Source organism: Anabrus simplex, chromosome 9 (genome assembly GCF_040414725.1).
Source record: "Anabrus simplex isolate iqAnaSimp1 chromosome 9, ASM4041472v1, whole genome shotgun sequence".
Taxonomy (NCBI): domain Eukaryota; kingdom Metazoa; phylum Arthropoda; class Insecta; order Orthoptera; family Tettigoniidae; genus Anabrus; species Anabrus simplex.
The window spans coordinates 104,068,807-104,140,895 of record NC_090273.1 but is presented as its reverse complement, the minus strand read 5'-3'; positions in this window follow the sequence as shown (position 1 = coordinate 104,140,895).

Sequence of the window (72,089 nt, the reverse complement as noted above, 5' to 3'; positions counted from 1 at the left end):
CGAGCGAGACAGGCGTGAGGAAAGAGAGAGTAAGCGCTATTGCTCCAAATCGAGGAGTGGGGGGTCTGCACTCTGGTCAACCAAGCCAAGTCGTCTCTTGCACCGTGCACAGTGCATGCACCACGCGCATGCACCCTGAGAGGCCCTGACCTAGATAGAGAAATGTGTCTACTACCATTCCAACTGTATTTTCTAATTATACAACACCCACTGCTCAGATATTCCACGCGGGGTTTTCTAGTAGTAATAATAATAATAATAATAATAATAATAATAATAATAATAATAATAATAATAATAATAATAATGGTTTTACGTCCCACGGACGGTTTTAGAAAACGTTGAAGTGCCATAAGTGTGTCCCAAAAGGGCTGTTCTAGTAAATCTGCCGACACGAAGCTATCATTTATGAATACCTTCAAATACCACCGGACTGAGTCGGCATCAAACACATAAACTTGGGCTCGGAAAGTCAGTGCTCTACCATCTGAGCCATCCCGCCGGCTATACAAAATGAGCTATTAGCCGGATCATATGGCGAGTATATTAATTAAAATTAAGAAGGATATAAATATAAATTCTTGGTTGTTCTGTATTATCAAAGGCCTTCTATTACTTTCATTACCAACTGGCTGGAGAGTTGTGCTTCACTTCAGGAGAAGAAGATGAAGGAAAGAACGGGGAAAAAGTTTCGAAGTGAAGATGATAAAAATAGGGAGTGAAGTAGAAGAAGAAGGAGGAGGAGGACTAAAGGGGGAGCAGGAATAAACAAAATTATTGAAGCTTTTGCTCCTTTATTTTCATCTTCTTTCTCTTTTTGCATCACTTCCGATGATTTTCTTCCTTTCTTACCTTCCTTCCTTCCTTCCTTTCCCCCTTCCTTCCTTTCTTTCTTTTCTTGCTCCTCTTAGGTCATCTTCTTCCTCTATTAAAAACACGCCTGCGTTTCTAAAATGTGTATAAGTGTACTCTTCTGCGGGCCCCAGAACCTAAGCGCGCTCCAATAACCATATTCCTCTACGGGAGACGAAATGTTATCGGATAGGTAGGGCCTTACATTATTGTTCAACAATATAGTGTGAAATATGTTAATCAAAATAGAATACTTTTGTCAGAATGTAAAATCCTTGTGTTAAAAAAATCCTCTCAAAATTCAATTTTGATCTATTTTTCGTTCCGAGGCTAAAAAGTATAAGTCAAAAGTACCTGCATTCAAGACATAAGTTTTAAAAAGAGAAACAATATTAATTGTACATGGTTTGAAACGAATAGGCCTGCATTTACTTCAAAAAATTGTATTGTCATTTTTAATAATAGTTTTATTCTCCTCCTCCTTCCACAGTGTAACAACCCCGAAGGCCCATGGCCTACCAAGTGACTGCTGCTCAGCCCGAAGGCCTGCAGATAATGAGGTGTCGTGTGGCCGTTATTCTTGCTTCCGTAGATCGGGGCCGCCATCTCAACGTCAGATAGCTCCTCAATTGTAATCACTTAGGCTGAGAGGACCTCGAACCAGTCGTCAGACCTAGGTAAAAATCCCTGACCTAGCCGGGAATCGAACCCGGGGCCTCCCGGTAAGAGGCAGGCATGCTACCCCTACACCGTGGGGCGGACAGCTTTCTTCTGCTAACTGTTGAAAATTAAATCAGTGTCTTCCACTATGAGGACCCGATATAAAATTACTTATACTCATACTTCCTCACACGATAGCTATTATATTACCATCCTGAAAAAGTTTTGGCATAACACAGTTCAAATTAGATTCGTACAGTGATTACTGGAGTTTGCTCCTACTGTACTTTCCTCCACCTATCAGCGAATCTCGTTTCTGATAAGCCGTGGAAGTCTAAGAAATATGTCGTGCATATAGCAAGTGGAAATAGCTTGAAAATAAATGGTGAGATGGAACTCTCCTTGCAAGGAAAGACGTTTTCATGAAAGTAAATGGAATATAGATCTGACGGAGTGAACTTTTAAAGAGAGAGGTAAAGGTTGTAAACAAGGCGAGAAATCTTAATGCACTGAAAGTAAAGAAGCGAGAGAATTTGAATTCACAATTAATCTTATAGCTTTTCCATTTTATATCGGAACTTTCTACTTTTAAACTTTCGCCATGAATCCCATCACGTTAATAACAGTGTTTGCAGACAATGTCTTTTCGGAGGATAAAAACTCATTTTGATGGCAAAAGGGCAGTGATCATTGTTCATTCTCGGTCAGAATCGATATTGCCAATGGCGTTACTTCAAAACTTTCTAGATCACTTTTATCCATAAAAAGGAAATAAAGCCTTCTTTACTTCATAGCAAGTATTTTTTAAGAGTTTGTCTCCTCTAATTGACCCTACTAAGATCAAGAGAGAGTTCTTACGACGTGTCCTTAAAAGCTTCTGTAACGTCGCATTCGAAAAATATAATGTACTAGGTTAGAGGATTTTAAGCTTTAGCGTCTTTAGTGCATTAAGTGTCCTTCGGCGGCGTTCATAAACCGGGAATTACCACAGACAAAATATTTTCATTATTGAGTTATTGGTATGTCGAATTGGTTGGGAGAGACTACTTACATATCAGTTATAATTATGTTTATTTGGTTACCTTACTGAGGATTGAAACTTGTAAGTATTAAAGAAATATCCGCTGTCCGTCACTGCGAAGGTCCTTCAATTTCAAACAACATTCATATCTATGACTGACTGGTCATCGTCTTGGAAATTGAACGATTTTAATTGAAATTCGTGATTACTTCGAATTTTTCTTCATGTTCCTTGACATTAAAATACAATACAATGACACATTGCGGACCGGTGCCCTTCACCCCATGCACAGCCCTGTTCCCGGCCAGTTTCTAAATACCTCTAAGCTGGAGTGCATGCATTCAAATAAACTGTCAGAACTTCACTAGCTTTTGAAGGACTACTGTGTATTTTTCTAGTGGCCTTCCTGAATAGTTGTTGAAATGCAGAGTATTTCTTGAAATCTATTTCAGCTCATAGTTTTCGGATATATGGGTTTTTTTATTAGGGAATCGGTTGGCCAGTAATCTTTCAGACATGATTTCTTCACCTGCCCTACCAATAAACACAGAGCAATCAATATTTTTGTTTAATTTCCCTGCTAGTGACATTAGTCCACTTTAGTGTTTTAGGGGATACGTTACGAGAATGTGAATTCTGCTCATAGTACAAGTTTATCTGTTTAGCTACATACTGAAAAAATTCCTCACCAAACAGAAGTCCTGCTACTTGTCCTATGTTTCCATATTCATTAGGCCATACCTTTATACCAGGAGCACCTTCAAAATCCTCCAGCCTAGGTTCACTGTTGTCCAAAACCCAGTTGTCAGAAAACACTTCATTATTTACAATATTTAAAATATTTACACCCGTAACACAATTATCAGACTCGTTCTGCGCTACGTGAATTCCACACCTTGAAGATAAGACTCTGTGCTCGTCAATTGAAACATTTCCTCTAGAAAATATTTCATCATCGAACTCTAAATATTCAGCTTCACTTAGATATTCGGAGCCTGTATCAGCACATAATTCGCAAATAATTTCATCTTTGTCTAAACACGTGCGATCTCTGGGCGCTGCCATCTTGCATGGCTCTTCGAACTTTGTAAACATGTTGTCAAGAAATGCAAAGAAAATCTATGATACGAAGAATACTCGAAAATAAATGCGACTATCGATGTGTAGAACCATACATAACAGAGTTCTATAACCATTGACCTCCAAATAGTTTCCGTATATCTCAAAAGATAGCACTTAAGTTCAATCTGCTGGATCTGCTGCTAACACGAGTTTTCTCAGGACCGGACCGCATTGTGTTAAAAATTCGTGTTTGATTAGAATATTGTGCTGCTTGATTCCAAGTAAAAATTCCATATTGCAACTCTCATGATTTCAGAAATTATGTGAAAAGTTGATGGACATGTGCATTCAAAATGTCATCTGCTTGTTCCCCCTACAAACTCTCATGGTGTGTAATAGGAATGTTGATAAAACTTGTTTACATTATGTGAGTAACATTTACATCTTTTAAATAAATGAATAAAAATGTTCCCGTTTATCCTCAGCAAAAAAGCAGTTTAATGGTAACTGTTTTTACGACCCATCAAACAAAGTGAATGGGCCAAAAGCGGTAAATATCTTCAAAAAAATCTTATGAAAATGAATGCAACAATAGCCGAAAGGCTTTCATAAAGATCCATAACATACACTGAGCGGCCAAAAGTCATGGGAAGACACTGAATGTGATGTTAACAAAGAGCTGCTCTTCCGCGAGCCTTCAAAACGGCAGCAATGCGGCAGCACAAGGTGTTGGAATCATTCTTGACGGTTCTGGATCCACGCATCTTGTACTGATACCCACAATTGGTCTTGTGTAGCTGGTATAGATGCGAGCTGAAGAGATGACTAGCGGGACGTGAGGTGGGACACGGGGGAGCAGCTTTCTCTCTCTGTCGTCTCGGCTATGGCTCTTCCTAAAACTATCGTCAGCCAGCCTGCAGCCAGTATGCCTTTGATGATGCAAGTGGCCAGTCGAACAGTTCGGTAGCGTTCATCTTGTCTGTGTGTCGTAACTGTTGAACAGCGATTTATATACTGAGGATTACATAACTGTGTTATCAAACATTTATGATATTATAGTGCTACTTTATATTACTATTATGGACCCCTGCCGGAAGAAAGGAAGGACTATCCAAAGCGAAGCTAGGGAGGTTATCAGACATGTTATCGAAGAATGTGATGAAGAGGCACGAGAAGGGCAACTGAAACACTTACTGAGGCAAACTAATTTGCGTGTATCTAATTACACAGGCATTTCAGTCAGCACAGTGAGTAGAATTCGCAAAGAAAGTACAGCAGCTGGCGATACGTCACTATCAACACCAGGGAAGCATCGCCCACAGCCCGAAGACAGAAAAGTGCAATGTGATGGGTTTAATAGAGATGTAATAAGAGAAGTAATTCAAGACTTTTATGTAGTCCAGAAGAAAGTGCCTACATGCCCCAAGCTTTTGAGTGCCATCAAGGAGAAAATCGAATTTCCGTGGGGCGTTCATACCTTGAGGCGAATTTTAAGAGCCATGGGATTTAAGTGGAAGAAGTGTCAGAATTTCAGAAAAATTTTGGTGGAGCGCCCAAACATTGTCAGTTGGCGCTGTAGGTATTTAAGAGCTATGCGGCGTTATAGAAGTGATAATCATTCTATTGTTTATATAGATGAAACATGGGTAGATAATAATTTAACATTTAATAAGTGTTGGCAAAGTGACAGTCAACCTGGTGTTATGACCAACAGAAGCTCATCGAATCGCTTAATAATTGTACACGCGGGATGTGAAGATGGGTTCCTGGAAGGAGCGTTGGTTATTTTTAAGGCCGGGAAATCGTCAGGAGATTATCATGGTCAGATGAACGCAGAGAATTTTGAGAAGTGGATTCGTGAGAAGCTGTTGCCTAATCTCCCTAAGAACAGTGTTATAGTGTTAGATAATGCTTCGTATCATTGTGTGCAACAGAACAAACCCCCCACGAAGTATGCTGTTAAGAAGGAAATTAAAAGCTGGCTAGAAAGCAACTATGTGCCATACGGTGAGGATATGAGAAAATCGGAGCTCTTTCATTTGATTGAAATTAATAAAGGTCCCGAGAAAATCTTCCGGATTGATGAGCTGTTAAGGTCGCATGGGCATGACGTAATTCGTTTGCCGCCTTACATGTGCGAGTTTAATGCCATTGAACTGGCTTGGTCAAAGGCAAAGAGGATTGTACGGGAAAGCAATGTTACCGGGGACATTTCCATGACAAAGCTTGAAGCCGTAACAAGGATTGCAATTTCTTCTATTACCAAAGCAGACTGGGAAGGATATTGTTCCCACGTTCGTAACAGTGAGGAAGAGTACTGGAAGAACGATGGACTGATGGAAGACGCGCTCGAAGAATTCATCATATCTCTGGATAGTGACTCTAATGAATCAAGCGATGACCAGTTTTCCTCGTCCGAATCCGAACTTGCTCATCCCCTAACAGACAGTGAGTAACCCATCGAAGATGCTCTTCAAATACTTCTTCGTAGGGTTTCTGTTAATTCGTTCGTCTAACTTTAAGTAAGTGTTCACCTTAGAAAATATTGTTTTTAATGATATTTTACTTCGTTATTTTGTATGTCATCAAGAAAAGTGACATAGGGACACAAGGCTTGCTGAAGCTAATTTAGGCCTACAGTCTATTGTTTTAAATGTTAATTTATTACATAGTATTGTGTATAAAAAGGTGACATAGGGACACAAGACTTGCTGAAGCTAATTCAGGCCAACAGTCTATTGTTTTAAATGTTAATTTATTTCATAGTTGTGTGTGTCAAAAAACTGACATAGGGACACAAGGCTTGCTGAAGCTAAATTAGGCCTACAGTCTATTGTTTTAAATGTTAATTTATTTCATAGTATTGTGTATAAAAATGTGACATAGGGACACAAGGCTTGCTGCAGCTAATTTAGGCCTACAGTCTATTGTTTTAAATGTTATTTTATTTCATAGTTGTGTGTGTCAAAAAAGTGACATAGGGACACATGGCTTGCTGAAGCCAATTTAGGCCTACAGTCTATTGTTTTTGTTATTTTATTTCATAGTTGTGTGTGTCAAAAAAGTGACATAGGGACACAAGGCTTGCTGAAGCTAATTTAGGCCTACAGTCTATTGTTTTAAATGTTAATTTATGTGATAGTTATGTGTGTCAAAAAAGTGACATAGGGACACATGGCTTGCTGAAGCTAATTTAGGCCTACAGTCTATTGTTTTAAATGTTAATTTATTTGATAGTTGTGTGTGTCAAAAAAGTGACATAGGGACACAACGCTTGCTGAAGCTAATTTAGGCCTACAGTCTATTGTTTTAAATGTTATTTTATTTCATAGTTTTGTGTATCAAGGAATGTGACATAGGGACACAAGGATTGATGAAGCTAATTTCGGCATACAGTCTATTGTTTTAAATATTTTGTGATTAATAAAATTCTATAAAATTATGTTCTTCAGTAAACTAACTGGTCGAATAATGAATAAGTTACTTCCTCACTCACCCATTTCAGACGCTACAGCACTGGGTTTCTGAGCTTACAATAAGTCTGTGGGATCAATCTCGGCTAAGTGCAATGGTATTTGAAGGTGCTGAACTACGTCAGCGTCGTGTCGATAGCTTTAACGACACATAAAGTAACCCTTGCGGCACAGAATTAGTGACGCACAAGCGGGAACATTGTTATACAGAATAGTATAATAGAATACCCCTTCCCCGAGTTCCGGATCGCCTGGAACTGGGGAAAGAGTAATCATTTATTGCTATTTTTTATATGAATGCTCTTCTTGTATCTATTACTACATTAAACATTATAATTACTCCTAATCATTATTTACACCCAATCTTAAATTGCAGTTTTAATTTATTTTATTTTTTTGCTAGGGGCTTTACGTCGCACCGACACAGATAGGTCTTATGGCGACGATGGGATAGGAAAGGCTTGGGAGTTGGAAGAAAGCGGCCGTGGCCTTAATTAAGGTACGGCCCCAGCATTTGCCTGGTGTGAAAATGGGAAACCACGGAAAACCATTTTCAGGGCTGCCGATAGTGGGATTCGAAACTACTCTCTCCCGGATGCAAAGTTTTTAATTTTGTTTCCTTATAATTCTTTTTGTCCTAGACATTAACAGTGTTATATTGTCTAAGACAACATGTATCTTACCGGTACTCCTATTATTAATTAGTGTAAAATGTTTATAAGTCCGAACAGATTTCTCCTTAGCTTAGAATATACATTATATATTAACTGAATGAGGGAATGGCTGCATGTCTGGATGAGTTGCATGAGTGGATCGTAATCATAAAAATTGTTATACGCGCACATATTCAATCTGGTTCATTATTAGACTATAATTATTTTCTTCACGTAACGAACACGCCGGGACATGTGTGTGTGTGAGAGAGAATGCATTCGTAACTCGGCACACTGACGAACGAAATTGACCTGCCTGTAGCTCACTTCTTGAAACTTACTACATTTGAAATATAGGAAATAAATATCGTCCTCTTTTAGTGATGTAATCGTCATCGGACGTTGGCGATCATTTTGTAAAAATGTGTAAAAAGTATTATAATAATTAATACAGTATATATATTAAAATAAAAAATAATAACAGAAGCTCTTTCGATTTGCACCTTGAGGATGGACTCTGCTCGTGATAAAATCTAATGTTGAAGATGGCATAAATTCCCAGTGTCAGTGGAAATTAACCTAGATTACTATTAGTTGGAAACTGCCTTGTCTTAATATTTCGCTGGTCAGATGTAGTCTGTTAATAGATTAATAATGTTACCCACCTGCGATATATAAAAATACATCGAGTGCCTTGCAGGAAGAGACCAGCTAAGGACACTGCGACTGCGAGGACGAACGTTTTCAGAAACGCAAGTACATACACCAGCTTGGTGACGTGAAGCCAGGGACGAGGGGAGAAGCGAGGCCTAATGCATTCCCGGCCACATTCCTAGCGGAACTCTTCTCTTGAGCTCCCATCAATACGGGGCTCGTAGAGCATATACCAGCATCGACAACATCCCATAAATGCTCTATTAGATTAAGACTGGGGCATCTGGAGGGCCAATCCATGGTCGTAACTTTACTGGAGTGCTCCTTCATCCACCTGTGTATCACCACAGAGCGTTAAAAGGGCGCATTGTCCTGTTGAAACATGCCATCTCCATCAGGGTACTCTAGGACCAGAAAAGGATGCCGTTGGTCTGAAAGAATGTCCACACAACGTTCACCTGTCAGCGCTCCCTGCAGCCGCACAATTGGACCTGATTGCGACCGTGAGAACGCCGCCCAAATCAGAACTGATCCAACTTCCGCCTGGACAACCTTGTTGACACGCTGGATCCATAGCGTCACGGGGCATTCGCCGCACTCTCACGCCCCCATCAGCTCGATACAATTGGAACTGGGATTCATCGGACCATACCACACGCCGCCCCTGTTCCACGGTCCATTGCCGACGCTCGCAGGCCCAAGCACGTCGCTGAGCTCTGTGTCGAAGTGTCAGCAAAGGTAGACGAGTTGGTCGTCGGCTGGTGAAGCCTATGCGGTGCAGTTGCCTCCTTATAGTCCTGGTAGAAATGGGTTCCCGACTCCAGAACAGTAAGCTAGACGGTGATCTGGCTCACAGTAGCTCATCGAGCGCCCAGTATGGTCCTGCGGAGTTGACGTGATATCCGTTCGTTAAAGAACTATGGTCTTCCCGTGCGGCGATCAGGTTTCAGTTATTTGTATCATAAAAAGTAGAATTTCGTGACCACTAAATGACTCTGTATTATTTTGAGGATATTTGGTCGGGTTATATTACCGATGGAACCACTTATGTACTTCTAACATTCGGGTCATGAAATATTAATTTCTTTAGAAACGAAGCAGCCCTCTATGGGTGGGGAAAGTAAACGAAGAATACACCCATTGTATCGTGTGCCTGTCGTAAGAGGCGACTAAAAGGGGCGACCAAGGGATGATTGAATTAGAACTATGAAACTACTTGTGGATAATACGATCATACAGGGAACACCATGGGTCTTCTTTGCTTGCGAGCAGTACCGTTATGTTAGGTACACAATAAGTTTGTGATTAGTAGCAGCAGAGAGTGGTCCACTGCGGGTTTACAGTACCTGTGATTAGTACCACTATATGAGGAACACCACGGGCTTACGTTTCCTGTGATTAGTACCATTATGTGAGAAACACCACGGGTCTGGGCGTCGCCTGTGATTAGTAGCATTATACGAGCGACACCGTGGGCCTGCGTTGGCTGCGGTTAGTACCCACTATGTGAGGAACACCACGGGAATACCGGCGCCCGTGATTGGTACCCACTATGTGAGGAATACCATGGGTTTGCGTTGCCTATGAGTGGCCACATTATGTAAGAAACACCGTAGGTCTGCGTTACCTGTGCGACGTGCAATAATTGTGAGTAGTACCATAGGGTGTGGAACACCGTGAGTCTACGCTACTTTTGATTAGTACCGCAACATGACAAATACCATGGTTCTACTTTGCTAACGGTTAATACCATTATGAGAGGCAGTTGGACTTGATTTTGGACCCCTTTAGACAACAAGCATCATCGAGTCAGGATTGTGCTTTGGAAGCAGTCCCTTGGTCTGTAATGCTACTGTTTCTGGGAAGGAGGGCCGTTGCGGGTCTGATCCGCTGATTGTTTCAAATTCATAGGCATTGTTCATTTTCATCTTTTTGAATTCTTGTCAGTGGATTGATTTTGGAAATACTTTGAACTTTCAGTGTTGTGAATTGGATCAGCTAACTATTTTAAATTCATATTCGTCCATTCATTCTTCATCATCACGTTCTGAATTCTGGTCAGTGGACGAATTTTGGAGTTTTAAATTGTCATTGAATTTCGTACCATTAGGGGCCTAGATCACTTCCTCAGATCAATTTTGAGTTCGAATGAGAGTAATTCTAGGAAAATCAGAAAACAACTGACTATAATCTATTATGATATCCCGCCCTTTCTAATAATCCTAGCATACAGGTCTTCCCAGACAGGTAGAATGAAATATTAAGAACGACACTCGTGTTGGGAGGCCACTACATTAGTTAGATGTTGAAATTATACATTTCATTGCCACAGAACTCTGGGGAGTACGTTTGATGTGCATTCCTTCCATAGTAAACTGAGTCCCCATCCTCTGCATTCAACATTGTTTGAATTCCGTTCTCACGGTGACAGTACGAGAGAGAGAAATATTACGGACACGCTTCAGCGAACAGTGATACGACTCTTACAAATGGAATATGTGTTTAATGAGGTAGCTGCTCATCGCAGACCTGCAGATTTGGAGACGTTCTCGAGTTAATGACTTGGATTTTAATGAGTGCTATTGATGTAGAACACAATCTATTCGAGAAATTCAATGATTTACTGAAAAATGGAGAAATCAGTGAACTGTATGTCCATTGGGAGTGTATTCCAGAGTCTCAATGCAATAACTAAAAAGGAATGATTGTAGGAGTTCGTTCGACTAAGTGGAATTTCAAGTAGGGATTCAGAACGGGTACTAACTTCATAGAATGAGGAAAGGAAACGAAAATTAGAAGAGAGGTAAGTAGGAGTGTTCGTCGAGAGCACTTGGTAAACAAGTGTCATTAGGTGAAAATTCCTTCGTTCATTTTTTCATAGCCATCCCAATGTTGCACCACAGAAATCAGGAGGAGGATTGCTCTAGCTAAACAAGCCTTTAGTAACAAGAAACAGCTTTTGACAAGCAGGAACATTAACATTAAAATTAGGAAAGAATTTGCCAAAATGTTTGTGTGGAGTGTTTTGTTGCGAAATATGGGTCTTAGCAAAACAGGATATAAAACGCCTGGAAGCAATGGAAATGTGGATATGGAGGAGGATGCTGAAAATCAGTTGGACAGAGAAAAAGTCAAACAATAGGGTCCTTAAGGAAATAAACGAAACGAGGGAATTGATCAACACTGTAGAAAAGAGGAAAACCAAAATCCTTGGCCACACACTTCGACATAACACATTACTCACGACTCTGATGGAAGGAAAAGTTCTGGGTAAGAAGGGAAGAGGAAGACCGAGGAAGAAGTATCTGGATTCCGTGATGGATAGGCTAAATTTGAAAAAAATATGTTGATCTGAAATGCTCAGCAGATGAGAGACAAATGTGGTTGCAGCTATAAGGCCTTGCCTTTAGGATATGAATGAATGCATCCTAATGTTTTGAAATATGGTGTAACATGAGCGTCATGTCGCAGTTGGAAGGCATATCGTATGCATGAGTTTTGTGCTCGCTGAAGTCTCAAAGTTTGTTCAGCATTTAGATCGACTAGTACCGAATCGCAGTAGTCTAAAATTGGGAATAGTAGTGCTTGGATTAATTTTATTTTAAGTTTTAGAGGAAAAGAATTCTTGTGACGTTTCAGGAGATATAGAGCTGCATGAACCTTGCTACATACATTTGTTACGTGTTCATTCCAGGTCAGGTTATCATTGATGGAGATTCCAAGATTAGTTACATTTTTAAGCTACGGTATAGCAATGTGATTGATTATGATTGGAGGAGGATTGATATTTCTTATTACAAGTAATAATTTAGATTTTCCTATGATAATACTTTGTGTTTTACGTGATTTAGGATTAAGTGGTTGTTTTTACCATAGGCGGTGAGCCTTACAATATCCGAATTAATATGCTGAACTGTTGCATGTAAATTGTTTGTAGTGGTGTGTTCGTATATCTGCAGATCATCAGCGTATAAGTGGTAGTTGCAATATTGAAGTGTGGAAGATATGTCATTTATATGCATGGTAATGGATATTTTAGCGCAGTTAATGGATAGTATTGATGCTTTCAACATGTGGAAACAATTCAACCTCAGTTGTTGACAGAAAGAAGCGAAAGTGTATTGAACAATTTAGAGAAACCTAACGTAATTATTGGCTACCCGTCAAAGATGGAAGACGTTGATCACTCGGACTGCTGCACATCAAGCTATGCTTTTATAGTGAAAAGCTTGAAATGGTGGCTGAAATTGTACTTCTGGCTACTGTAAGTGGCAATAGTCGGCAGGTTTTTGCTCTATAAAGATAACTGCACCGCGAATCACACAAAACCTTGTGGAAACAGGTGAAAAATGGGCTGGTTGGCGAAGTGCGCATCGAAGTTCAAAAGCGAGGAAGACCATCTACTTCTGATGTTGAAGGAAATTTCAGTGGAAACTGCAAATCATAAACAAGCTACCTGGAAAACCACATACAGGAGCACAAGCAGAAGCAAGGTGGTGGAAAGGAAACAGTTTACTACTACAAAACGTGTGCGAGAAAACCCGGTCTCCACCCAGAAAACTGTTTTGAAAAGTACCACACAGTGAAAAACTAAAAGGATTAATGTACTTTGTGTTCTAAATACAAGTATATAACATGTAACATATTTTTTTTGTACTAGCTGAAGACACCCGCTTCGATGGATTCTTCGCACATCAGTACTGTTTTCTCTATATAATAGAGAAGATGTGAAATAAAAGTTCACGATTTTCCTGTTTCTTATTTTATTTTTATTCTCTTTTTGGGGTACATAGATATCTTACATTCCAACACATTTTATAAAAAATCCATTCTTATACACTACATTTGATGTCTTGTTCTCTGGCGAATGCAGAAACAGATTTTCTGCTTGTCCGACATGGGAGAAGCCATTGTAGAGCTGACTATATGTGAAACAGGAATCCTTCAAATTAAGTCCGCAATTGTGGAACTTTAGTTTGACATGCGTTGCATGTAAATTTGGGAAGGCATTATTTCTGATTATATTGGACGTGTTTGCGAAATTAATAACTGTTTCTATAGAAGGCATTTCGGGTTTACGAAAGGTTTGAAAGTAAACTTGCAGGATTCCAGCAAGATGTAGCAGATATCTTGAATTCAGGAGGTCAAATGGACTGTATCACGATTGACCTGTCTAAAGCATTTGATAGGGTGGATCATGAGAGACTACTGGAAAAAATGAGTGCAACTGGACTAGACAAAAGAGCGGCTGAATGGGTTGCTATATTTCTAGAAAATAGATCTCAGAGAATTAGAGTAGGCAGAGCTTTATCTGACCCTGTAATAATTAAGAGGGGAATTCCTCAAGGCAGAAATATTGGATTTCTATGCTTTCTTTTATATGTAAATGATATGAGTAAAGAAGTGGAAACAGAGACAAGGCTTTTTGCGGATGATGTTATTCTGTATAGAGTAATAAATAAGTTACGAGATTGTAAGCAACTGCAAAATGACCTCGATAATGTGGTGAGATGTACAGTAGGCATTGGTATGATGATAAACGGGGTCAAAAGTCAGGTTGTGAGTTTTACAAATAGGAAAAGGACTCTCTTTTTTTAATTTCTGCGTTGATGGGGTGAAAGTTCCTTTTGGGGATCATTGTAAGTATCTTGGTGTTGATATAAGGAAATATCTTCATTGGGGTAATCACATAAACGGGATTGTAAATAAAGGGTACAGATCGTTATGGTTATGAGGGTATTTAGGGGTTGTATTAAGGATGGAAAGGAGAGGATATATTTCTTTTTTATGCTAGGGGCTTTACGTCGCACCGACACAGATAGGTCTTATGGCGACGATGGAATAGGATAGGCCTAGGAGTTGGAAGGAATCGGCCGTGGCCTTAATTAAAGGTACAGCCCCAGCATTTTCCTGGTGTGAAAATGGGAAACCACGGATAACCATCTTCAAGGCTGCCGACAGTGGGATTCGAACCTACTATCTCCCGGATGCAAGCTCACAGCCGCGCGCCTCTACGCGCACGGACAACTTACCCGGTCATGTAAGTCTTTTTATACGACACCAACTAGAGTATGGTTCCAGTGTATGGGACCCTCACCAAGATGACTTGATTCATGAACTGGAAAAAATCATAAGGAAAGGAGCTCGATTTGTTCTGGATGATTTCCGACAAAAGAGTAGCGTTACAAAAATGTTGAAAAGTTTGGGCTGGGAAGGCTTGGGAGAAAGAAGACGAGCTGCTCGACTAAATGATATGTTCCGAGCTGTCAGCGGAGAGATAGCGTGGAATGTCATTAGTAGACGAATAAGTTTGAGTGGTGTCTTTAAGAGTAGGAAAGTTCACAATATGAAGGTACAGCTGGAATTCAAGAGGACAAATTGGGACAAATATTCATATATAGAAAGGGGAGTTAGGGATTGGAATAACTTACCAAGGGAGATGTTCAATAGTTTCCAATTTCTTTGAAATCATTTAAGAAAGGGCTAGTAAACAACACTTAGGGAATCTGCCACCTGGGCGACTGCCCTAAATGCAGATCAGTATTAATTGATTGTTTGACTCTGAGCATTATTGCTAGAAATACTATAAGCTAATCTCACTGTAAATTGTAATCATTTGAAACAAAATGACAAGTCATTTGAGATCAACGGAATTCTTGGTATGAAAACCGATGTTCCTTTTTCTTTGCCGGCTGGAGTTAATACCTTAATTATATTGTAAAGGAACTGTTTCAGTAAGTATCGTCTATATATTCAAGAATTACAGGACATACGCACATATGTTCTCAGGTAGCAAACGCTCATGGTTCTGATATTGCCAGACTCCTGCGAGATGAATCTTAGAACATTCTCACTCCAATCCTTCCAGTACATTCTTACTCATTTTAATACATTCATTGACGATGTCAGCCATTTTCAAGTCCCTCATCCCCCACATTACCACGTTATCACTTTAGTGTACGATGGGAGACACCAATGGTCTGCAGTGGGTAGTTTTGGCTGCAAGGCAAAAGTAATCGGACACACGTACGTCTGTTTATATGTATAGTCGGCCACTTTTAATCCACACATCTCCCACACCACCACAACTACATACACACAACCACAATAGTGCACGATGGGGGACTCGAGGCTACTACAACACACAAACACCAGTGGTCAGCGGTGGGTAGTTTTGGCTTCAAGGTGAAATATACGGACACACACATTCAAGAAGTGATTATGACCTCTTATATCAAGTTTCAAAGCAGTGGGTTGATTCACTCTTCTTCTATCATTAATGAATTACTGGAAAAAGTTCCCTAGGTCACAATGTTTTTATGACTTCAGAATTTGATAATGATAATACATATATAAACATAGCTTACATAGAAATGTGTTCATCCTCAAATATGTATCAGACTAGGCATTTTTTAATTCCTGGTTTGCTAATTTCTATATAAAAGTAATGTGCTGTCGTAATCTCAAGCACTTAACGTTGCTTCCAATCAACAAATAAAATTCTTTATAAGTATGTTTAGTTAGCTTAAGATATTAATATAACTCCAGAAAGTTTCAACTCAGTCAGACAAGAACTGCAGCACATGTTGATTTTCGCAGGAAACAAAGCACTGAAAAATAAAAGGTAAGAAAAAGGTATTTGAAGTCTTGCGTACACTTGTTATTTTTCAAAGATTATGAGGTAAACAGTGGAACATCGTAAAGCGCTGACACCATACCACACGCTTGTTAAACCTTGGAGCCAAATTCAAACGGAAACGGCAAAATACTGTCAATATATGCAATAAAGTGCCATCAGTGTGGGGTGGGCGTGGCTGAGACACCTACAGGGCAGTCCATTAAAATGCCTTTAAATATATTGGAACTTGAAATATTCCGCCATTTTCTGATAATGGAAGGATTGGTGTATTTTTTTAAACAATAATTCCGAAAATCGATTTTTTTAGGAAATTATGAAATTTCATTCATCGGTCCCCTTAACTTTTACAATCACTTTCATAATCTTTATCCACTCCGTCACTGCTCCTCCTTATTTCTTCTGTTTCCTATGCACTATCCTCTTTCATCCCTGGATAATGAAATTTTAAAGGATGCTTGACAGAGTAGTAATGGGAGAAAACTGTGATAAGGAGGTGCAGAAGGAAGATAAGAAGCCGAGCAAGAACGTAATGATTAGAGTAAATGGTACTGAGAAGCAGGTGATTATGGCCAAACGTAAGAACAAAATAACATCATTGGAATTCTACGAAATTATCCAATAACTGTCAATAAAGACAGGCTTACGAACATAGAAATGAGACGTATACTGTGGTGGCTAATGGGGATATACAGAGTGTCTGAAAATTGGTTACGGAATTTATGGGCACAGTAAACCCAATAATTTTAAGAGAGAGGATCCGTCGTCCCTTTTTTTACCTAAACTGTTTGGTTAATAGAAAGGATTAACTGGTTCATATCTCATATGTACTGCGGTGTAGTGCACTAAATTCTTAGATTACTAAACAGAGATATGATTACACTGTGAAGAACAGCAACATTTTTCTGTGTTTTAAAAATATATGGTAAAAACAAAATAAGCATTAACGTAAAATAATGAAGTGTGGGGTACATGTTGTCCTAGAATCTGTAACATTGCACAACTTCTAGGACAAAAGAATATGAAATGTGATAATGTGAAGAATTGATATAAATATTATTGTGTTTAGTATAATAGATAAGGTACCGGTAGTAATAGATACATACTGTATTTGTAACGAGGATAATTTATGTACGACCGAGCTAGATAGCTGCAGTCGCTTAAGTGCGGCCAGTATCCAGTATTCGGGAGATAGTAGGTTCGAATCCCACTGTCGGCAGCCCTGAAAATGGTTTTCCGTGGTTTCCCATTTTCACACCAAGCAAATGCTGGGGCTGTACCTTAATTAAGTCCACGGCCGCTTCCTTCCCACTCCTAGCCCTTCCCTGCCTCATAGTCGCCATAAGACCTATCTGTGTCGGTGCGACGTAAAGAAACTAGTAAAAAAAATAAAGAAATGCACGAAACACATGAATTGAAATAAATTAATAATATCTCCCAGTTTCAGGTGCTCTGGAACTAACGGATGGGAGTATTATTTTGTTTATTACTTCCTAATAAATACAATGAAATGTATGAATTACAGTAATAAATTAATTTTCAAGAAATAATAATTTTAAATTCAGCCAATATCCTTTGATATTAGAATGTATACTTACAGTCATTTCACAATTAGGCATTACGGAATTGAGTCAAGGATATGTTTCTTGCCTTGCAGTTTTCCACATAGTACTGTTCAAACATTTCCCCACAAAGAGAACATATCAATTCTTCAGTCGGTGTATGAAAATGTTTTGAACTGCAAATCTTGAAGTGAAAACCATGCACCTCGCATCTTGTTACGAGATGTCGCAGTTCATAATTTGCTTCAGTCCATTTTTTTACAAGCATACAAATTATCCCAAATTTCTGATTTTTTTCCGGTAAGTAATCCTTTATAGCAGGGCCTCTCAGGGTGCATGCGCGTGGTGCATGCACTGTGCACGGTGCAAAAGACGACTTGGCTTGGTTGACCAGAGTACAGACCCCCCACTCCTCGATTTGGAGCAATAGCGCTTACTCTCTTTTTCCTTACGCCTGTCTCGCTCGCTCCGCCTGTCTCCCTCTGCCCCACTTGCGCCGTAGCGCTCCAAATCCGGGCTGACTTGATCCGAGTATAGGCGAGTTGAGCCGAGCTTAGCCGAGTAGCCCAGAGACGAAACGTTGATCCGAGCCATGCCGAGCGGCAGCGATGCACAGTGCACGGAGCTCTTGCGCCTCTATCTGCACGCGCGAGATTTTGGGCGTTTGAGAGGCCCTGCTTCATAGGGTGGTGTAGATGGGAGAGGCAGTTGTAAGCGTAGATGTTCCAAGAACATAGGTTCTGCACATAACTCATACCCTAATCTGGAATGTGTGTACTTGGAGAGACATAAAGCCCGTTTCAAAAAAGTTGCCTTCAGTTTTTGTTTGTTCTTCATATTTGAATTTTTTAGAAGTTCCCATATTAAGAGAAGACCATATGTAGTCTTCAAAGACAACTTTTGCAGGTATTGAATGCCACTGATAGCTAAGATTGCTGCTGAGAAACTTTCTTTCAAGTGAAGCATGAAGGAGGTTGCAGATGGTTTAAAAGTGAGGCCTAAGTATTTAAACTTGGTAACTGTCGTCAGAGGTTCTCAGTTTCAAATAATGTATTCTGCCATACTACGCCATACTCCCCGTTTGAAAGTCATTATGGGGCCGATGACTTAGATGTTAGGCCCCTTTAAACACCATCATCATCATCATCACCATCATCATCATCATCATCATCATCAAAAGTCATTACCACAATTTCCTTCTTATTCAATAATAAATCGTTTGATTTAGCCCAGGTAGTCAGTTTGTCGAAGGCTACCTTTAATGCATCTAATGCATCGCTGGAGGGAGATGTCAAATCCGTATCATCTGCATAAATATATATCTGAAGTCATTCTCTTTATATCGCTTGTGTAATATCATAAGTTACTATATTAAAAGAAATTGGACTTCAAGGGCTGCTTTGTAGAACACGTATCGTTTGCTCAATTCTTGTGGATATAGAGATTGAGTTGCTTATTTCTACACCATGTTCAAGAAATGAAGTCGGATATAAGACACGTAACACTAAGAATGTTTGTCAATGTTAATTGTAAAGTGTGAAATTCGATAGCGAAATTCCAAACTTTTGTTCCATTTGGGATGTTTTAAGAATGTTGTTTGCCCAACTCATTTTGTAAACTCAAAGTACCGGGAAAAATATTATTACAAATTATATATCCGACGTAATAATCTTGAAGCAGGAAAATAGTCGCACTATTGGTCACGCGATGAAGGAAATGCTCCAACACGTCAGCTTTAACTAAACAAGTAGCTTCTGAAGACAAACTATTCACTTTTGAGAGAGATATTTTTAAAAGTTAGACAAGAAAACTACACAATTCAGGTAGAGGCAAATTTGTGTCACTCACCTTTCCTGTGAAAATGCGATTCCAATTAACTGTGGACAAAATGCTCATACAGAGACCAACGACGATTAAAAATTATGTTTCTTTCGTTTACGTAGCAGATAACATGAGCTGTAATGTTCCTGTAAAAAGAGACTTCGGTGTGATGGATTGTATAGGACTTCTTGATTGGTCATTTGTGCTCTACAAGATGTTTTTAACATGCATCGATATCCACATCTAATAGGTTTAAAACGTATATTCCGTAACTGTTTTGAAAGAAGGACGCCTGCTCAAAGGCAAGATATACACGACTGTTATTGGGTCTGCCCTCACTTACGGCTCCGAATGTTGGGCAAGGCAAAAGAAGAAAGATCAGCAAATGCATGCAACGGAAGTGCGGATGCTGCGATGGTCAGCGGGTGTCACCCTCTTGGACCGAGTGCGCAATAAGCATATACGAGGATCAATTAATACGGTCCCTATCGGTGAGAAATTGGATGTGCGGCCGTTGAGCTGGTACAGACACGAACAACGTCGAGATGAAGAACATCCCGTTAAGAGAGCTCTTGAAGTCGAGGAACCAAGGAGAGGACGCATACTTACGAGAGCAACATGGCGGCGTACAGCCGCATGCCATTGGTGGAGACATCCAACTGCTGGAAGGACTCTCTAAGTGATACTTGGGAGTGTCTCCTGTGGGTACACATACAGCCAGGAAAGAAGAAAAAGAAGCTGTTTTCAAAGTTCAAGATTCTACTCCCTGCGTGGGGAAATACCAAACATAGTACTTGAAAAATCCTCCCCTCCCCCATTTGTAATAGTGTAACAGACAGACTTTAGTGTAATAGACAGACTTTCCCAGCAGATTTAGTTATCGCGAAATTTCACCGCAATGATAACGGGTCATGGAAAATTAAGAGAATATTTTCATCGTTTCAAATTTTATATAGTCCGATATATCCAATCAATGCCGGTGATCAACCTGTTGACCATTTATTATTTGATTGTGAGTTACTTGAGAGAGGAAAAAGCGTTTTTATTAAAGGTACTTACGGTGCATACTCATGGCTAGTGATCAAACCTAGGTTAGTAAAAAAATGTAAACAGTTCTTACGTTTCAGGAAGTCAATAGTATTTGAACAACTGTAAGAAAAGATACGGTTTTGTTTACATTATTATTTTGTTTACTTACGCACATCATAACAGCCTTCGAATTCAGAATGTATCTCACATGTAATTAGAAAATTAAGTCACATTTGTAATATGATTACTCAAAGCATGTTCTATTACTCCCATGGAGGTGGAAAATTTGTTAATAATGTTGAAAGTACAACTGTACAACTGTATCCCATACTAGTCTATATTTGAATATATTTAGTCATTTTGTAGATTCTATATAAGGGGCGATGACCTGCGATGTTAGGCCACTTTAAAACAACAATCGTCATCATCACGATTCAATATACAGTGAAACCTCGGATTGCGAGCAACTTGGTCTACGAGTGTCTTGCAAGAAGAACAAATATTTTAAATAAATTGTGACTTGATAAGCGAGTGAGGTTTCGCAATACGAGCGTCACGATTACGTACGTTTTCACCTCCCCTGTGCCTTTGTTTTCCCCTCCCCCTGCCACTCTCTTTCCTGGGAAAGTGCGTGTAATCATTTCCCGCGCTGGACTTCAGTTGGCGTGCCTCGCTCGCATAGTCAACACCGTACGAGTGTACATGTTTGTTTCTGGTGTGATATAACTGTTCTGCAACGATGGGCCCTGTGAACGAAAAGAAGGCTAAAAAGGAATTCGGTCGGAAGAAGGAGATGATTACAGTGGATGAATCTGTTCAATGACAATGCAATGTCACATTTTCGTGAAATCTTCAAAAAGAGGCAAAAGCAACAGTCATTGGACAGGTTCCTCGTTAAAGTTGCACGAAAAGAAAACACTTCCAATGAGCCAACCGATAGCAGTGATTCCGTTAGTGAAGTTCGTGCTACACAGTAACTCTTCTCATGTCATCTCTCGCCTCCCTCACACTAACAATGATTCTATTGTAAGGTAAAGTGCAGTTTAATTGTTTTACGTTATATTTTGTTTTAGAAATGTTATGCGAATAAATGTTTTTGTTTTGTGGACGAATCATCCGAGTTTCAATAGTTTCTTATGGGAAAATTTGCTTTGATATACGAGCGATTTGGATTACGAGCATGTTTCCGGAACGAATTATGCTCGTAATCCAAGGTTCCACTGTAATTATTATTATTATTTCTTTTTCTTGGCATAGGACTACTTAAAATTGTTGTGAATAAACGGTTAAAAAAAGTAGAGTTGAGGCTCATACAGTAATTGCTTCGGTCACGTAAATCCGCTTCTCTCTAACTATTGTAAGTATGTTGGCACTAAGTAAGTAGCTAAATAAGTAAATAAATAAATAAGTAAGTAAGTATTCTTAGGCACGAATACGTTAGAATACAACGTATTAGAAGTAGACGGCTCAAATGTCATCTGGCCGCTCTGCAGTTATGTCATTGAGTTGCATACATTTTAGGGGTTCTGATAGCGCAAATCCCATATCAAATGTGGACCATAAATCACAATTAGTATGATGCTGATCTTCAAGATTTTAAGCGCTGTTTCTATAGAAAGCTGGTTTAAGTGCGGAATGTCACTCGTCACAATACTTGCAGCTGAAACATTCTCTTTTTTCTGTACATGTACTACGAAAGTATCCCCGTGATTCTGAAAGATGATGCCTAGATATTCTAAGACAAATTTAAAGGATATACAACTGATTCCGCCACTTATTTTAAATTAAATTCAACTCAACCTATTGAAACTTGGAGAAACGGATTTACAATCTGACCATCTCATTCCGAAGTCACGAATATAAGTTATGGTTCAACTGACCGAAAAGAAAGTACAATTCTTGAAATATTTTGATGAAAAATGAGTTTCATCCATACTAGAAATTTAATAAATTTATACCCAATTTGTTAATGAGGAAACACGTGTCTTTCATTCATTGGGGTGACGCACATTTTCTTAGGTACACCCCCTATCGAGGTTAGCTGCCAGATTTTAAAAACTACCATCCCTCCTGGAAATCTTAATTCTCTAACAGGGTGAGATTGGAACGTGAGCCTCGGATGATGGCAGCCACTACCGATAACCGTTACACCATGGAGGTGGAAAATGTCTTAATAATGTTTAGAGTTAAGTAAAATTGTATCCCATCCATACTAGTTTACAGGATTTAAATACATTTAGTAATTTTGTCGGTTCTATATAATTATTATTCTTGGCATATTGCTGGATTTATTTCACTCGGCACTTGATGTGAATTTGGCCCAGTTTTACGTCCGGCTGTCTTTCCTAACGCTAGCCTTACGTGGAAGAATGTGTTCATACACTACTGCGCGTTTTGTCGCGGTTGGTAGTGTTGGTGTTGTATGTAGATTTATATGAAGACAAACACAAACGCACAGTATACAAACTATAGAAATTAATCACATGCAATTAAAATCTTCGTTCTGGCTGGAAATAGAACCCAGGACCATTGGGAAAAAGATTCTGTCTCAATAATATACCTTAGGTTTAACAAATATGAAATACATTTCTCTATATTCATCATTACGTGACTGTCTATTTGATCCATAATAGAAAGATTTACACATCTGGAATCACCACTATAATTACCCCCCAGTATCAACTGGCGTCGGCTGAGTGGTGAGGAATTGAAACACAATCCTGTCAGTTAGAACCGACAGCAAATATTTCGTTTGAATGTGCGGCTGTGTGATCACAATTAGATGGTTTGTTGGCACAACCACTGCGATGAAATTTGTGTAGCGTATCAATAGCATAGGGTTTCGGTGACCACATGTAGAGGGTGAGTGACAACGCATGTCACTCTCGTTTTAAAACTTGACAATAAATGCGATGAACATTCCAAATTAATTGCTTATATTTAAAATTGAACACTTTTACTCTTCCAGTGTATCTTGAGTACAGAGGACTGATAATTTATTCATTACATAACAAACAATAATTGAAACTAAATTCAATGAGAGGAATTTAGTAATATTTAAAATTCATTCAGTGTAACATTTTCAAAGTTTAAAGACATTGATAATGTTGAATATACCGTCAAGAACAACCGTGTTTTTTCATTGATAATGCTATGGACACCCTGACTTTTCGTTAAATTAAATTTTATTACAGCGGTGGAAAAAACTTCTACAGACTGATATTTATAGCGGCAAACAAAATCCCATTCCCGTACTCTTTGAGTAAAACTGCACTTTAAAGACTTTTTGACACGAAAATTCATCGTACAGGCGTACTGTGTAAATAAGTTAAAATAAAAGATGATAATGTGTTAAAAGTTCTCGAAAGTATACTCGAGGATAAGCAAAAATATGCTTTTTTCAGTAGTGTACAGTTAAAAGGACGGCTAGCGAAACAGTAGCTCGCCCTCCGAATTTAATTACAGAACAGAAATAAATATTACTAGGTAATATATGTTTGAATGAGAAACCACTTTCAACCACGCTTCAATCGACTCGTTCGGGTATCATGATGTATAAATTTAATTACTCTAAAGATTCCAGCAATATATAGCATATATTATAGATTCAGTAGGTCAAATGGACTGTATCGCTAATGACCTATCCAAGGCTTTTGATAGAGTAGATCATGGGAAATTACTGACGAAAATGAGGGCAAATGGACTAGACAAAAGAGCGGTTGAATGAGTGGCTACTAGAAAATACAACTCAGAGAATTAGAGTAGGTGAGCGTAATCTTATCCTGCAATGATTAAGATGGCGATCCCGCAGGGTATTATTGGACTTTTATATTTTCTTATATATATATATATGATATGATATGAGTAAAGGTATGGAATTACAGATAAGGATATCTGCGGATGACGTTATACTGTATAGAGTAGTAAACGAGTTGCAGGATGTAAATATTATGTAAACAATTGATAAAGTATCCGCCACCCGGGAACCGCCCTAAATGCAGGTCATTGATGATGATTGATCGTGAAACAATATTAAAACCATATAATCAACACTGTTTCATATATTACAAAACCCCTGAGTTATGCATTTTCAGGTTGGAAATTGTCACCACTTTTCCATATGATGAAAATAGTCCCTCATTGCCAATGTTAGAAACAGTTTTGCACAAGATTTTCAGTAGACCATTGTCTAGTCCATTCTGTAGATTTTCAACACCAAGATTTTTGAGGTGGAATAATCGTCCTTGAATGCTGTTTCAGATAAGTCTCACAATAAAGGCACCGTCTGTATCAGCTTAAATCATCATCATCATCATCATCATCATCATCATCATCATCATCATATTCTAAATGCTAAGCCTTGTCGCTGCAGCCAGACTTTACAACTCAGTGTAGGTCTTACACTTCATCCTCGGAAGCAGGTTCTTGAAATAAGAAACTCTGAGTCATCCTCTTCCTCCTTTTCCAGCAATTCTTCCTTCAATGATGTTACCAAGGAACTCCTCATGCCGCAGAACGTGACCAATAAATTTTATTTTCCGTATTTCAATTTCAGTTATCACATTCGGTTCCTCCTGTCTCTCTAAGGACTTCGGCATTGCTCTTCATTTCAGTCCAACTTATCCTCTGCATTATTCTCCAGATCCACATTTCAATTGCCTCTAGTTTTTTCTTTTCTTGCATTCCTAATGTCCAGCTTTCGCAAGCATACAGAAAGGTTTTTGCAAAGGCCTTCCGAGTTTGAATATCTATTATGTTTGTTGGCCAGCAGATGCTTTTTATCTTGAAATTCTCTCTTTGCCATTGCTACCCTCTTCGTGACTTCTGATGTGCTCCGATTATCACTCGTGATCAGGGTTCCTAGGTAGCAAAACTGCTTCACTTGTTCAATTTTATCAGGACCAACTTTGAAGTGAAATTTATGACAATATTCTTCCCACCTGTTTGAACTGGCTAACAAGAAGGAATATTTTTGAGGGTTGACTGACCGTCAAGTGAATTCCCTCTTTGTTCTTCGAAATAACCATCTGAATCTAATGGCAAACATTTTTTCACATCTTGTACCATTTAATACAAGCGGTGGATGAAAGTATGCTTTGAACACTCCAGTAATTCAGTCAACGAAACAGTGTTTCTACAGTGCTAAGCAAGGAAAGTCACTTGACACAGAATCATTCTGCAAGTATCTACAGCCATGCTATTTTCTTACAATGGATGTCACAACTACTTCCGACTCCTTGGCTGAACGGCCAGCCTTGAGGCCTTCGGTTCAGATGGCCCCGGGTTCGATTCTCGAACGCATGGGGATTTTAATCTCGTCTGATGAATTCTTCTGGCTCGGGGACTGGGTGTTTGTGTTTGTTACCTTACAGTCGTGATCTTGAAAGGGCCTAACCTCACTTTAACTGCTAGTTGCCCTTCCCGACGTGGATTTTGATTAAGAGAGCAAGCCTAACCTCACAGCCGTAAAACTAGGGTCCTGTGTAGTTAGGCTCCTCCATGTGGTTAGGCGTGCTCTCTTATGCGAATCCCCATTGCCCTACTACATAAGACGGCGTCGAGAGAATCCGCATTGGCATACTACTCAAGATGGCATCGAGAAGGGCATCTAGCCATTAAAGTGAGGTTAGGATTGCTCTCTTACGCTAATCCACATTGCCTTACTACTCAAAACTGCGACGTGAGAATACCCATTTCCTTACTACTCAAGATGCCGTCGGGAAGGGCATCCAGCCGTAAAAGTGAACTTAGCCCCCTCCATGACGTTAGGCTTGCTCTCTTACGCCAATCCACATTGCCCTACTACTGAAGATGACGTTGCGAGAATTCCCATTATCCTACTACTCAAGATGGCGTCGGGAAGGGCATCTAACCGTTAAAGAGAGGTTAGGCACATCCAAGATGACGACTGTCCACGTCGGGAAGGGCATATAGCCGTAATACTGAAATTAGGTCCTTCCAAGAAAGCGGCTGGGAGGTTAGGCTTGCTCTTTGAAGCAAAATTCACGTCGGGAAGGGCAACTAGCCGTTAAAGTGATGTTAGGATTTTTCAAGATGGTGACTGTAAGGTTAGGCTCGCTCTCTTATGCAAAATCCGCCAATCGGCATTGTACAACCACTATATAAGAGGTCAGTGACCTCGGGTAAGAACCCACATAGCTACACTACTAGAGGTGGCAGTGGCGTAGATAAAAATGGTGCAGGTACCCCCACTGCTCCTCTACTAAGCTGGTGTCAGGAAAGGCATTCGGAGGTAAGAAAGAGCCAAATCCACATGTGCGACACAGTTGGCAGCCACTACTCCGCAGGAGGTAGGAGGAGGAGGATAACAGAACTATCTTCTTCACTGTTCTTGGAAGAAATCACAATTGCCCACAAGGTAATCTTCAATGTAGGTGTGTGCATAGAGCAAGTAATTCCGTCTAGTGATCAAGGGAGACGGGAATAACTTGCTTTGGAAGAATAATTGTATTTCTGCCAAATGTATTACACGTACCTTACAGCCCATACCATTCACAGTCGAATGAATGCATGCGTGATGTTTTCTGGAACGGAATAATTAGTGCTAATTTATGGCCAGCTTGCACTCTAGATTTAATACCTTGTGACTTCTATTTGTGAGGTAGCTTGAGAGATTAAGTGTGTAGAAGTAACTCCCGAATCATATCAGAATTGAATTCTTTGAAATACCTTAGGGTGATTTGCAGGGATAGAACCAGAATACCATCATGCGATATACATATTTATACAGGCTGAGGGAACTATTTTTAATACTTATTGTAATGGGGTAAATTTTATTGTTTTTCTATCTGCTTTTTACATCTCGAAGTTGATGGATTTTACTGCTTGCGTACAGGAATGATGTGACGGCGATTGCACTCTTGTTTACCGATACGCGGCATTCAGAATAGATGGCAGCCCTTAAGGGACTCTGTACTATTGGTATCTCTAAGTGGTATGGCACTAATACTGAGGTCTCAAAAATGTGCAGTGCTAGCGTAAAGTGTCATAGATGGCTTTGTATTCCTCGTAGGGAGCTGAAAGTGAAAAAAAAACCCAACAAAAACACAAGCGGTATTGTTAGCAAGAAACCAACAGTACATCTGTGCGTGGTATTGGTGGTCCATGAGGGAATTTGCTGACTGACTGTTCGCTTCTGTCTGTCTGAGGGGCGGTATTCTTGAGGTTACAATGTTATTTCTCAGCTCCTACCTAATTACTTGGGCGTAGTACCACTATGTTAGGTATGCAATAGGTTTGTGATTAGTAGCGACAGTGTGTGAATCAGGAGGTGGGTCCTAGATTACGAAGTTCAGGGAAATTTCGTATATACCCCCTGCGGGTGGGGACGCAGGCGAAGAATACACCCACGGTATCCCCTGCATGTCGTAAGAGGCAACTAAATCGGGCGACCAAGGGATGATTGAATTAGAACCATGAAACTACTTGTAATTAGTACCATCACGCGGGAAACACCATGGGTCACCTTTACTTGCGAGTAGTACCATTATGTTAGGTACACAATAGGTTTGTGATTAGTGGCAGCAGAGAACGATTCACTGTTGGTTTCCAGTACCTGTGATTAGTAACACTATATGCGGAACATCACGGGTTTACGTTGTCTGTGATTTGTACCATTAAGTAAGAAACACCACGGATCTGGGCTCTGCCTATGGTTAGTACCACTATGTGAGCGATACCGTTTGTCTGCGTTGCCTGTGATTTGTACGCACTATGTGAGGAACATCAGGGCGTAGTACGAGTCCCTGTAATTAGTACACCTATGTGAGGTGCACCAAGAGTGTGCGTAGCCTACGAGTGGCGCCATTATGGGAGAAACACCATAGGTCTGCGTTACCTGTTCGACGTACAATACTCGTGAGTAGTACCATAATGTCTGGAACACTATGAGTTTACGCTACTTTTGATTAGCACCGCAACTTGAGAAATGCAATGCTTCTACTGTACTAGCGACAAGTACCATTATGAGGGACCGTTGACCCGGATTTTGAACCCCTTTAGAGAACAAGCATCATCGATTCAGTATTGTGCTTTGGAAGCAGCTCCTTGGTAGTTTCTGGGAAGGTGAGACATTGCGGGTCGGATCCACTGATTGTTTAAAATTCATATTCATCTATTCATTCTTCATCATCACGTTTTGAATTCTGGTCAGTGGATGAATTTTTGGACTTTTAAATTGCCATTGTATTTCGTCTCATTTTGTACCATTAGAGGCCGATGAACTAGATGTTAGGCCCTTTTAAACAACAAGCATCATCATCATCAATTCTGTCCCCCAGTGGGTGGGGGGACGCAGAGGAAGAAAACACCCACGGTATCCCCTGCCTGTCGTAAGAAGCGACTAAATGGGGCGACCAAGGTATGATCCAATTAGAACCATGAGACTACTTGTAATTGGGAACATGCATCATTTACAAAAATATTTTTTTTGAAAAGTACACCAATGAAATAGTACGTAAACGTATTGCATTGTGGTATGTTGCCTTGTTTTCTACCATTAAAAAAATATTTCATAGTGCCTTTCCGCAAGGCGAGTGGAACGGCCTCTGACGTAAGCGGCGCGCTGTGACGTCACGATCCAGTACCGCATGGAGCTCTACCAGCCGTTGTGCATCAGCCGTTGCTAAAAGCCGATTTTTTATTATTCATGATCGCGAATAACTTCGAAATGACAGAAGAAAGGTTCAAAACAGCACAGTCAGACAATCTACCATGTGTAGATGTCATCATTCTTGAAAAATGTGACTTTTGTGGCCGCAGAAATTCGCGGATAACAAGCAAGTTTGTAAGTGGCGTCTTTTATATACGTGCAATGTACTGTAACCCATAGTATTAGGATAACAACGAACCTGGATAGATATCACATCACTTTCAACATTTCCTTCTTGACTGATTCCCCTATTAAAGAATAACATTACATTTTCGGGCTTTCAGCATTAGTAAAGTAAGAAATCGGATTTCAGCACTAACATAAACATATAGGTAGCATTATAGTACTAGTCGGCTTCTGTGGTGTAGTGGTTAATGTGTGCCACTCCCGGAGGCTCGGTTTCGATTCCCGGCTCTGCCATGAAAGTTGAAAACAAATAGTACGAGGGCTGGAACGGGGTCTACTCAGCCTCGGGAGGTCAACTGAGTACAAGGGTTTCGAATCCCACCTCAGCCATCCTCGAAGTGGATTTTCGTATTTTCCTACTTCTCCTCCAGGCACATAAGGCCACGGCCGTTTCCTTCCCTCTTCCTTGTCTATCCCTTCCGATCCTCCCATCCTCCAACAAGGCCCCTGTTGAGCATAACAGGTGAGGCCGCCTGGGCGAGGTAATGGCCCTCATCACCAGTTGCATCACCATACTCAAAGTCTCACGTTCCAGGACACTGCCCTTGAAGTGGTAGAGGTGAAATCCCTCGCTGAGTCCGAGAGAAAACCAACCCTGAAGGATAAACTGATTAAGAAAGAAAGAAAGAAGGAAAGAAAGAAAGAAAGAAAGAAAGAAAGAAAGAAAGAAAGAAAGAAAGAAAGAAAGAAAGAAAGATCATAGTACTATAGGGCTATAATCTATCATTCCCCAAAAAATATATATTTATGGTTGGGACAACTGGCCTACCCACTTCCGGGGCCCATGAAAGAGAATTAAATATCTTTGTGGAGGGAAAAAGTTAAACATGATAAAGATAAATATGACTTCATCTAGTTTTCACAAGTCGGGCTGAGTGGTTCAGACGGTTGAGGTGCTGGCCTTCTGACCCCAACTTGGCAGGTTCGATCCTGGTTCAGTTCGGTGGTAGTTGAAGGTGCTCAAATACGTCAGCCTCGTGTCGGTAGATTTCCTGGCACGTAAAATAACTCGTGCAGGACTAAATTCCTGCACATCGGCGTCTCCGAAAACCGTAGAAGTAGTTAGCGGGGCGTGAAGCCAATAATATTAATTACATTTGGCTTTTAACAAGCTGAGCATATCAGGAAAGAAAAGTGTCCTGGTGACATTTTAGTCGCTCAATACAGGAATGTCTTTGGGTGCTGTGACTTTTACTTTTTTTTTTTTTTTTTTTTTTTGCTGTTTGCTTTACGTCACACCGTCACATATAGGTCTTATGGCGACGATGGGACAGGAAAGGCCTAGGAATGGGAACAAAGCGGCCGTGGCCTTAGGTACAGCCTCAGTATTTGCCTGGTGTGAAAATGGGAAACCACGGAAAACCATCTTCAGGGCTGCCGGCAGTGGGGTTCAAAACCCACTATATCCCGGATGCCAGCTCACAGCTGCGCGCTCCTAACCGCACGGCCAACTCGCGCGGTATTTTTACCCTTCGGTTTATTGACTTGGCTTGTATAACCTAAAACTTAGGCAAAGTTGGATAATATTTTAAACACCTACATCACTATTTTCACCTGTGTGCAATTATGTTATTTATTTCATTAATATTATGATAATTATTATAATTGAGCATTGTTAACTTATGAGACCCCAACAGACAAGCATTGGTTTTGTGTAGAGTTATACATTTGTTAAATTCACGTTGTTTCCTTTCATGATGTACACGCCTATTCTTTGTTACATTATAGAGTATTTAGATATAGCCTAAATTTCTTTACCAATTAAGCTCTTCAATAAAGACATACATAACTGTCCCATGCCAAGATAGAATTAGAGCTGTCAAAATGGTTCATAACACCTTTGATTTATTATCTTGACATGGATCACCCAAAACATAGGTTACGTTTGGAGAATACTTTAATAATCAGCATTATTTAATGCACTGTTTATTACTTTCATATTCCAAGATGTAATTGAAGCATTTAAATAAAGCATCATACATTAAAATTTAAAGTTTTACCACTAGAACAGCTGACATGGAAAAGTGATTTGAAAATTCAAACAAATTCATCTTACGTTAAAATCTTCAAAAAAAAAAAAAAAACTGTAGACTTTTCCGATATATCACCGGCATTTCTCCGGCTCTCCAAAATCCATTTCTCCCTAGTTTTAGCGTCTTTGGAACATTTATGAACAATTTGTTTGGTACGGTGTGCGATGTGCTATTGCACATCGGAACTCTACACCATTTATAAGTTTTCTGCCTCACTGTCTGCGCAGGATTCATTTTAAGTCTAAAATATACCACTCAGATTATTATCCAATATATAGACCTCGAATTTAACTATACCAGACACTAACGCAAAGTAGAAATACGCGAATTGTATATTGCTTCTCACAGCACACTATGCGTTATTTCGTCGGCTAATTCAGTCAACCTGTACGATGACGCCAGACCAATGAGATCGCGTACTTGCGTGACGTGACATTTTCGTAGATTTTTATCATGTTTGGAGTTATTATTTGTACATTCTGATCACATTTTTGAATTCTGCATGAAATTTTGAATCAGATTAGCATATTTTTAATTAAAACCCCGGATCATGCATGTTCCCTATTAGTACCAACGCGCAGGGAACACCATGAGTCGCATTTACTTGCACGTAGTACCACTATGTTAGTTACGCAATAGGTTTCTGATAAGTAGTGACAGTGTGTGAATTAGGAGGTGGGTCCTACAGTACCTATGATTCGTACACCTATATGAGCAACACCATGGGATTAGCGACACCATGGTTCTGCCTTAATATGCTCAGTTCCCACTGTGTGAGGATTTCCACGGATAGCACGAATCCCTGTGGTTAGTCCACTTATGTGAGGAACGCCATAGGTTTGCGTTGCCTGTAAATAGCGCCGCAATGTGCGAAGCACCATAGGTCTGTAATACATGTGCGCATTACACTACCTGTGAATAGTACCATAATGTGTGGCATACCGCGAGTCTCCGCTACTCTTGATTAGTATCGCAACATTACATATAGCTTGGTTCTACGTTCCTATCGATAAATACCATTATGAGGGGCCGATGACCTGGATTTTGAACCCGTTTCGACTATAAGCATAATCGATTCAACATCGGGCTATAGAAGCAGTCCCTTCGTCAGTAATACTATTGTTTTGTGCCAGCTTCTGTGCATGTGAGGCACTGTGGGTCATTTCCACTGATCGTTTTAAATTCATATCCGTCCATCCATTCATTCTTCGTCCTCACGCTTTGAATTCTGGTCAGTGGAGGACTTTGGACTTCTAATTTGTCATGTCATTTCGTCTCTTTTCGTACCATTAGAGGCCAATGACCTCGATGTTAGTCCCCTTTAAAAACAAACATCAATCAATCAATCAATCAATCAATCAATCAATCAATCAATCAATGAATCAATCAATCAATCAATTCTGTACATCTCTTCCTTAATTGGCAGGTTCCATGAAAAACTGGGTTAGTAGATTTTGCGTGCATACAAGCAAAGCAATATTTATTCATTTAAATATATAGCCCTAATCAATTTTCCATAATGGTAAAAAATACAATACATAATATTTAAAGACAAAAATATGTTTTTCCAGATTCACTTATTGTGAACGCCATACGCGTAGGGTTGCTACAGAATGGATACCATCTCCGCATCCTCCTGCGTCTGGCGGCGGTGGAATATATCCATAGTATTCCCTGCCTGTTTTAATAGGTGACAGAATGTGGGACCAGAAGCTCTGAAGATTGGAGCGTTGGTTAGCGACAACGTTTAACCTAACTTAGCCTGGCACTGCTTCCACTTTCTTTTGTCAGGCCCCCCGGTTACACTTCCCCTATCCGGCCTTCGCTAGTTAAGTCTTGCTCTTTTCCAAACCCGATGGTACAGGGATTTCGAAGTCTAGAGAATATTTCATTTTCATGATTTCCGTGGCCCTTTACTTTCTATGGTCCACATGTTTATTTTATAAAGTGTCCGACCTGTCCCAGTTTCCTTCCGATTGGTGTTCATTGAGGTCAGTTGCTCGGATTTACTTCCACTTACAAGTGGACCACCACCACCACCACCACGACCACCACGACCACCACCACCACCACCACCACCGTACTTCCACCTACAACAGTAACCACCACCACTACCTCAGCATCGTGTATACCTTCAACCCTCCCAAAACTGCAACAAAAAATTAATGTAAAAACAAACATAATTTTTAACAAGATACGGCATGAACGAGCAACTATCGTGTAAAGTTTCAGCTCCCCACGTCAAAAAAGTTTTGAAGGAATTAATACTTTCCTTGTCGGAGGTAAAATCCATTAAAACCCTTTAACTTAGCAGTATAATCATTCAAATTATACCATGTTTCACATCTGGTAGGCAACCACCATTTGAAACTGTGACTTCGTATGTTTAACACATAAAAAAAGTGCAAATTTTTGTATTAGGATCTTTCTTTTTTTTGCTAGTGGCTTCACGTCGCACCGACACAGATAGGTCTTATTTGTGACGATGGGGGAGAGGAAAGGCCTAGGACTTGGAAGGAAGCGGCCGTGGCCTTAATTAAGGTACAGCTCCAGCATTTGCCAGGTGTGAAAATGGGAAACCACGGAAAACCATCTTCAGGCCTGCCGACAGTGGGATTCGAACCCGCTATCTCCCGGATGCGAGCTCACAGCCGCGTGCCTCTAACCGCACGGCCAACTTACCCGGTCGGATCTAATCACCATCAAAACTCCTTAGGGTGAAATTTTTTATTACCATTACTTATTTAACATAGAAGAGATGTATGAGCAGATATCGTTTTTGTGTAGTTTTTTTTTAAATCCATTACCCCGCACCGATACAGATAGGTCTTATGGCGACGCGAGATAGGAAAGGGCTATGAGTGGGAAGGAAGCGGCCGTGACTTTAATCAAGCTAAAACCCCGGCATTTGCTTGATGTGAAAATGGGAAACTACGGATAACCATCTTCTGGGCTGCCGACAGTGAGGTTCAAACCCACTATCTCCCGAATGGAATCTCGCAACTGTGCGCCCCTAACCACACGGCCAACTCGCTTGGTAGTATAGTATTTGAAATTAAATGATATTACAGCAAAACAAGTGGAAAAAGTTCACAGTTAACTAGATTTAGGTCCTTTGACACATTAACATAGACTAATAGAGGCGAAACATTCAGTTTGTCGTACAACAAGACAAAACTCAGTTTAAGCCTCACGACGCGTAGAACAAAACCCGGTGAGGCCTAAAACCAACCGTTTTGGAGATATTGGCATCAGACTAACCCGCTCTAGGAACTGGATGAAGAAATGACCAGCCGTAACCATGGCAACGTCAGCTCAATGATTCTGCAGTAGAATACAGGCCCGGTGTCCGAAGCAGGCACGTGCGTAAATGTAGGCTAGAGTAAGGAGAGATTCAGCTACAAATATAACTGTCTCGAAAAAAAAAAAAGCACTGTGGAGATAAGCCACATCTAGATGCTGTGAAGCGGAGGGGGTGGCATATATAAAAATAATCGAAAATTGCGTCGAAACCATAGGTTTCGGAGTCGCTGAGATGAACAGTGACACTCTGCGTGTCGTTTAAGTTCAAGTTCAGTCCCCATCGGCATAAGGATGAGAAGGGATGAAAAAAGTCCTAAATGGCCCAGTTTATGGATTTATTTGTGTGCAGCCCCCTGAGCGGGAGTGAAAAGGAGATGAAGTATAAAACTAATACAAAACGACCAATATTAGAGTAGAATCCATAGTTTTCGGCGTCGCTGAGATAAATATTGACACTCCGGATGTCGTTTAAGTCCAAGCTCAACCGCATTGGCACGGGGTTGAGAAGGAGTAAAAAACGAAAATATCCAAAATAACCGAGATTATGGATGAATGTATGTTCCAGCATAACTTTCAAACAAGCAAAGAAACAAACAAACAAACAAACAATAACTGTGCGGGCAGGACTCTCGTAATATCGTGGCTCTTTGGATACCGTTTAAGTCACAGTTGAGGCCCAGTCCGAATGAGGGTTTCGAAGGGGTGAAAAATGTCCAGTATGTCCGAGATAGCATAGCTCTTAACTAAAATTGGTGCACACATGACTTGCCATAGAATATTATGTGGAAAAAACATAACGTGGGGTAAGACACCCCTAGCACCCCTGATGGGGGGGGGGATGATACTAAAAAATAATCGATGACGACGAATACTACTGTCGAATCCATAGTTTTTGTGGTTACTTATGGGAATACTGACACTCCGGATGCCTTAAGTTGAAGGTCATACCCCATCACAGCTCTCAACCAAACTCTGTACGGATATGAGTTACTATCTCGAAATGATACTGTAGGGGAAAGACACCCTGGGGGAGGGGGTGACATGTAAAATAATCGAAAACAGCCGATATTAATTTCGATTCCATATTTTCCGGGGTCACTGAGATGATTATTGTCATTATGGACGTCGTTTTAGTACAACTTTAGCGCCCATCGGCATGATGATTTAGAAGGAGGGATAAAGAAAATGACTACATTCACCGAGATTACACAGTTTTCAATGTCGCTAGGCTGATTGCTGACAGTCCCAGTGAGAGTTGGAGTGGTGTACATCATCTGTATAATACGATGCGTAAATACATTACGTTATAACTTCTTTTTATTATTTCTTTGAAATGATCAACTACTTCCCAGAAAATCTGGGCTGACACAATGAAATACTCTAAGATGAAACTAAATAATATCAAGCTAAAACGTAAAATTATACGCATAACGTAAACTAAATTTAAAAAAGGGTTCACAATCAGTCAACGTCAAAATTAAGAAAACTTAAGAAAACCACTTGAAACAGGTAATACAAATCTTAAAACCTAACATGTGTGAAAGAGAAAATTATCAAAATAGTAGATGTATGTGTGTACGGTGTCTTCAAGAATAGCTCTCAATCAAACATCGTAAAAATACGAATTACTGTCTCGAGAACTTACTGGAGGATTAATACACCTTCTAGAAAAAAATAGGGGAGAGAATGACGTACAACAGTATTCGAAGACTACCAACATTAGAGTCAAACCCATAGTTTCCGCGGTCGCTGAGATGTATTGTGGCATTATGGATGCCGTTGAAGTACCAGTTCAGCTGCGCGGACATGGCGAAAAGTGGTGATGAAGGAAATGTCCAAACTTACAAAATTTAGTTTAATAAACGACAAACAAGGTAATCTATAAGACTTGAAATTACACAAATAACAATTCTTAAACTACACAGCAGTTCTTAATCAGTCAAAGTCACAATAATGGAATCTACAAAAATTCGCTTCACAAAAAATGAACAAGTAATCAAATACCTAAACTTAAACAATCAATAAAATTCTCGGGCAGCGCCTGGTAATTAGCTAGTAAAATACAATTTTAATATTCGAAGTCAAAGGTGAGGTAGGGTAAGGATGTATTCTGCCCGAAGGCAGGTCCGAATCTACACAGAGGTGTGCCTGAGCCGGAGTTTACGTACGGAAGGGTGGCCAGTTCCTTTCCGCTCCTCCATTCCCTTACCCACACCAATAGCGCGTGGCAACCCATCCAAATCTTGACCACGCTCAATGTTGCTTAACTTCGGAGATCTCACGGGATACGGTGTTTCAACACGGCTACGGCCGTTGGCTGGAGTCAAGCGAGGGGTTTGAAGACAAATTTTAAAGTAAAATGGAACAGAATATTACGCAATTTAAAATATTATATAGACTACAATTGGCACAGTAGTCGGAAGGGGGTTTTCATCCTTTACCGAGAGTGTAAACGTGTATGAATGTAAATATAGCGTGATATTTGAGGAGAAGATAAGAGATACAAAGGCAGGCCGTTCTTTGTCCTTGCAGGATAGGTCTCTTGAAAGACTCTCGAGCTCTCTGAGATTCTCTTTGACGTGACGAGGTTATGACGGGATTAACTCGTGAGGTCGAGCTTCACAAAGACGGCTAGAGGATAGTTAGCTCTCCCACGTGATATTTAGAAAGGTCTTCGAAATGCCAAGATGTAAGAAACCTTGTTAACAGAGAAGGGTAGTGCTATTCTTTGAATTTTTTTAACAAAGTCCTTAGTTTATACATCCATCCATGGGACAGTGTTTAAGGAATAAGCTTAAAGAAAATGTTTTCCAACATTTGTAAGTATGTCATATCCGTACAGGTCTAGAAAGGCGCTTGGAGGAATGGAAAGTACGAGTTAGTTCCACTATTTCTAAGGTATGATGTAACAAACTGGAGAGAAGTAGAATCATACAGTTTTCTATATGAACGGTCAACAAGCAGGTTTAGGTAGTAGTGGAAATAATAATAATAATAAGAAGAAGAAGAAGGAGGAGGAGAAGAAGAAGAAGAAGAAGAAGAATATAGACTACAATTGTCACAGTAGGCGGAAAGGGTTTCTCATCCATAATCACGAGTGTAAATGTGTGTGAATGTAAAGAAACCGTGATATTTGAAAAGAAGAGATACAAAGGCAGGCTGTTTTCTGTCCTTGCAGGCAATTCTCCTCTCGAGCTGTCTGAGATTCTCTTTGACGTGACGCGTTTATGACGAGATTATTATTATTATTATTATTATTATTATTATTATTATTATTATTATTATTATTATTATTATTATTACTATTATTATTATTGATCGAGTTGGTTACTAAGTAAAAATGAGTGTCTGTCCAAAAGGAGCAATTTTGACCCTAAGAAAATTATTGTGGAAAAATCGCAAGAAAACGTATAATGTAAAGCACATGGAACGTACCCACGATCTGGTATGGTACTATTTTGACGGAATTACATATTTCTGGTCTGGATTACCCGTAGTATTCGATAGTATTGAAATACTGCAGTGCATGTGGACGAAATACTAAAATAATAACTGAAGTTGAAATACCACCTTTTGAACAGACACCCCTCAAATATTTTAACTGTGACCTTATCTTCGGAGTCGGTGCGTTCGATATCATTCATCCGCAGCCTTCAAGATGATTTCCCATTGTTTGCCATTTTCATGTAATTCGAGATATGCCTTTGGTCATTATGGGCATAACTTCCTTAAAGGTATGGACTATAACTTGAATTTTAAAAAAATCAGGTAGCCACTCTATAAATATTATTTATGTATGTATGTATGTATGTATGTATGTATGTATGTATGTATTTATGTATTTATTTATTTCGTGGAAACACATACCGGGTGTCACACCTGAGAGTCGTCAGGAATCTTTTCTCTGGAGTTTCAGAAAATATTTTCAATTTCGTTTCCCTAATGTTTAGGTGTAACCAGCCCAAACAAAGAATGCTCAAATACGTCTCGTGTTATCCAGTGTGATCAGGAAACGTCGGTTTGTCTCTTCACTGCAAAGTAAATGTTTTATAAACTATAAGTTTGTGTACCCAGTCGATAGAGCAGCCTCAAATTACTCTAGTGCAATATTACGTTCAAGGATCTTTATTGATGGTGACAGTACAACAAGAGCAACAGTTAGTATATTCAGTAGCAACTGTGTGAGGCTGCTGTATGACAGTTGTTGGAGGAATCACGCAGCACTATCAGGCGAGGATACGTAGTCAGAAAGTCTACCAATAAGTGGAACTCTTTCCAAAACGTCGTTCAAGACTGAGCTAAAGGAAGTAACTAGACGTCGGACTTTTTTTTGCTGTAATAGGTTAGAATGCAAGCTAGTTTGGTTGTAAATATGTTTCGTCTAGCCCGTTCTTCCGCGGTGTAGCGAAAGTAATATAAATCCAAGGGGTTCTAATGGGCCGTACCCCTTACGTTTATGCAAGACTCGTAGCATTTCCGTTGCGCAGACAGTTGTGTATGCTGTAGTAGGCCTACGTGTTACTCGCTTCTGTAAGTTTGCATTCCCTCCTATTACTGCTTAAAAGTTCGAAGTCTGTAAATAACCAATGAAGAATTAAACCCACGATCCGGCCTGGAATCCGGAACCCCTTGGACCATAAGTCAGCATGATAATCTGTCAGCCGCAGAGACGGGCAAAGATATGTTGTCTGACAGACAATGAAAGCTACGCAGGAATATAAATTTTTGACATAATCTTCAGAAAGTGACTGGGGAAATACGCTTTCAAGACGTCAGGCGTGTAACGAAATACGTTTAAAAGTAGAGTATTTATGAGCCTAACATACCATACTTTTAAATAATTCCACACCAACGTTCTCGAGGTGGCTAGTCTATTTTTAGGTTCGTGGATAACCAACACAAAATTATTATTTTGTTAAGTGGAGGGCATCTTTCTGAGTGAACTAACCCATTCATAAATTTGCTTTAGCAGAATTTGTAAAATATTCTCAAGTCGTTCTCAGAGTCCATTTGTATGAATTGCATGCCAATTAACAGTCCGGTCCAAAGACTGAAACCCTGAACTGAGGCCTCTAATGGAAGTCACTTAGGCTTGTGAATTTAACTGAGATGATGTTTTTGTGAAATCCGACCAACAAAGCCAAACAACACCACTGAGGAGATCATGTCACTAACCATGTTACACTCCAATACCTACAGGCTGGTTGGTTGGTTGGTTGGTTGGTTGGTTGGTTGGTTGGTTGGTTGGTTGGTTTGCCAAGGGCTCTAATGAACTACATACTCCCCTCGGATTATTAATGTTAGTGTTGGCTGGCTACTTGACTGAATGGTTAGAGGTAGCGGCTTTCGGTTTTAAGGCCCTTGGTTTAACTTTAACTTCCTCTGATTAATTCCTGTAGCTCGGAAGCTAGGCGAGATTTTCCCCTTAATACATATCTTCATTTACATACAGTTCAATGAATTAGAAGAAGAATTGCCTGGCTGAGTGGCTCAGACAGTTGAGGCGCTGGCCTTCTGAACCCAACTTGACAGGTTCGAGCCGGGCTCAGTCCGGTGGTATTTGAAGATTCTCAAATACGTCAGACTCGTCTCGATAGATTTACTGGCACGTAAAATAACTCCTTCGGGACAATATTCCGGCACCTCCGCGTATCCGAAAACTGGAAGTGTAGTTAGTGGGACGTAAGGCCAATAACATTTTTTAGAAGAAGAATTATTAGAATAATATTATTCAGCAAAATAAGGCAAGGAAATTTGGGGAAGGAAAAATGAAAGAGATGATGTTTGCAGACAACCTGTTAGTCTGTAGAGAAAAGGAAGTGGATATCCAGGAGCAGTTAGATACATGGAAAGATAAGGTGGAACAATTTGGAATTAAATTTAATTCCAGGAAGAGAGAGATTGTGGTCACAACTAGAAAGAAGGAGAGACCTATAAGAGGGATAATGCTCGGAGAGGAACACCTTAGGAAGATAGTTTCAAGTACCTGGGAAGTAACACAGAGAAAAGTCAAAGAAATGGTAAGGAAATAATTGAATGTGGAAGACAAGAAGGAGCGTTCGTGGAAAGTTTCAGAAGCCTGGTTTGGAGCAAGGATGTTCCTCAGAGAAGCAAGTGTGATATACAGGACGTACTATGTACCTATTCTGACCTGTGCAGCAGAAACTTGGGTAATTAGGCAGAGAGCTGTGACTTGGATGGAAGCAAATCAACTTAAATTTCTGAGATACAGGATAGGAGTGACAAGAATAGATAAGATCAAAAATTAGAAGTTAGAGATATATTAAAAGAAGAACCACTATTGAACTGGGTAGAGGCATGGTAGAATGTATGGACACGTAAAGGGAATGACAGATACCCAGGATAATGCACGAAATGGAAATAACAGGAAAAGTACCAAGAGGAAGACCAAGAGACAGATGGATAAAAGGAGTGGGAGAGTATGTGCAGAGAAGAGGAGAGGACTGGGCGAGAGTGAAGAGGGAGAAGTGGTGGGAAGACAAGAGGCTTATGTTCCAACAGCTGGAAACTGCTTATGACGACGACGAGGAGGAGGAGGTGATTTTTTAGGTACTTATTTAGGTTCCATTTTATTACCGCTTTCTCCGTTTAACACATGTCTTTATGGCTTGGAAATGATTAGCAAGATATTTAAAAGTAATACTACAACAATCTGAAACACGATATATATTTAAGTAACGGGAGGGAAGGTAGCCTTCCCTTCACTACTTTAGGCCTATCAAGATAAACAAGTAAAAAGAAACCATTCAAATTCTGAAATAAACAAAGTGAATAATTATACTAAATATATTGCCAGATCAATACATGTACGAGGTTCACGCAACAAGGATAAATCCTTAAAGAAAGTAATCTGTGAGGATTTTATTAGTAACCTTGTATGAGATGAGGAATTATAGGTAGTGTTAACGGAGTTCCTAAGATCAGTAAATACTGCGGCTGACATTCCTTAATATTGTCGTAAAAGTGCCTGTAAGTAAGAGGCAGTAAAAGTTCCGGAACTTGTTACAAGATTACAGTCCCGATCTCTCAACTTTTTATGGCCTATAGCAGCACGTTTTTACAACATCCTTGATGCTGAGACAGGAAATAGGACCGTGCCGGTTATAAAATCTGAGGTACTCACGACACAATAAGTAGGTCATTGATCGAAAATTACGCCTCGTCTAGCTTACAGGGCACAGATTTTGTGCCCGTACTCCATTCGAAACGGATGACTATTAGCCATGGTCGGTAAAGCGTCAAGTCTATATTGTGTGATATCGTATTTAGCTGGTTCGAGTCCCGTTATTCGAAGAATGTTTCACCATCACATTTTTTTTTTTTTGCAAGTTGCTTTAAGTCGCACTGACACAGATAAGTCTTAAGGTGACAATGGGGCAGGAAAGGACTAGGAGTGGGAGGGAAGCGTCCGTGGCCTTAATTAAGGTACAGCCCCAGCATCTTGGTTGGTATGAAAATGGGAAACTACGAAAAACCATCTTCAGGGTTGCCGACAGTGGGATTCAAACCCACTATCTCCCGAATACTGGATACTGGCCGCATTTAAGCGATTGCAGCTCTCGCGCTCGGTATCAGAATGTTGGCCGGCAGGGTAGAAATTATTATTATTTGTCGTATCAGAAGCGAGAAACATGACCTTAATGACAGAATAATACATATGTACATGGTTGGCCCTAAGGAGGGCCATTTGTACCGTCGCAGTCTACCTTTTGGATGTTGTGCTTCTGTTGTGAAACAATCAGCCGTCCTAGTCCGTCCCCAGGAGACGCCCGGACGCGGCAATATAGCTTTGAAAACATTACGTGAATAAAAAAATGTGTAGTGCTCATAAATAAAATTCCATGTTTTCACACAGATCTGTATACTGTTGTGTTCACATGTACATTGTTTCAGTTTACGTTATTCCATGTTGGCGGTACTTTCTCTAACGTTTTTGATATTATTTTTGGCGAGCTTTTAAGACGAGAACAGCCCGGTCACGCGGTATAGGGGGCAACGCCTCCACCTGTCATCCGGGGGCCCCGGGTTCGATTACCAGCCGGGTGTTAGTCTGTTAGGTCATCAGCCCAGAGGCTGATTGGATCCTCAAATAGCACCATCAAAGGTTATGCGGTTATAAGGAAACCCCAAAAACCAATGGCAGCACCAAAATGAGGCGTACTAGGCAAGATGAGGAGTGAGGTAGTTTGCAATTGCTTTCCTCACTGGGTCAGAAAGTACTATTGCAGCACGACTGACCCTGTGAGCAGCACCTTTCATAACACTCAGATGCACTAGTCATGCTCCGAATGTCATTACTCAGCACTACCCATACCCCAGCAACTTCCATATTGTCACAGCCATGGATGTTGAATGGGAAGGGTTTATAATTGTAATGATTAATATCTCTGGCCTGGGGACTGGGTGTTTGTGACGTCCTTAATCTTCCTTTCCTCACACACAACATTCCACACCACGGCCATTCCAAGTACACGCAGGTTAGAATTCTCACAGCTCCACTACTCAGGTTCAAACAATATGGTGCCAGTAGGGGCAAAAGATCCACATGGGGCGACGCCCCGAACAAATAGGATTTTAATAAAAGACTCGAGCAGAGAAAGATTCCACACTACCAACCACGACAGAAACACACAATTACTAAATGCATATTCCTCTACATTGTGTTGCCTTCGAAAATTGAAACCGTCAGCAAAACTGGACTTAATTTAATATCTCTTGCATGATGTTATGAACTAAATGAGACAAATTATGATTGTATTAGTCCTCCAGCGTCAATTTAGGAAGGAAGAAAACCTCCTTAACATTTATCTCTAGCCCCACTTTTCTTGTCACCCCCTACGGGTGGGGGACGCACATGTAGAATATACCCGCGGTATCCCCTGCCTGTCGTGAGAGGCGACTAAAAGGGGCGACCATGGGATGATTGAATTAGAACCATGAAACTACTTTTGATTCGTACCATCACGCGGGGAACACCATGGGTTGCCTGAAACTTGCGAGTAGTACCACTATATTAGGTACGAAATAGGTTTGTGATTAGTAGCAGCAAAGAGACTGGTCTGTGGGTTTCCAGTACCCGTGCGTCGTACACATGTGAGCAACACTGCGGGTTTGGGCGTTGCTTATGAGTTGTACCACTATATGAGCGACACCGTGGATCTGCGTTGCCTGTGATTAGTACCCACTATGTAAGGAACACCACGGGAATACCGGCACCCGCGACTGGTACACCTAGGTGAGAAACCTCATCGGTTTGCGTTGGCTATGAGTGGCGCCATTGTGTGAGAAACACCATAGGTCTGCGTTGCCTGTACGAAGTACAATACTTGTGAGTAGTACCATCTTGTGTGGAACACCGTGAGTCTACGCTACTTTTGATTAGTAGTCAAACATGACAAATACCATGGTTCTACTTTACTCGCGACATGTACCATTCTGAGGGGCCTTAGACCTGGATTTTGGACCGCTTTAGACATCAAGCATCCTCGATTCAGGATTATGCGTTGTAAGTGGTCCCTTGGTCAGTCATACTGTTATTTATGATATTTTTTGAGTCGAATCCACTGTTTTTGTTTGCTTGTTTTTTGGGTTCATGTCCATTTATTCATTCTTCATGACTTTTTTTATTTTGGTCAGTGGATGATTTTGAACTTTTTGTTGTCATTTCATTTCGCACCATTAGGAGCCGATGGCCTCGATGTTAGGCCCCTTTAAACAACAATCATCATCATCATCATCATCATCATCATCACTTTTCTTGTCGGAAAAGACTTTACATCTCCGCAATATTTATTCAAAATAGCTTTACACTCTTGGAATCCAATCTTTACTGTAATGCTTTGTAAGACTATAAGCAAGGAAATCTGAAATAGCCCAGGTTATGAACAGATAATGTTCACAGTGCTCGCTTCTGATAGTATTGTCACCACCTGCCATGACCTCACCGACCACAGATGGCTGCAAATGTCACGCGACTTCATGAATATTCATGGCGGCTACAGAAATAGCTTGTACACACGCTTGCTCCCGTTTTGCTGATACTAGCAGACTGTGTTTCTGCAGTTCTACCTAGGAATTGGCTACAGAGATAGGACTTTGAAGTTCACTTGAGTTCATGCAGTGTACGCTTTGAATTTAATACAGATTTAAAATAATTAGTTGTTGATAACTTTGGGATCGTTGATCGACACTTCTGGAAGCTCAGATAAAGAAATCAAGAGCAAGATTTTCCTTTGAAAATTCGCCATGGAATGCTGTACAAAATCTAACACGGTAGACCTATTTTAGAGAGCATGTTTAGAAGAATGACATACTTACCATGGTCATCTCACTTAATTTAGGTAACTTGAAACATTTTCATTGTATTGAAAAAAGTAACATATAACACTATAACGTACCTGTAAAAGAAACACACACTGATAAATAAATAATGGCATGTTTCGTTCTATAGGAACATCCTCAAGTTCTATGAAATCGCTAAGGGAGGGAGGGGACACCCAGCTTCACAGAGGGAAAAAAGGCTATTATTCATTCGATTCCTAAATTGTTGCGGACAATTTCTGCACACATCCCAGTATTGGCATGCTTCCTGGCTACCAGAAGCAACTTCAATAATTTCAAAATTGTAATTATAACATTTAAAATTAAAATGTTCAAAAATTTCCCGCCATTTTAACAATATATCACTGTTTCCCTTATAAATTCCAAGTTTATAGGAACTTTCGTTCTTTTCCTTTTTCGAAGTGTGTATCAAACCTCCACCTACAAAATGAATCTCAATCAGTAACATACACTGTGATTTAGATATTTTTGTCGAGTTTTTATTCCGAACACCTGAAAATATTAATATTTTTGTAAATAAATAAAATCAAACCAAAGCCCATGGCACTACAGCCCTTCAAGGGCCTTGGCCTACCAAGCGACCGCTGCTCAGCCCGAAGGCCTGCAGATTACGAGGTGTCGTGTGGTCAGCACGACGAATCCTCTCGGCCGTTATTCTTGGCTTTCTAAACCGGGGCCGCTATCTCACCTCAATTCTCCTCAATTCTAATCACGTAGGCAGAGTGGACCTCGAACCAGCCCTCAGGTCCAGGCAAAAATCCCTGATCTGGCCGGGAATCGAAACCGGAGCCTCTGGGTAAGAGGCAGGCACGCTACCCCTACACCATGGAGCCGGATTTGTAAATAAATATAGTATATAAAATCTAACATAAATCCTATTGACCTCAATGAGGTAAAGATTGTAGTACAACACTAGGGAGGAAACCCTGAAAAATTCATAACTATCCGTGAAACAGTAAGAGAGTTATGACGAAACAGTGATATATTGTTAAAAAGGCGGGCAATTTTTAACATTTTATTCAAAAATGATGTTATGAACTAAGTGAGACAAATGATGATTGTAGTAGTCCTTCATTGTCAGACTAAGGTAGTCGCTGGGGGTAACAGATGAGTGGCAGCTTAAGTACAGAATATTTTCTTGAAATTACCACGGTAAATAAATTATGTGTGGCCTCCGAAGAGGCCTGGTACGGATCTTTCGAGCTGACGCCATGTAGGTGACCTGCGTGGCCATGAAGATAGTCCCGACTTACGATTTCTGATGATGAAGAATACACAAAAACTCCCAGCCTCCGAGCCATCGGAATTAACCAATGGAGGTTAAAACCCCGACCCGGCCGAGAACCGAACCAGGATCTCCTGGACCAAAGGCCAGCACGCTAACCATTTAGTCATGAAGCCGGACATTATTAAGGTGACAGTAGAGGACTACTTTTATTTGCAAGTTGCTTTACGTCGCACTGACACGGTTAGGTCTTATGGCGAGGATGGGACAGGAAAGGGCTAGAAGTGGGAAAGAAGCGGCCTTGGTCTTATTAAAGGTACAGCCCCAGCATAGGTCTGGTGTGAAAATGGGAAACCACGGAAAACCATCTTCAGGGCTGCTGACAGTGGGGATCGAACGCACTATCTCCCGAATACTGGATACTGGCCGCACTTAAGCGACTGCAGCTATCGAGCTGGGTAGAGGACTACTACAACCATAATATGTCTCTCTTAGTTCAGAACGTTACCGAGAGAGCGGTAGTGTGGTTGGAGTCACCTACCTTGCATTCGGAAGGTGTGAGTTCAAACACCACTGCCGGCAGGCCTGAAGGTTGTTTTCCGTGGTTTCCCATTTCCACACCAGGAAAATGTACATTAATTAAGGCTACGGTCACTTTCTTTCTACTCCTAGCCCTTTCCTATCCCACTGTCGCCATAAGACCTATCTGTGTCGGTGCGACATGAAGCCAATTGTAAAAAAAAAAAAAAAAAAAAAAAAAAACAGGAAAAAATAACACATAATATCAGTCAAGATGCCATTTTAAATCCTTGGCATATGAAGCCATTTCCGTTCAGTCCATGATATCCGGAATTGTTTTAGTGTATGTGTGTGATGCCCAGTCAAACCAACAGCACGCAGGTATCTAACATTTTTAACACACGTGGGCACAGCATTTCACCGAGCACGCATGGCTGTGACCAAGAGCAATTCTTGCTCCAAGAAATGAAGGTATCAACAAGCAACTTTTACAAGAATTACCCGGTGTTCTACAGATTTACAAATCTATCGGCACGACATGTAATACAGATGAGGCAGTCAACTACATGACAGAGCGTTTGAAATCACCTGGAATACCCTCGAACATCTTGGAGAGAGGATAATTAATAATAATAAATAATGTTATTTGCTTTACGTCCCACTAACTACTTTTACGGTCTTCGGAGACGCCGAGGTGCCGGAATTTAGTCCCGCAGGAGTTCTTTTTACGTGCCAGTAAATCTACCGACGCGAGGCTGTCGTATTTGAGCACCTTCAAATACCACCGGACTGAGCCAGGATCGAACCTGCCAAGTTGGGGTTAGAAGGCCAGCGCCTTAACCGTCTGAGCCACTCAGCCCGGAGAGCGGATAATTAAGACACCGATTATGCTTCATAGGAATATGAATCCTCCTACCCTCTGCAAGAGAACACGACTCTCAGTCAAGGAACTGATGCCGAATCACATAAATGGTATTGTAAATGAAGGGTACAGATCTCTGCACGTGGCTATGAGGGTATTTAGGGGTTGTAGTAAGGATGTGAAGGAGAGGGCACATAAGTCACTGGCAATACCCCAACTAGAGTATGGTTCCAGTGTATGGGACCCTCGCCAGGATTAATTGATTCAAGAACTGGAAAAAATCCAGAGAAAAGCAGCTCGATTTGTTCTGGGTGATTTCCGACAAAAGAGTAGCGTTACAAAAATGTTACAAAGTTTAGGCTGGGAAGAATTCAGAGAAATAAGTCGAGCTGCTCGACTAAGTGGTACGTTCCGAGCTGTCAGCGGAGAGATGGCGTGGAATGACATTAGTAGACGAATAAGTTTGAGTGGCGTCTTTAAAATTGGGAAAGATCACAATATGAAGATAAATTTGGAATTCAAGAGGACAAAGGGATGTGTTAAACAAAATTCTAGTTTTTTTGAAATCATTTTAAAAAAGGCTAGGAAAACAACAGATAGGGAATCTGCCACTTGGACGGCTGCCCTGAATGCAGATAATGATTGATTGATTGATTGATTGATTGATTGATTGATTGATTGATTGATTGATTGATTGATTGATTGGTTGATTGATTGATTGATTGATTGATTGATTGATTGATTGATAATATTGTTGAAGCCAACATCTTGATTTGAAATGCCGCGGGGAAGTAGTATTCATTCCTTGGATTTCCATCATCCCTTCGGACTATACCGTTTCAATTTACGCGTCTGCAGTCCCCCTTTTGTTTTACTTTCCCTAGGTGCATCGAAAACGGCATAACGGCAATCGATTAAACTTGCAGGACTCGACCTTCGGAAACGGTGTCTCTCCAATTGGAGAGGTGGAAAGGCAAGCACACTATACATTTTAGTTCCAAATGGAAGGACGCTTAATACAGTTTGTGCGGAAGCTCTATAAGGACAGATGAGTTTATTTTTGTATCATCGTCATAATCGTCGGTTCTCTGCCTGTCAGCAGGTTTTCGCATGCATTTTCCAAGCGGATCTCTCTTCTTCCAGCATCTTCCATTAATTTTCACAGAGCCCATCATCTGATAGCACGTTCTTCCTCTCAACCTCCCTCCTGCAATGTTTCCTTCCAGTTCCTTGTTCATATACATTTCCTTCGTAAATAGTGACCTAACCAATTCTTCTTTCTCTTTTGAATGGTTTCCTGTATTGTTTCTTCACCTACTATTTGAAATACTACTGCATTGCTTAATTTGTATTGCCAGTTGATCTTCTCCATTTTCCCCATACCCACATTTGAAATGATTTCAATCTCCTTTCTTCCTCCCATCCTTATGTCCTAGTCCCAAACCCATAAACGGCAACGCTCCGTACAAAGCACATCATTAAACTCTTCTTAACGGCCATATTCAGTGGCCAGCTCATCAGTACCTTTGCTTCCTTGGCCATTGTGATCCTGCTCATCATCTCATCCAAGTAATATACGTTGATCATTTCTGATTGTGCTCCCTAAATATCTGAATGCAGGTACTTGTTCTGTTTCGTCCCTCAGAGAGATATCTTTGCCGTTATATCCTTCTTTTACTCATGATCTTTCTTCAGTTTTCTTTCTGTTAAGATTCCGCACGATTTGCTCAATTTTTTCAGCAGGTTATTCATCATTTTCTCAATTTCTGCTAGGACCATCATGTCGTCAGCAAATTTTCTTTCCTCCCACTTTAACAACTTGCTTACCTTGATAACAACTTCGGATTATTTCTTGAAGGTGTATATTAAAGATGTATTGTGTAATAGAATTTATTATATTGTTTTAATATTATTTGTACCATCCACCTACCCGGTATCTCAAACATGGGAGGTAATAATATAATTAAAAATAAAATAATGTATTTCATGCAATTTTTGTAAAACGGACGTGTGTTATGTTTATTTTGCTTTTACATAAATGGTTTAGAAGCATCTAATGCATTGAATTAATAAACGTGGGTAAACCCGCGGGAACATGCCAGTATATTATAATCATACGTATCCCTTGAGTGACTCTGGATTTCAGGCTCAGATTTCAGCTTAGTCGGTGCGACAACTTTCGAACCAGTCCGGAACGAACGAACGAACGAACGAACGAACGAACGAACGAACGAACGAACGAACGAGCGAACACCATGGCATTGTTATTCAAAGTATAGATTATTGTTACAGATTCCTTTATTACGTTCTAGACGTGTTCGGGAATACCCTTAAAGATGATATGTGTCTATTTCCAATCTGAACAAAGAGGGATAGAGAATTAGAACTGAAATCAATGAGCATTCAGACAGTCTACAGTTTTGCTACTTTTATTCACTAGCAGACAAATGTCTATTTCATGCAGCCCACTGGCTTGCAGGTGGGAATCGATTTAACAGAGAGTTCATACATTTTATGTTGTTTGTTTTAGATTCTATCAGCTGTAGAAGTACTATGAAGTGGCATCAGGGAGTGTTCAGGCAAGCATTTAGACTTGGTAACTATTCCTGTTAAGTTATTCCATGCCTACGAGGGCTGAAAAAATGTAGTGGCCACATATGTACATATACAAAACCATTTTTGGAGGACCAATATACTCTACAAGTCTTCACTGTAATTAACTGCAACATTTTACACCCGTGGCGAGATGTGTGGAAGGCTCAGGATATTAGTAGAAGTGCCGCTATTGTTTATGTCAGTGACGGAGCTCTGTACCCTTTGAAGAATGGTGTCTTCTTAGCGGAAACGTTTCCCACGGAGATCGGTGTCAGAGGGATCCATGTCCGGTGAATAGGGTGGATGCCCCAGAACTTTCTACCTCCACCATCCCAAATATTTACTTCACAGGGGCAGCATTGTGTCAGCAGGAATGGTCACGCAGGGCAATGGGCGAATGTGTTTGGAAATGCGCATTTTAGGATCAAGATGCTGTTCCAGAAATTTGCGGTATTATGCTACCCTAAACTTCGTATACCACTACCTGGACTGCCTTCAAATTTTATGGCTCCTAGAGCAGTTATTTTGGACCAGGGTGATGATGGAACCTATGAAGTTAGAATGCAATTAATGTATTATCAAAATAATTTTTCATTATATCATTTCCCGATATTTTGTATGTTTTGTATTTAAACGAAATCATGTGTAATCTTCATCACTACGGCCTTTTACCCATATTGTTGTGGCCAGCACCTGAATTGGATGTGGCCCTGTTTTCCTAACGTCAACCCTATGAAGAGGAATGAAATCACTATTGTATGTTTCTCTTATGGTTTATAGTTTGTGTGTAGATGAATAGAACTCAGACAAAAACAAACATGCAGTCCTTGAGTGAGAGGAACTAATCATCCTCAGTTACAATTCGCGGACCGTCCGATAATGGAAACCGAGGCCCTCTGATCTAAAGGATATTACACAGGCCATTGAACCGAGAAGACAGACTATAAAACAGATTCAAAATTTTGTTAAGAATAAAACACTGTTGTATACTATTAGACTAATTGAATTTAGGATGACCCAGTCAGCACACACACACACACACACACACACACATATATATATATATATATAGTAGAAAGTGAAAGACAACAATTCACTAATTAGTGACTATATACAAAATACATAATCCTTACAAAAGGTCTTCAACTGGCTGGTATTTACCAGGAATGGGCGATCCCTCCGTTATCTTGATTGACAGGCCTCTCCTGTCACTTCGCCACGCACGCACCAGCCTCTTCGCTCAGCATTTCCCTGCAGTTGGGTTCGAACATAAGTCTGTTAACTATCACATCACACGACGACTGTCCACTTTGCTCGACTCCAGACAAGGCCGATTACCCACACAATCATGCGACTGCTATACATTTGGTTCGACTACAGACAAAGCCGACAACTCTCACAATCACTCGACTGATATACACTTGATTCGAAGCCAGACCAGGCCGATAATTCACACAATCACATGAATGCTATACACTTGGTTCTAAGCCAGACGCGCTCAATAACTCATACAATTAATTCACGGGACTGCTGCGCACACTGAACTATTCTACACGTATCACTAGACAATAACACATCACCAATTTAGATACTCTTAAACACTTTTCCTGACGACACTTTCTCAACCATACTCTCCAACATTATACAGCGACAATGATAACAACAACAACAGCTGTTCGTGTTGAGCTTGCTTTTATATGACTGTTGATGACATTCTGGTATCTTCGCTGAGTGTCAAGAATAATAGGAAAATTGTATCCTCGCCTTCCAGAATAGCCACGGAAACACCAGACTAAAACACAATACAAGGAAAGGCCGTCTCATGCCCTCAGGCTGGCCGGTAGGTCCCCAGCCTGATTCGCTCACTCCTTCTAAGAAGTACCGTAGGGGGCTTCGAGAGAGCTGGCAGTCACATGAGCATGTAACAATATTATAGCTTCATTGAAAAAGTATAACCGACATGTTGTGTTGTTTTGCAAATAACGTCCTTTTTCCTTCTTCATATTATTATGCATCAGATCATCTCAATAGGCATCAACGTAATTTTCATCCAAATGTATTTTGTAGATAAAATTCTTGTCTCACCTCTAATGAAAATAAGTTCTGTCGGTAGAAGTCTTGAGTTTTATTCACTTCTCTGGGATAGTAGCTTAGATAATGCAATTCGTCAGAGTATTGTACTATATAATCCAAACCATTGAGAGTGTATATTTGCTCTTCCCTTAGAACGTCTCTCAGGATGCTATTCTTCAATATTATTTTCCTTGCTGCACGTCACAGCTGTTTTTATATGAAAACTACGACAATCTCTTGTGACATCTCATGTCAAGACCAGCTGACAAATCTCTAGCAGCATTCTCTATTCTCCCTGCTCTGAATAGCAAGAAAATGGAACTTCGTATAAAAGAAGTTACGTCTAACTCACTTTGCTTTCTGGGATGATCTTCTTTGAGTCCCGTAGTTGTAGAGGAAGAAAAACAAGACAAAGGAAAGGATAAAGGAGAGAAGGAACTGGAGTAATTATATCACACGTTAATTATCAATACTAGGAAATTTAAACCACATTGTTGGCAGGATAAGTGACTCAAAGGTCAGAGCGCTACTTTTCTGATTTCAGACTGACGGTTTTCATGACTTTCTTCAGCCTAGTGATATTTTAAAGTTTTCACTAGGGTTGGAAAATTTATGACCTAAAAAAGTACAAAAATAAGCAAGCAAATATGACCTAAAACTGAGGTAAATATCACCCAAAATGTAAAATATGATTTCTGGAGTTTATTGGCAGGTAGCAAATATTAGTGTATCACTAACATTAAAAGCATTAAGCATGGAGGGCTTCATCGAAACAGTCTATGGACTGATGACTCAAAGAACAACGACAACCAAAACAACAACAACAACAACAAAAGTACCAAAAGACATCAGCGATAATACTGCAGTCACATTAAATCATGCAAATTGACAGAGCTACAATACGTTAACACTTGCAATCCTGATTCACATAAAATCGCCTTACTGTCACTGCCTTAATTTCACTCCGCATGTGACTGGGGGCGGTAGAATAACACCCACGGTATCCCCTGCCTCTCATCAGAGGTGACTAAAAGGTGTCCGAGGGGCTCTTTACTTGATAATGTTGTTTGGCAACCACGGGTCCGTTAGCTGAGTCCTGGCATCGCTTCCACTTACTCGTGCCAGGTTCCTCAATTCCATCTTTCCTATCCGACCTCCCATGGTCAACTCTTGTTCTTTTATGAACCCGACGGTATAAGTTTCTGTTCTTCGTTGCCCTTGACTTTATTTGGAGTGGTATATAGAGGATGGTTGCCTAGTTCCACTTCCTGTTAAAAAATAATCACCACCACCACGACCACCACCTTCATTTCACACAGTTTACAAAACTGTTCCGTCTGTAATGAAGATCTCTTCGCTTAACCTTTTCACATCATTTCTTTATTTTACACTTTCACTGCCCTTAGCTTTAAGCACGATGCGGTTCACTGTAATACTAGAAGTGTAACCATGCTATTGAATTTCGTTGGAGGTGAAAGGAGGAGGAGGCTATAACCGGATCTGTCAAGGATGGACTGAGCGAGAGATAACGTGGAATTCCCTTGTTTGCTAATTGGTTCTGGGCTAAATGTTTCTAATGAACTGACATCCTACTCAATGATATATCTATACAGCAATCTGTCCAAGATAGGAAAAAGAAAAATATATCATAGTGTATTTGAAATCATGTACCATGTATTTATAACTCGTCGCAGATAGCATGTGCCTTGTTAAAAATGACGCCTCAGTTTAAGCAAAAAATGGCCTAAATATAACTAAATATGAACTTATAACACTAAAAAGTGATAACACAATGAAAGCGGCTGAACTACGCAAATGTGAGCAACACAAAATTATTTAAACAGGGTCTGGCACTAATCATTCGCATTTCCTTCTTCAGGTTTCCAGTAAAATAAGCCGAACATTAGTCGTCACAACACATACATCTGCCTCGTGTCAGTGGCTTCGCTAACCTGTGAAAGAACTCTTGACGGACAAAATTTTCGGCTTCTTAACGCCTTCACCCCCGTGTGGGTGAAGGTGGCAGAATCTATCCACGGTATTCCCTGCCTGTATTAAGAGGCGACTAAGAGGATGACCAGGGGAGAATGGGACGGTGACCACGTTATCATGAAACGGCAGGGGGAAGTTCCCATAAATTTCCAATGTAAAGTGCGAGATGCGGAGGTGTGACGATAACGACAGGCTGGCTTTCCTACTGCCATTCACAATCGAGTAGGGAAGTTTTCATCATAATGGCAGACCCATTACCTACTGCGTGGTCACAATCGACTTGGAGAGTTTGCATTACAATGGAAGGCCCCTTTCCTATTTCCAGACAGATTACACTCGAGGAGTTTTTCTTATAATGGCAGGCACCTTCATTACTGCCAGTCAAAATTGAGTTCTGCTGTTATCATTATAATGACAGGTCCTTTTATTAATGTTAGTCACACCGAGTTGGTAAGTTTCCATTACAATAGCAGGCCATTATGCCTAATGCCAGTCACATTTTATATGGGTGAATTTGTTTAAAATGGCGGTTACACTTGCCTACTCGCAAACACAATCTGTTGGGGGGGAGTTTTGAACAAAATTGCATGCTCCCTTGACTTCTGCCAGTCAGATCGAGAAGGTGGTCTCTCCCTACTAATGTCAGTTACACAGAAGTTGGAGAAGGATCCCATTCCTATTGCCAGTCAAAGTCAATGTAGAGAGTAATGATTATAATAGCAGCCGTCTTTCAGCTGAGAGTCACTATCGATTTGTAAAATATTAATTATAATGGCAGACACACTCTTTCTACATGGCTACAAATCGACTTCAATGAATATATTTAGGTCGACATACGAAGTATATGCATGTTCACAATATTGCAAAGCTTAATTTACAGATTAACTGCAGCTAAACGATACGTCATATCGACCAACGTATTGTACCGTAAGACGCCTCATTTAGCGATCTAAATGGCTGGTCTTATGATATTTTATCTTATCGCATCTGTTTATGGGTGGGATGTCCGGCTCCATGGCTAAATGGTTAGCGTACTGGCCTTTGGTCACAGGGGTTCCGGGTTCGATTCCCGGCAGGGTCGGGAATTTTAACCATAATTTGTTCATTTCTCCGGCACCGGGGCTGGATGTATGTCACATCTCGGCACCATTTCATCCTCATCACGTCGCGCGGGTCGCCAACGGGCGTCATATCGAAAGACCTGCATCTGGCAAGCCAAACTTGTTCTCGGACACTCCTGGTACTAAAACCCATTCGCCATTTAACTTTTCATGGGTAGCATTGAGTTAGAAACGTTGAATAGTGTAAATTCGGTTAAGGCTTTCTCACAGTACGTTACATTTGGATGATTATGTGACAGCTGCAAACATAGAATTTGGCTCACATTTGGGTACTGCGGGGACCAAAGTTTGTGTAGAATTAGATGATTCTATATTTCGTATAATTTACTCAAACTATGAATTATACGTGTACAAAGTGCAAAATGCACGAACTATCGACAAATAGAGAATTAATAGGAATAGCGATACGACAACACGTCATAGGACCAAAATTGTAGATCATTCCAAATTGAACCGAGACTGTGCCATCCGTTTTCGGATACGACTTACCATTTAGCTACGAAATGCCTTGAAACGAAGGTCTGCACCGACATTAGAATTGCCTCAATATTTCGATATATTTTGTGGGTAAAATGCGAAATATTAACAGATCTTGGAAGCTTTCCTTCGGTTACAGGCTGATATATAATTTTGCAAAATTTCGATATTATAGCTCGTTTGGCAGATTTTGTCGCATTCTTGCTCTGGAGGAGTACGGGGTGTGTATAAATTGAGGACTTTCAGGAAATTTAAGCTAACAAATATGCAGATGATCATTATTCCATCTGAAACTGATAACTGACCTTCATTTCTAGATTTACTGCTCCTAAACGGTACATCATATCAACAAACGGTTTGCACCATCAGACGCCCATTTAATCGCTCTAGATGTTTGGTTTTAAAACATTTTCTCGTATCTACCATATTTATGGGCTCGATTGAGTTACAACTTTTGAATAGGGTACAATTTGAATACATTTTAAATTTTTACATTATTTTTCACATACTTATGTGGAATCTAGAATCATGAAATTTGGCTCGCATATAACCATTGATCGTATCAATTTGCGTGCAAAATTCGATGACTCTATCTTTCCTATAAGTGTGTCAAACTGTGTAATATACGTGTAAGAAGGACAAAAATTTACGAAGAATCGAGAAATACAGCCCAATCTAACGTATAAGGGAGAGAGAGACGGAAAAAAGTCACAGGACCAAAGTTGTCGATCACTCCAAATTGAACTCGTATTGTGCCATTCGTTTTGTGATAGGACTTGCCGCTTATCCGCGAAATAACTCGAAACAAATGTCTGCACCGTCATTAAAATTGCCTCCATATTTCGATAATCTTCGGGGATAAAAAGTGAAAAATTTAAACATCCTAGAAGTTTTCCGTCGGTTACAGGATGAAACGTATAATTTTGCATAATTTCAATATTCTGGCTCGTCTCGCAGATTGTGCCGTAATCTTGATTTCTGGCGAGGGATGTAAAAATTAGGACTTTCAGTAAACTATAGTTAAAAATATGTTGATGGTCATTATTAACCCTTAAACGGATAGCTGTACGAAAATTTCGCCAAAATAGTCAATGCACAGACACACAGCGGTTACGATTTTATTTATATAGGTAAAGAATCTTCTCTACGTATAACACCTTTTGGGATACGTCCGCTGGACATAGCCTGAAAAACCGACCGTTCATGATATTAATCCTCCTATCGAAATGCTGCACATGAGAAAAAAGTTTTTGAAATGGATTTCCATCAAGGTTGGTCAGTTTCTAGTCAGGTTGGTCTTGTATATATTGTGGGGGAGTAAAATCACTGTTCCGATTCCCTATAAACCCCCGTCCATTACGGGAAATTGACATGGTATAGACTTATCTCTGGGCAGCTGGATGATAAATATTAAGTTTAGTTGAAATATCTCCGGTAGTTTTCATGTTATAAGAAATACGCTTTACACGAACCCGCTCTTGAGTTAAGTCCGGTGGGACTTGTACTGAAATACGGTCTGTTAATGATATCTCCCTTTTAATCCTCGTATCGGAATGATGCATATTAGAAAAAAGTTTAGAAATTGATTTCAGTTAAGGCAGATAGATTTCCATTAAATTTGGTTGTGTATATTTTGTGGGAGTGCCAAATCACGGAATCGGTCTCGTATAAACCCCCAGTCAGTTCAGGATTTTAGAAGGAATATTGGCCCTAAATCCTACCCAAGGACAGGTGGATTCCAAGTATGAAGTTTGGTAGAAATATATCCAGCAGTTTTCAAGTTATAAGAACTCAGGCAAACAAACAAACAAACAAACAAACAAACAAACAAACAAACAAACAAACAAACAAACAAACACGAAATCTAAAAAATATGCAGTTGGTCATTATTACACCTGAAACGGATAACTGTACGGACATTTGGGCAAACAGTCAATGTACAGATACAAGGTCGTTACAATTTTATTTATATAGATATGTAGTAGAGAACCTAAAAATACAAACCAAACTCCATGGCACTGCAGCCCTTGAAGGGCCTTGGCCTACAAAGTGACCGCTGCTCAGCCAGAAAGCCTGCAGATTGCGAGGTGTCGTGTGGTCAGGACGATGAATCCTCTAGGCAGTTATTCTTGGCTTTCTAGACCGAGCAGTAGAGACATATTAGCTATTTTATGTATAGTCCAATTAATTCATTATAGTAATATTAGAGTTAGGTTAGGATTTTATGTTACTAGTGTATTAACAATGCTGTTTAAGTGAAAGACAGGGACAAATATCCCTAAATTTGCCAAGTAAAATTATCTATCTATCTATCTATCTATCTATCTATCTATCTATCTATCTATCTATCTATCTATCTATCTATCTATCTATCAAAAAGACGTATTCTACGTCAAAACTTGCGTCAATGAAGCAGACACAGCTACGTCCGAATTTTAAATATATTGAGTGAAAATAATTTAATTTTACCGGCAATATCACAAGATCTTGGAACTAACGCAGCAACCCGTTGTGAACCGCTGGTATGTGCAGTCAGAGAAGTATACAATAGAGAATGGTAATTAGTGACTCCCGCTTGCCCACAAAAAATATGTCACTAATTGCTGGAACGAGGACTTGCATATGTCAATGGAAATAACAAATCTGTTGTTCCTCATGCAATATTCACAGCTCATCGCTTGCTAATGAGAGACATGCCCGCTAATTGCTGGTTCGGTAGCCTTAGCTCCATTTCAGTTCAACCATGCCATTGCTCTTACGATATCGATTTTGACGTACATTATACTAGTGATCTTCTTGAAAGAATGTTTTATTTGCAGACGAACGATACAGGCGCAGAAATATTTGTACAATGCATGAGAAATCTTTAGCCAGTAATATTTTGCTGCCAAACAAAGCAATTTGGGGATTTTATAACAGCAAGGAGGAACAACGTGGCATGTAAGGTCTCTTTTTCTATGCCCTTCATTAATTTTCTTGCTGATGTGTCACCAATTATGTCAGCAATCACGAACAGATTCAGTCTTATGCATAAGTTGAGACTAATGCATTTTGCGACCTTCCTCTGGTTACTTCATATGAGTGCCATATAATGATACACATCATGGCTTGGCAGAGACTAGAATCATTCGAAGGATCGATATAATTGCCTACAAAGATAATAATGTACGAAATATAATTGATCCAACCGTCCACTTCAGATGTTGATAGTGAAAACAACGGAATATACGAGCCCACAATTCCGTTGTATAAGGGAGCATGAAACCTAAAAATCATCGAAGCCACAGGCTTGCTAATAGGGGGTAGGTGAAAGATACCTCGAAATTTCGTTGAATTCTGCAAGATATTCCCACCTGCCAAAATCTTTGATTATTGACATGCCTTCCAAGTCCACGAACCTACTACACTGGCGTAGCAGGTTGGGAGAGGTGATACTCTCACGTGGCGCGTCCAAGGTGGTGGATAGGGGGGTCCTAACCGACTTGCTCGCGGACTTGAGGGAAATAAAATACCTCTCGCGGACCAAACACACAACCCCCCTGTGGGTGGAGGACGCCGATGAAGAATACACCCATGGTATCCCCTGCCTGTCGTAAGAGGCGACTAAAAGGGGCGACCAAGGGGGTGATTGTCTTGGAACCATGAAACTACTTGTGATTACTACCACCACGCGGAGAGCATCGTGGGTCGCTTTTACTTGCGCGTAGTACCACTATATTAGGTACCAAATAGGTTTGTGATTAGTAGCACACAGGAGCACCGTGCGGTCGGCTTTTGCAGTACCTGTGATTAGTACCACCATATGAGCAGGACCATGGGATGATAGCTACCATGGTTCTGCCTTGCCTGTGATTAGTACCCACTATATCAGGAACACCACGGGATAGGAGAAGGTCCCTGTGGTTAGTACTCTTATGTGATGAACACCATGGATTTGCGTTGTCTGTAAATGGCGCCGCAAAGTAAGAAAACATAGGTCTGTATTATATGTCGAATTTCGTAACTTATGAGTAGTACAATAATGTGTGGAATACCGCAAGTCTCTGCTACTTTTGATTAGTACCGCAAGAGGACAAATACCATGGTTCTACTTTCCTAGCGATCAGTACCGTTATGAGGGGACGATAACTTGGATTTTGGACCCCCTTTAAACTGCAAGCATCACCGTTTTAGTGTTATGCTATAGCAGCAGTCCTTTGGACAGTAATCCTATTCTTTTACGCCAGTTTGTATGAATGTAAAGCATTGCGAGTCGCATCCACTGATTGTTTTAAATTCATGTTCATTCATTCATTCTTCGTTCTTACGCTTTGAATTCTGGTCAGTGGAGAATTTTAGACTTATAATTTGTCATTACATTTCGTACCATTAGAGGCCGATGACCTTGATGTTAGGCCCCTTTAAACAACAATCATCATCATCATCTAAATTGAAGTGTTACTATGTAATAAATGTACAGGCTGTCTGAAAATAAGTTACGGATATTTAAGAGGACATAGGGTTCTGAAAAAAATCGATATCTAGCATATTTTATTTCATCCTAGTGAAAGCTCACCCGAAAATCGGAAAAGGAGTGTAAGCTCAATCGTGGGAAACTTCTGTGTCAGCCTATTCAGCGTGTAGCCGGCTAAGCTGTCTTGCTTGATGACCTTGAGCGGTGCGCTACCCTAGTACACTGACGTGTCGCTCGCTCACATACGGCCTTGCTAGTAATGGCGACGTGTCACAGAGCAGGATATGATCATAATGTCCAGATAATGTACTGTCCTAAGGTATCCTGAACCGACTGGCGTACAAAACTGAAATCCTAGAAGAAGAAATTCACACTGAATTTGTTTTATGAAGCATATCGTAAAGAGAGTATTTTTCGTGGATACCAAAGTCCACCACAGAGCAAAATAATTACTGAAATGAAATACCCACATAATATAAGTTATGTAATAAAATTAAACATTGCAAGCACGTATTAAAAGCAAAGTATAGAAAAGAGTCCCTGGATATAGGCTAACGAAACTAAGTCCAAAATAGTTAAACACGTTATTATTGTGTTTTGATAGGTGTTAATCAGAAATGTACACCACTATTAATGACAAATATCTTTTTTACTTTATATAGATTTCCGGACGTAACAGGCCAGGCTTTTACAGCTCGCCTTCAGGGTCCTTAGCCCGTTGGGCAGATACGTTTAGTGATAATTGATTTCTGTTAATTGTTTATATATTGTACATTCTGTGAGCATTAATATTTTCATTTCATTTGTTCGTGTTTATCACGCGGTATAGGGAACGAACGCGAAATTTTACAGGAAATGAGGCTTCAAATTTCTCTTTCCCCATATTCCGCTTGTCCACTCCCCTCCCCTGCATGTGATGGGTCACGCAATGCTCACTACTGTATTGCTTATCAACTGCACAGCATATTTAAACAGCCGATACCGCGCAGTCGTCAGTCATGCGCTCATGTCCGTACTCCGTTCACTAGTAGAGATCGTGATCATTTCTGCGAATCCCATGCATTTTCCTTGGGAATTTTGAATGCGAACATTAACACTATTCACAGCTGACGTTCTGTTGCGAATTCAGTGCACTGGGTCAAAAAGAAAACAAAAGAGATATGAACCAGTTTACCCTGGCTATTAACCAAAAGGTTTAGGAAAAATAGATGACGGACCTCTCTTTTCAGTTTCATTATGCCCATGCATATTCCATACTTTATTTGCAGTACGTTATTTTCAGACACCCTGTATAAATACACAAAACATGCCATTCATCAAAAAACACGATACTGCATAACTATATATATTCTTATTCTTGGTAAACGGTAAACAAGGAAATTACCAGAAGTTACACATTTGACAGAGACAGAAAGGACTGAACGTAAACAGACTCGCCGCATGTTTGACACTCTCCTGCAGTATACAACACTGCTTCACAGAAACGTCTGGTGGGTTGCCGATATATACGGGGATAAGACTACTTCATAACCTTTGGTCTTCGTACTCAGTCATTCAGGACTCCAATCACAACCAATGGACTAGGTTGCGATCCCAGTCCATGGACTGAAGAATGAAATCGGCAATAATGTTTGAAGCTGGATGTTACATTAAGCATGATTGCAATATTGTTATGTGGACCGGTATTAAGGAGGTACCCTGGATACCTTCATGAACTGAGCACTGCTGATTGCCAGATAAACACGCTCACGGAATGAATGGTGCGAATGAGCCTTTCCATCATCAAATTAATCCCCGGAAGCTTCCTATTGATGAGACGTGACCCGTTTCACTCCAGTTGAATGATGTATGCCATTAATACAGTAATTATTCTGTAACGAGAATGGAAACGTAATTACTCTGCGAATACTGTAGAGATAATTGAAAATCAGAATCTAATGTCAGTCTTCCTCTTTCCCTCCTCCCAAGTAACTTACAATGAGGTTATTTCACATTCATAAAAAGTTTAGTGCTATATAGTAACTTTTCAATACTACAGACGGTACAGGAAATCAAAGATGAATTTGGGAAAGGCATCACAATCCAAGTAGAGGAAATCAAAACTCTTAGATTACCAGACGAGTTGATCGTGCGGTTGGGGACGCGTAGCTGAGAACTTGCATCCTGGAGATAGTGGGTTCGATTCCCTCTGTCGGCAGCCCTTAAGATGGTTTTCCGTGGTTTTCCATATCCACACCAGGCAAATTACCTTAATTAAGGCCACGGATGCTTCCTTCTTAATCGTAGCCCTTTCCTATCCCATCGTCACCATATGACCTGTCTGTGTCGGTGTGACGTAAATCCCTAGCAAAAAAGAAAGAGAACTCTCAGATTTGCCGATGTTGTTGTTAATTGATGAATGGTATTGACGCAACCTTGCAAAAGGAGCTGGTCTTCTCTTTTCTTTCAATTTGCTTTACGTCACACCGACACAGACAGGTCTTATAGCAAGAATGGGATAGGAATGGGCTAGGAGTGGTCAGGTAAATCCCCAGCATTTGCCTGTTGTGAAAATGGGAAACCACTGAAAATCATCTTCAGGGCTGCCGACAGTGAGTTCGAACCCTCTAACTCCCGAATGTAAGCTCATTAGTAGCGTACATTGTTCGAACTTGAGACATTATAACCTAGACAGAGCAAGATGAGCCTTGCTGCATATGCAACCACCATCATGCTTGACTGGAGCGTGTAATCTAAATTGCCCAAGTTTGCTCCAATGCGTACGATAGGGCGTGTTCGAAGCAAAGTTTGCTGACTAGGTAGGATGACCGCGCTTGATTTATTGACGTTGCAAGCAATGTGATTCATCCAGAGGTGAGTGAGCCCTTGTTTACAAAGGGCAAATGACGAGAATTTGGAGGTAAGAAATGGCAGTGCCGTGAGCGTCCGAGGACAAGTTCGGCTTTCCAGTTGAAGATATTTCGAATTGACACCCGTAGGTGACCTGCGTGTCATTATGAGGATGAAATCATGATGAAGACGACAAATACGCCCAGCCCTCGTGCCAGTGTTTTTTTTTTTTTGCTAGTTGCTTTACGTCGCACCGACACAGATAGGTCTCATGGCGACGATGGGACAGGAAAGGGCTAGGAGCCGGAAGGAAGCAGCCGTGGCCTTAATTAAGGTATAGCCCCGGCATTTGCCTGGCGTGAAAACGGGAAACCACGGAAAACCATCTTCAGGGCTGCCGACAGTGGGGTTCTAACTTACTATTTCCCGAATACTGGATACTGGCCGCACTTATGCGACTGCAGCTATCGAGCTTGGTCCAGCGAAATTAACCAATTACGGTTAAAATTCACGACCCTGCCGGGAGAACTCGGAACCCCTGTAACCAAAGGCCAGCACGCTAGCCATTTAGCCATGGAGCTGGAGTTGGGAGGAATAAAAGGATGGCTGTATGGTTAACTATTAGTTTTGAGCTGAAGTTCACCATGCCACCTGAATCTACGGGCAGCGTTATGGATAAAATTCAAGAGAGTGAATACAAACTAATCATCAAAGAGAAATGGGCTCAATTCTGATTTCTGGAAGAATTCCCTGCTTGTGTTCACTGCAGTAGTAAATACTGGGTTAGAGACAAAGGAGGTCATCATTATGATAAGTTACAGATTTCAAGTTCCTAATTATTAAACATAAATAAACATATTCTAAGTACTGAATGTGATTTGATTGAATCTGATGATGTTCATTCAGTAACGAAACATACCATTGTTTGTTTAATACTGTGTGTTTGTATTCCTTCTTTAATAATGTATTTGTTTACAGGTATGTTAAGGTGTAATATTTATCTTGTGTGTTCGACAGACTGGAAAGCTTGTAAGTTAAATTTGCTGATGTGTTACCACATCTTTCCACCATTAGTAGAAACATGGACGGAGGGAGGGGAACACTGTGACTGAGATAGCGCGTGGAGGAGCAAGATCGAACGAACATAGCTTGCCTTGCCTGTGAGAAACGAACTCCGATCATAGCCATGATTGACAAATATGAACCCAGCATGGAGCGTTTTTTGCATGATACTAAAGCTCACAGCTGCGAGCCCCTAACCCCACGGTATTCGTTCTTCTTTGAGTGCCGATCCATTAACAGATGCTGGCCGTCAACATGACAATTTTACTTTTGTTTATTGCAATTTGAAATGTTTCTGCCGATGAAGTATTGAACCACATCTCCAGATTCTTTAGCCAGGTCTTCAGAAGTACTTCACACCCACTACCGCCAGCTACGTACTAACTGAAGGAATTCAAACCCATCATGATGTCACACTATGTGTTTCAGATATTCAATCGTTCCTTTCTTAACAGTATTCTTAGTATACATCTGTAGATCCACATCTCAAACGCTTCTAATTTTTTGTAGTGGTTGAATTTAGTGTCCATGTCGCTACACTGTGGAAACATTGTAGCATTTCACCAATCGTTGCTTAGACTGAATGTTCAGATTGTGACTTTTCAGAACAGAACTAATTTTGAAGAAGGCACTATATGCCTGTTGTATTGGACATTTTATTTAGATTGGCTGGTCCTAATCTAAATTCACACAGATCTCTAGGTATTTAAACTTAATTCTCTCAATTTCTGTATCATTTAGGGGTACAAGGTAAAAATTAATGAATCCATAATATAAGTAATGGTGTGCAGTTGAACGAAGTCAGGTGACGCAGGACATATTAGATTAAGTGAAGTAGATGAATAATGTTACTTGTGTAGCAGGATATCATTTTAGCATTTCATCGTGTCTGAGAACGTAGAGGATGATAAAATGCATACCTGTCCTTTGTTTTGTTTAATGCCAAGCGATTTTACTTCACGACGTATTTTTCTTCTGCATTTAATTCTAAGTGAAAGTGTTCGTGTTTGTTGAAAGAGGAGGCTGATATATTGCACGCAATCAGCAACAAGTACGACCACTATGTTTGTACAAGAGTTCACGTGATACACGCAAGCTGTGGCGTAACAGGTAACGACATACGATTCCGTAACGAACACATCCGCGAACGATTTGTAGACTCACATAAGTAAAGTAGAATCATGCATCACCAGGAAAGTCAACTTCATGTGTTTCCATCAAGCGAGTTGGCCATGCGGTTAGGGGCCTGCAGGTGTGAGCTTGCATTCGGGAAATAGTAGGATTGAACCCTCCTGTTGCCAGACCTGCCGTGTTTCGTCACTTTCACACCAGGCAAATAAGGATGTACCTTAATTTAAGGCCACGGCCGCATCCATCCTCCCAAAACCCAGCCCTTTCCTATCCCAACGTCACCAAGGGAGCTATCTGTATCGGTGTGACGTAAAACAAATAGTGAAAGATATTTTCCCATTTCTATTTCTTAAAGTAAAAATGTGAGCCTTGTAAATTAATTAGTATTTCAGACAATGCATTTGTTATTCGTTTATATATTACTTTAATTAAACGTCTAATGTAATCCCAAATGACAAAAATAGGTCAAGATACCTCTGTAAAATTGATACAGGCTCATGGAATGTGGAAAATAAAGGCTTCCACTACGCACAATCTCGATGTTACGTAGGATAAAGTGATATGCCCTGTAAATTAATCCGTAGCATATAAACACAGTACGGACCTTGTTCCTCCAGGGTGATTGCTGCCCAGAAAAAAACAAAAGATTTCGGAATGCTTCATAGTCAGCGTACGACTTTCTAACCCAGAATGCTTGTATTTTGTGACCTGGTCCATTGTGTCTTACATCAGACAGCTCTTGGATTGGTTTCAAAGAGGTTCATAGACCACTTCCATCATTCTGTCCGGAATTGGACTAGCTGAAAATCGAACAGTTGACTTCCTGATGAAGAACACCGCATCCTACTGGTTGGAATAAGCACGTCTTATCAGCGTCGAGCAAACTTCCGTTAGGATCTGTAGGTAAATGGTTATCTTCGTCTGGTACATCACAGAGCTTCAACAAACGTTACTGCCATTGGGGATAACAATTTAATATCATTACACTTCTGATGGTATATCCAGAACTACAGCCAACCTGTGTGTAAAAGAAGGAATGCACTGATAAGGATCCGCGAATAGAAAAGGAGCCAGTTTATCACTTTTTGTACAGACACAACACCACATCATTGTTCTTGTAGGTTTTTACCACATCCAAGGTTAAAGGACCTTTTGAAGCAAAGAATGGATCCCGTTTACTTAGCTCATCACTCCATCATTAAAGAAAACACATTGGTTATGTGACATTATCCCCACTAGTGGTATTCTCACATTGTCAGAGTGATGGGGCTTGCGTGATCAACTGATCGTGAGAGATGTGCGAGCTGTGGGCTCGTTGCTAATAGGTCCTCCCGTGGGAACAATCAAAGGTAATGGTCCAGACTAAAGGGATATCCTAGTCCTCCACGTTTGATGTTGGACATGGGACTAATAACTCATCCCTGAGAAAAACACCCGTTACGAAACTTAACGACAGCCGGATTAATTTATGGGAGACCGGGCGAGTTGGCCGTGCGCGTAGAGGCGCGCGGCTGTGAGCTTGCATCCGGGAGATAGTAGGTTCGAATCCCACTATCGGCAGCCCTGAAGATGGTTTTCCGTGGTTTCCCATTTTCACACCAGGCAAATGCTGGGGCTGTACCTTAATTAAAGCCACGGCCGCTCCCTTCCAATTCCTAGGCCTTTCCTATCCCATCGTCGCCGTAAGACCTATCTGTGTCGGTGCGACGTAAAGCCCCTAGGAAAAAAAAATTATGGGAGAGACCCAGGAAACGGATGTGTAGATCATTTGACAGTCCGAGGATGGCACAGGGAAGAGTAAAATAGGTGTAAATAATTAGAGCCATGGAGTAAATAAGTATGTGACGTAAGAGCACAAATTTCACTATTTGAGCTAAATTTGTGACGTATTCTTTCTGAAATATGTGATTAATATGATAGTGCCAGAGCTTTGAGGTATAAGTCATTTAATATTTGCTCCTCATAGTACAAGTCATTGATTTAGTTTTCAATAGTTATCAGAAGAAAATTATTATTAGAAAATGAAAACATATCACTTTTCTTAAATATGTTGATGTGTTTTTCATATCAAAAACCCTAAAACACCTCTGTTTTTAAAACGTCAAAATTCTATCCTGAAATCTACAGTCACAATATTGAAGGATGTTTCTGACAGTTCTTAGAGGGAGGTCAGTTTACTACCTGCCTGGGTGGGAAGAAGGGAGCAGTAGGTATGGTTGCCATGGAAACGTGGGCGGACTCACTGCGATTGCCATGGAGATGAGCCTGCTGACGGTTCGTGTTGCTTGGAGTTGCCAAACCTCTCACTTGTGAGTTACGTACAACAGAATACAATGGTCTGAACTAACGAATAAGTGATCCAGAGGCGAAGGGAAGGAAAAAGGAATGCACGAATGTGGCAACACCGTGCAATAGCGCGTGTTATTCTGCTCCCTCCAGCCAAGCCTGTCAAAACGCTTATTTTAAGGTTACGGGTATAACTACTTTTGTCTAATAATCTGAAGTCATGCCACGAATGGTATAAGTCTGTTCAAAGATTTTTCTTCCATTGACACTGATAAATAAAGTACTACCGATTCCTCCTACCATATGTTAACAATGCCTACGGTATGCATAATAGCAATCAAAGAGTTAACTTCAAATTGTGATAGTGACCGATGATGTCAAAGAGAAAAATGATGAGATTATCATTCCATACGCTTTAAATAAATTGAAAGCAGGAAGAAATTAATAAAACTTTAAGTAACACATAAATACTTTTACACGTTTAAACAAAGGAACGGAATATAACTTAAGGGACAAAATAACAGCAATCCATAATCTCATAATCTCATAATTTTATCTAAACAGATAAAACTCAAGTCGAATAGTGGGGGTGATTATTGTTTTAAAAGGAAATAAAACTAGGCAACCATCCTCTATTAACACTAATCCGAGAGAAGAAATGCAATGGGTCCGAAACTTCAAGAAATGAAGGTATCGGCCAAAGAAAAAGACCACGATGGACGAGAAAATGAATGACTACCTAGGCCTCAACACCGAATAGCGTCGGGGTCAGAAAGAAGCAAGAGTTGACCGATGGCAGATAGGAGGGGATGGATGAAAGTCAAGAGTCAGGCACAAGTAAGTGGAAACGATGCCTGGACTCTGATAAGGGCACCATGGTCACCGATGCACGCTTGCAAGTTAAGATTCCCAGGGACCTGAAGTCGAACAGTTTATTAGATACCACTGCTTATTTAAGGGGAGAAATGTTCATAATAGGTGATTTAAATCAGTGGAAATAACGCCAGTCGATCAGGAACTGTCACTCATAAAAATTTCGTCAGAAAGGGAAATGGGGGAGTGGATCACCCGATTCATATGTGGAGAACGATGGCGCGTGTTTTTTTCTGTATTAGCTTCGGTTATGGATTCGGTTTGTGGTGCTCCAATATATGCATCCTGTGTAACTGGTTTTATTAAATTTGAAAAGAGAATTGGTGAATGGTGGTAAGCAGGATATACATCATTTCAGAAATGATATATTGTGCTATTGTAAATATTATAATTTTCCTAGATGAAAAATGTACCTTTGTATCATAAAATAAATAAGCAACATATTGTTCGTATAGTTTGTTCTCTTTTTCTCACAAAATTATTCATATGATCAAAGAATGAGCTAAATTTGTGTGAAATACTCTTAGGAATTAGTTTTGTGTTTCTTTGGATTGTCAATTATAAATGATGAGTAACTTGAAAATTAAGAATATTTTAATAACATTTCTTTAAGACATGGATGAGATATATTATCGTTGTGTTTCATTTACTGTCTTCAGTTATATTAAGGTTAAGACGCAGCAGGTCGTTATGCTACTTAGTTTAAAAAAAGAAAGTAAATAAATGCAATGCAAATTTTAATCTTATACCAGTTGTATTGTATCATTTGAAGTAATTCCACAAACTGTATATGAGTTGACTATGTTTGTAAGTATAGGAGATATTATATGTAGAATTTTGTAAATAATATAAATTTATTAAGGATGAGCTGTGTGTTTAATAGAAAAAAATGTTAGCGTAAATTGTATAATATTGTATTATAGGAAAATTTTCTTCTCTTGTTAATTTAATATTTAGTGCTTGACAATAATGTATTTTAGTGTACCATTTGCCACCGAGGTAGACACCTCATTTGCAAATAAAGAGATTTTGATATTCCATGCTGCATATTATGACTAAATTATAAATAAGAAAAATGCATATTATAAGTACAAATGTAAAAATGAAATTGAATAAACATGATGAAATGATCGACTCATTTCAACATTCATCAACATATCTTTCTAAAATCTCAAAGTCGCCATGTTTTATAACATACTGAACTCTTAGTTCTAAGTAATGATTATTATTGGAATATTCTAGTTGAGTCATTTTTACCACTTTTCACAATCTTATAGAAGCGTGTACACGGCAATAATGCAAGTTGCCAAAGGGTGCTAATGTCGCCTCCCTAGTTCCTTCCTGCGTTCTAAATCCATATTGATCGTTATCCAATTGTTGTTTTATTTTCCTTCTAATTCTGTCATTAATAATAAGTAAAATCTTAAAAACGTGAGAAAGGATCGCTAATGTTTTATATTTCCAACAATCGCATACATTTACTTTCTTGGTGAATGTTGTTCTACTTTTAATAAAACCAGTTGGTAAGGTTCCTTGTTAACAGCATTCAATAATCACTTCAAACAAATCGCTTTTCATGGTATCAGCACAGGTTTTCAAGATTTCTACTGTAGTGATGGGTGGTCCTCTGTCGTCTTCTTGAACTAATTCAGCATCCTGCAAATATTCTTCAATATTGACAATATCTTATCCATCATATGAATTTTCAAGGTATTTTTTTCCGTCAGTCACTTATATTTTAGATTTGAAAGAGTAGTTTTCGATATTTATATTTTACCACATTGATATTAATTCTTTTCATGTAGCCCAGAGATTTCATCTTAAAGTAGCCTTTATCAGAATACCTCTTCTTTAAAACATTTTAGATTTCTCCACTTCTTTCAGCCAGATGTCCTTGGATAGTCGGCATTTCATTGCTATCAAGTTTCTTTAAATTCTTTGTGTTGTTCAAAGTGTATTTTCATACATCAGAAACTTCGTCGGTGACCTGGCATGTGGTTCATGTAGAAACATGAAGAGGCTAACGGAAGATCGTCAGATGTGGGTACAGCGACAAGGCATTGGCTTTAGTAGATGATGATGATGATGATGATGATGATGATGACACAAATCCTTTCTTGATAATGTCTTTAATCATTACAAATTTGACAAAGATGAATTACAGCAAATTTAGATATTTTTCATCACCATGTTCTATTCTACAACCTTGGAACACGTAAGGTTGTTACTACCGTTGAAGCCTGTATTTGTTGAACATATATAACAAACACACCAAGTCGGATGGCTAAATTTTGTTTGTGTGGGAACAAAACAAGTTTTATTGTGATTTCTGTATGTATAATTGAATAAAACGTTATCAATTTGGTGTGTTTTGAGTACATTGAATTCAGAAAGCAGACGTTCTGTTGAATACGGGTTTGAATGAGTGATTTTGCAAGAAAACCGCATATCAGCTAATCGACATTGTTCGTGTGCGTATCTAAACAGTACATCTGTTCATCTCAATTTCATGGAAGGACGGACTTAGTTTTATTGCTAACTTTAAGTTTTAACCACTGAACTTCTGGTAATTAGAATGTTCTAGTTAGGGGCTGCACTGAATATCACGGCCAGCTGGCTGACTAATAGGCCAGTCCTCGTGGAAAAAATTACATGAAAAGAACACCTGGTGCGTAAATGACTCTGTCTTTGTGCTGTACGCTGGAGAAGGGTTTGAAAAGTCTACATAATCACAGAACGAGTGAGGTAGAAATAATGTTTTTTTTTTTTTCATTTCAATATTGATTTAAACATTAAACCAGGTTTTATGCAGTTAAAATGTGGAGAACTATAACTAGATCAAAAAATCCCATTATAGGAGAAACGCCTCTTACAAGTACTGAAAGGTGGCTAATTAGAACACTCCGGGATAGCCATTCCACGGAATTTCTGATTACCTTTCTTATTACTTGTTTGATTAGTCTCTTGATTGATTAATCTCGGTACGTTATCTGTTTTGCCTGCTTCACGAATATCTTCTTCAACTTGTCAGACTTACTCATCTTATGTCTTCCTACGAAATTTTATTCACCCGGTCAGTGGATTCCAGGCGATGAGTCTGTGTGTCCATCTGTTGGTCCCAGCTCACGACGTGTTCAGCCCACTTCCATTTAAGACAACTGTCTGCAGTCACCAAGTCCAGAATATGCTTTTCCTCACTTACGGTTTCTTATCTGCCCTCCAGGGTGATCCCAAATATTTTCCTCTCCATTTTTCTTTGAAAGTTCATCAATACGTTTCTGTCTCTTTGGTTTGAGGACACATATTACATGTAAATGGGATGCCTGCCCGAGGCGGTAAAGTCGTGGCTCGGTTCACCAGCAGGGAAGTGGATTTGATTCCCGATCAGGAAGTCAAAAAATTTTAGAAACGAGATTTTCACAGTCCGGAGGTGTACATGGCTCTGAAGTTCACTCAGGCTACACCAAAAATGAGTACAAGGTTAATTTTTGGGGCAAAGGCGACCGGGCGTAAAGCTAACCACTCTACCCCACCAAGTGCCGAGAAATGAAATGGCGTATGGCTTTTAGTGCCGGGAGTGTACGAGGACAAGTTCGGCTCGCCAGATGCAGGT